Raw genomic sequence first — 64,180 nt, 5'->3', positions numbered from 1 at the left:
CCCACTAGTCTGTGACCTGCCTGTGTTCTGCATCATTGCAAGTCACTGTGATTCTGAAGAGGGACTTCAGGACTAGAGCAGATTTAGGGGCTTGAGTCGGACTGGGATATTTTCTTGTTATAAAGTTCATTCTTACGCATGTCAGGGGATTTGTTTCTCTAGTCAGCTCAGCCTAACACAACCTTCAGTTATCCTGAACACTCAATACCAACATCTACTACCATGGAAAAGTAAATACAGATTCACAGAAGTGCTGAGTCCATGCCCCCAGCTCAAAAATATTAAGTAGAATAGTGTAATGCTTATACCATCTTCCTGGTTTAAGACAGAACCAGCCAACTAAAAAGGAGGGGGAGAGAAGAAAAAAAAGACATGAGGAGCAGGGGAACAAGGCACTAACCCACCCAATGGGAGTGTGTTGTTTTTATCTCCACAGGGAAAGAGGGACCAGACTTCAACCTGGTGTTCCAAGAAGTGAGTGCAACATACCAGCACAAAGCAGGGAACCAGTAGAGAGGTCTGAGGGGCCAACCCCAATCTCAACTATGTGGACAGCCCCCTCTCCCCACAGAATTCACTTCAGAGGACAGCACTGAAGCTACAGCTTAGGGAAAGGGACATGTCTGATCAGAGCACACAGGAGCAAATGAAGGGGGAGGAAGAGAGAGTGGAGCACATCCTGGCCCCTCAAGCCTTGAGGACAATATCCCTGCCCAGAGCAGCCTCAAGCACAGTGAGGACCATTATGGTCAGCCGCATTAGGAGACATAACATCCCTCACTGACCCATAGCTCTACAGGGACAACACTGGAGACACAGGGAATTGTGCGGATCTGACCCCACAACACCGAGGCAAAACACTGAGGGAGTGCAACAGAACAGCAAGGAAGTCCCAAAATAATACCAAACATAGACTTTGGAGCCAAGGCGTGCCACCCATCAGATTCAACCAGAAAAAAATTCCTAAAGGTCAACAAACAGACTTTGGAGCTATTTACAGGATTTTTTGGGGTCACTTTTTGTTTTCTTTTGTTGGCTTTGTTTTGTTGTCTTGTTTTTGTGCATATCATTGTCTCTGCAAGTGTATCTAGATAAAATAGGTAGGGATAAACAATCTGGAGGAAAAAACAATGGGACCAACAGCTATGGGGGGACATGAGAAAGAGGCAAGTCGGGGGAAAGGTAGTGGTGTTAATAAACCCAGGGACAAGTGAACAGCAAGTGATCCAAAACTGATGGTGAGGAGGGTGTAGGAGGCCTGTTAGAGGGCTTGATCAAGGAAAATGTAACCAAAAGGAATTACTGAAACCCAAATGCTGAGTATGATAGGGGGACAAGAGGCAAGTCAAAGGAAATAGAGGAAATAACTAGGAGGCAAAGGGCATTTATAAATGTCTAAATATAGGCATGTACATATAGAAATATATTTATGATGGGAAAATAGATCTATGTGCACATATTTATAAGTTTAGTGTTAAAGTAGCAGATGGACATTGGGCTTCCACTCCAGTACTCCCTCAATAGAGGAACAATTTGTTCTATTAACCTGGCATTTCATGATGCTCACCTTCCCGACACAATCGCTAAAAACAAATGGGTGCATAAGCAAATGTGAAGAAAGCTAATGGTGGCCAGCTATCAAAAGATAAAGCATCTGGGATCTTAAAGGCTTGAAGATAAACAAGTGGCCATCTAGCTCAGTACTAAAACTCATAATGGAAGCAACACATCAGCCTATGTTCTCACGAGGTGTCAAAGGGATCAGGCATCAGAGAAAAATCATATTGTGAATTAGGGGGAGGACGGAGTGGGGACCCAACGCCCATCTGTAGGCAACTGGACACCGCCTTACAGAGGGTGGGGAGGAGACGAGCCAGTTAAGGTGCAGTGTAGCAATGATGAACATACAACTTTTCTCTAGTTTTTTTTAAATCATTTTATTGGGAGCTCATTCAACTATCACAATCCATACATACATCAATTGTGTAAAGCACATTTGTACATTCATTGCCCTCATCATTCTCAAAACATTTGCTCTCCACTTAAACCCCTATCATCAGCTCATTTTTCCCCTCCCTCCCCGCTCTAGTTCTTTAATGCCTGCTCCCCCACAACTAACATGATCCCTATTCTACTTTACAAATCCAGCTAGAACAGAGCATGTGCACTGGTACAGATAGGAACTGGAAACACAGGGTATCCAGGAAAGATGAGGCCTTCAGGACCAGTGGTGAGAGTGGTGATACCGGGAGGGTGGAAGGAAGGTGGGGTAGAAAGGGGGAACCAATCCCATGGATCTACATATACCCTCCTCCCTGGGGGATGGACAACAGAAAAGTGGTTGAAGGGAGATGGATAGTGTACGACATGACAAAATAACAATTTATAAATTATCAAGGGTTCGTGGAGGGGGACAGGGAGGAGGAAAATGTGCTGATTATCAAGGGCTCAAGTAGAAAGCAAATATTTTGAGAATGATTGTGGCAACATATGTACAAATATGCTTGACACAATGGATGGATTGTGATAAGAATTGTATGATCCCGTTAAAATTATTTTTAAAAAAAACAAAACAAAAACAGGACCATCTTAAACAGCGGTTCTCAACCTGTGGGTCACAACCCTTTCACAGTGGAACAACCCTTTCAGAGGGATCGCATGACTCATAACTGTAGCAAAATTAGTTATGAAGTATCAACGAAAATAATTTTATGGTTGGGTGGTCGCCACATGAGGAACTGTATTATAGGGTCGAGGCATTAAGAAGGTTGAGAACCACAGGTCTAAAACTTTCTGCCTAATTTAAGTAACTTACCTTAATTGAAAGATAAGGAAACTCTTTAAATCCTTAAGTATTATAATCAACATGTCCACTTTCCAAAAGTATTCAAAATAATTGTTATTAACCAATGTAGCTAACAGCTATAAGAAAGCTACTCAAGCTCATGATGCTAAGTCTGATAAAACACTACAAGTATATTGTGAGTACTAAACTCTGGCAATGCCAACTATACCACATAAGATCGCATACACACACAAAACCCTAAAGTTCTTCAGAACGAGAAATAAAACAATTATAGCACCTAATGTCAGGCACTGTGATAAGTCTTCTAGGATACAAGTGGGTACCCAAATGGAGAAAAGCTCCACTGGGCTATCTATTCAGAGGTTCTCAAAAGATTGCATAACAGTGTATGCAACCAAAAAGGGCTGGTTTGTGGCAGACTGGGGATTGGTTTTGGGACAATGCACCTGGTCATGTAGCGTTCTATGTGCCAGTTTTTGGCAAAAGGAAAAACAGCATGCTTCTTTTGCCCCACACCTTACTCACCTGACTTTGCTCCGTTCTATTTTTCTGTTTCTGCAAATGAAGAGAGACATGAAAGGACAGCGATTTGGCAATGTAGAAGAGGTGAAAGAAAAAAAGAGGTGCTGTCAGCCATCCAAATAGATGTTTGAAACTGTTTTCAAGAAAGGAGTCACATATTTGAAAAATGGATTAAGTGTAATGGAGAGTACTTTGAAGGTGGTGATAAGGTTGTTTGGGGGAAAAATTTAAATACATAGCTTTGAAAAAAATTCTGGGCATTTTTGGGTACCTCCTCGTATACTCTTAGCTTCACAAATGCTCTACAAAATTGGTCTACTATCATCCTCAGTTGAGATTTGGGAAAACAGGCTTAAAAGAAATGTCAATTTTAGAGGTAAATAACTTCCCAAGATCAGTTACCAAGGGGTTGCGTTAGAATGCAAACACAGCATTGCCTGATCACAGTCTGTGCTTTTGAATGCTTTTTGATAAGCATTCTGTCTCCTTAAATCAAACTGACAATCCACGATAAAGCATAAGCTTTACTGATGGTGACCAGCAGTATTACTTGCACACTGAATCCTATCTTACTGGTGAAGTAGGTCAGTGAAGAAGAGGATGAACCTCAACCAGATGGGTTGGCACGGTGACTGAAACAGCAGATTCACACTGTGTTATTAAACAGGCAGTCGACACTCAAAGAAAGCTAAAAGATGACACATGCCCTTTGCAAAATAGCAGAATATCTTAAAGGAGAATGTGCGACTGACCCATGGAAAATGGAGCAAATCATTAAACGAATTACATGTGTAGTAAGAGAAAGAACTGTTATATATGAAAACCTTCTTAGTTCACATGAAACAATGAATAATGAACAAGTGCCCACTCGGGTGATTAAAAAAGAAGTGATCAGTGATAAATACAAAAACAACAAATATGTATTTGTAAATGTTTAATCAAATAGGAACACTGAAGGTGCACATAAATTTATTATTATTGAGGCAGAAGGCTTTTTAACTTGCCTGAACTTGAGGCAAGCAGTTTAGTAAGTTGAACATTAATACAGTAAAGGAATTAAGTGCAAACAATATACATTCACAGCTTTACTAGTGAGGCTCTATCACGATTTATAAGGTGCCAGATTAGTGCTGTCATTCAACCTGAAGTATTTACTCTCGAGGAGGGAAGGAAAGAAAAGTAATGACCTTCTCCATCCTCTACGAATGAAGACACTTTCCTAAGCCAATCAGTCATAAGGGAAAGAGTTCTTTTCCCTTTAAGCGAACAATGAGAACACCTTCCTTTTATTGCCAATTCTATACTGACTTTCAATCTTGATAAAGAAGATAGCCTGAAAATGTGGAGTACTTCCAACTGCTTCCATAAATTGCTCCCCTGTGCAAACGTAACCATATCTGGTCTCCCTGGAAGAGCTGCAGAACTGCATGATTACTAGCAGTTTCATGGTCAGGAGCGCCATCATTGGCATAGGCAGATACCAAGACCTCTTCATTCTTCATGAGGTTGACATACAGCGGCACATTCACTGCCAACTTTAGCATGTGAAAAATGAAAACATACGTGCCGTTCACTGGGCAATTAAATCTACCAAGTTGAAGATCAAAAGTCTCTCCCAAGTTGTTCAGAAGAAGATCAAACACAATAGGTTGGTCTAAAGTTCCAGGAGCCAGATTAGAGGTTCTGGCTGCTGAGAAGGCAACACGCATCTGCTGAGGCAGCGGATAGAAGTGTACTGGCAGTACGGTGGCTGTAGGGTTGGTCACTGGCACATTCACAGGAGTCATGCTGCGCGCGTCTCCATGTTCACAGTCAACACTGTTAAAGGTTTCCCAGTCACTTTCTGGGCTGTTCACCTGAGAAGAATCATTCCACCCTGTTGTTTGATTAGTAACAGTGAATTTCTCATAATGAAGTAGTTATCTTTGAACACAATATTTAACATTAGTTGGCTATAAAGACACAGATAGTAATCCATTTTATAGTAACTTCCAAACAACAAAGCAGTATTGTTTGATGAGTTCATGTTTTTCTAGATTTTCTGGCAGTATCCTTTTATATCACTATTCTAAGGCCAGAGGGAACCTAGTCTAATAGGTGTGGGTGTTTTTTTTTTTTTCCTTTTTAGAAAAGAAAACCCTCATAAAGTTGGAATAACTTACCACAAGGTAAGTTTAGCAAAGTCTACATCCCAGATATGGTTACGCCCTTGATTCCTTCCTCTCTCTGTCATAATTCTCACCCAGCTCTTAATTCCTCAGAAACCACTCTTCTAAATGGAGCTAATGTAAAAGGAATCCAGGAAACTGAGACAGGAAAAAACTAATTGTGGGAACTAATAGACACTGGCCATTCAGAGAATTTTGTTATGGTAGTGATGACAATGGTGAGTACTGGGTCTTTATTTCCAAGGTCATGAAGCATGATGAAACGTTTTAAGTGGCACACAAAAACACTTCTCAGAAATAAGGCAGGATAAATATTGGCTACTTTCTCAAAAAGAAAATTCTGTTTTCTTGTGACAAAATTAGTGAAACCTTAGCAATTGTCAATTTTCTGTCCCACTAATAGTCCCCTCACATTTTAAAAAGTGTTCTAATTATCTTGTTTTGTTTCAAGTCACTGTTTATACATCAATCATGTAGACTTGTTTGTTGTTTTTTTTAAAAAGACTTTCTGTCCAGTCAATTCCAACTCATAATAAAACCATAGGTCAGAGTCGAACTGCCCCACAGTGTTTCCAAGGCACTATTTTTATGGAAGCTGACTGCGACATGTCTCCCAAGGAGCAGCTAGATTAGCAGGATTAAAAATACTGACCTTCAGGTGAGAAGCAAGCCCTTCACCACTGCACCATGAGGGCTCCAAGGAATACAGAAGTACACGCCCACCCCACTCCTTATTTAAAATTACCATCCTGAAACATAACATGAAGCTATTTGAAGTCAGCACTCAAACAACTCACTACCTTAGAGTCAATTCTGACTCCTAATGATGATTTAGTGTAGAGGAGAACTGCCTCTGTGGGTTTCCAAGACAGTAACTCTCTACAGGAGATGGGAGTGGAAAGCCTCATTCTTTTTCTGCGGAATGGCTGGTAGTTTTGTACTGCGGACCTTGCAGTCAGCAGCACAGTGAGGATACAGGTAAAATCCAGCTTCTGTCCATTTTATGTCAACTCATGGTGACATCTTGTATTTCAGAACAGAATCATGCACATGAGTTTTCAATGGCTGATTTTTCCACAAAGTTATTTACCAGACCTTTCTTCCAGGGTACATGCTGGTGGACTCAGATTTTCAACCTATAAATTAATAGCTGAAAACCTTAGCTATCTGCACCACACAGGGACTCTGATCATATATAGCTACAAAGGTCAGAACACATTTTGGGGTCAAGCTAATGTTTTAAAATCACTCAATTAACACTTGGTTGCCACAGCCACTCTGGTAGTCTAAGATCTTCCTTAGTACTTCAATACTACATTTAAGCAGACAAACCTTAACAAGACAAATGCTGAAAGCACTGTACTTTGAGAAGAACTGGACAGAGGATACGGAAAGTTTATATGGATACATAAGCAACTCAGTTAATTACACTTACCTCTTGAGTTTCCTCGAGGACCACTAGATGGCGTTCCTTGCTTATAACACTGCAGGAAACTTTCCTGAGAGAATGTGAACACAAAGCATTTACCTTGGCATCAAAACAGTGCTTTCTGTGGCTAATACAGTACTCTAATGAGTTACTGCTTGGGCTTGTCAGAAGTTGTAAGATTAAAGTGCTCTTAAGTGCTTCATCTGGCCTTCTCTAGCAACCTAAGAGACTCAGGTATTTATAAATCCCAAGCAAAGCAAATAAAGCAAGGCTAGAAGCAGCAAAACAAGCTTCACCTATTTATCTACCTCGTCCATAAAATACACAAGTACTTCCAAAAGCAAAGCCTACAGAGACACCATTAGTGAGGCAAATGCAGAAACATGGCATGGTCCTCTATCCATCGACTCAATATAAAAGGAGATAATAAAACAAAAGAGACTTTTTCATTCTTGCTCTGTTTATAGATTATCCTGTGAAGATTTAAATAATTATAAACTCTGCTGTGTTTTTGGAGAAAGAAAGGGAGAGGGATGGATAAGAACCTTGCATAAATTTATTGCCTGTAAATGTAGTCTAGTATATTAAAAACAAACATTCAAGAGAGAATATTTCAAATTGACTCTCAAGTATGGAGGAGGCCAGAGTCTGCAACAGTTATGAGAATAATGAGAACTGAAATTTAAAATACACAGAATACACATTTTAAACAGGACAAGAGGGTGCACAATAAAATTCAGTGTCCTACCACAGACTCTCAAACCCTTTTCGTAATAAGCAGCATTATTACCAATTTCTTATGTTTCTTCAGGAAGAAATTTAAAGCAGCAACACTGAAATATCATTGTTAAGAATAAATAGCTCCATGTATGAATAAATAGTTGAATTGGCAAATGTTATATTTTCACCCCAAACTTAGTGGGGGAGGGAAAAAAATAAAACATTCTATTATTCTGTCTATTTTAATCCGCAGCTGTTACAGACATCTAGAAATGTAACAACAGCTAGTATTTGCATACTTTGTGTACACATGGCAATGTGTTATGTGTACTAGGTCATTTAATATTGAAAATATCAATCAAGGAAATTCTCACAAAACTTCTAACAGATGAGGAACTTGAATGCAGAAATTTTAAGTAATATCTTCAAGGCTACATGGTTAAAGTAGTAGTGAAACTAGAGGTCAAATCTAACTCCTGATTCTAAGACACTTAAGTTCACCAAGTACTTATACAAAGGGGACTTTTGGAAGTTCCTGAAAAAATTCCATTATCTTTAAATTTCATCTTTTCCACAAACCGTTTGAAGCCCCCTTGTATGTTACCAACAGAACTCAGTTTGGTATACCATGTACACACTTAAAAACTTCTTAAATTTCAAAATAGGTATAATATAATTAATAAAGCCCTTATCACTTTCTAAGTTTCATACAACAGGCTGCTATCATATATCTTCCTAGGGTTTCTGAAAAAGATTCCAACTCAACTCTCCACAGGGCGTTCACAAGTCATGTTAGTTTAATCAACAGCTTAGTGGCCACAGTACCACTAGTCAACTATGACAACTACTCTTACCCTTTGGGAATAGGGTGTTCCAGAATAGTCTCTACTTTGGAACTGCAGCTGGCTATAATTTCCATTGGCAATTGAAGGATGTCCGCTAAAAGTATCAAAACCTAATAAACAATTCAAATAAAATCATAAGGAAAGTGATAATGAAACTTTTAAATAGTCTTAATTTGATACCCAGCTTTAAAAGTTCAATTGATCTTAACTTATATTGTTGTCCTTAGGCTTTTACTTTGCTTATGCAAATTTTAATATTGCTTCTACAGTAAAACGTACCACTTTTAGAACTTTTTGAATTAACCAGTTTTAGAAATTCACTATTGCTGGAACACAGCTGGGAGTTGGATAGGGATGGTAGTAGGGCAATTTAGTACTTTACTTAAAGCTCTATCTGGAGTATTTTTGTTCATGTGAAGCATAACTAGAATGCTTGAGACAGTATCTAAAACTTAAGAGAATATCACTATCACATTCTTAAGTTCCTATCAGTAGTACAGTCTAACAGGTAAAAAATAGGCATTGCCTAAGTATGCTATATTCTGAGCAGGGGTAGCCAATTAACTAAAGAATTAAAGAGAAATCATTCAAATATGAAAAACAAACCCCATCCCTGGAAAAACAAGATGGTCAGCTCTTCTACTTCAGTAAGTCACAGGTTCTGCTTTCACATATAATGTTCCAAGCAAAATGGGAATTATAAATGACACTGACATCATAAATGGCAATGACAAAGGGGACAAGGGAAAGTAAAAATGTTTTGAATGAAATAACTATAAAGTCAAAATAATTTAGAATCATTAAACCATATTCAGAGCATACCTTTATAACCACCAGTGGACTGGTAAGAGTTGATTAGTAATCTCCCACCACGAGCACATCCTCTAACAGATCCCTGGTTACTGACAAAGGCCTGAGTGGGTCTGGGAAATACATTCGTCTGTGCTGGGTAAAAGGGAAGGCTACCGTTGCTGACTTGAGTAGTCTCATCAGTTTGATAACTTGCTGCTTAAGGAAAGAGTTGCAGAGTGCAAGAGTTAAACAGTAATAAGAACCCAATATTCTTAGTACGTAAAAGTCACTGTACGTGAAATCTTTAACACAATTTTCTCCCAAAAAAAGATATATATATGTAAAATAAGAATGAGGAGTAAAAGAGTTCTAATAAACATTGTAAATTGGAATCATATGCCAAAACATTTTTTATGCAAATCACCCATCCTGTCTTTCCACAGTACAGCTGTGAAGAGAATCAAGTCACTTTGTGCCCAGGTCCAGAAAATGACATTTACAACCTCTTCATCCACATCAATGGTCACGTAAGCAGCAGTCAAGAAAGCACTGGGTATTGGCCAAATCTGTACAAAACCTGTTTAAAGTTTAGAAGAACAGATGTTGCTTTGAGGACTAAAGTGCACCTGGCACAAGCTCCTCACGGTCTTTTCAATTGCCTTATGTGAAAGTTGAACAGTGAATTAGGAAGGATGCAGACAAACTGGTCCATTTGCATTACAGTGATGGCAACTAATACTCAAAGTGCCATGGACTAGTAGAACAAACGAAACAAATCTCTCTTGGAAAGAGTACAGCCACAATACTCGATGGCCAAGATTTCATCTCACATACTTTGGGTATATTATCAATAGCGACCAGGCCCTGGAAAGAACCTCATGCTTGGCAAAGCAAAGGATCGATGAAAGAGATGTAGTGCCACCGTGGCTGCAACAATAGGCCCTACCACAGCTACTACTGTGAGGGTGGTGCTGCACAGAACAGAGTTTGGTTCTGTTGCCTATTCGGTGTCTAGGAGTCAGAGTCAACTGTGAAGCACCTAACAACTCATCTTCTGATTAACCACATGCCTGGAATACTCAATTCTTTCACTCAAACTTAAGTTTCTAAAAACTCAACATTACTGCTGTTACATGCCAACAAGTCAGCTCTGACTTCTAGCAAACCTATGCACAACAGAATAAGGCAGTGCCCAATCCTGCATCAACCACAGACTCATTGATCTGCTCGGAGCCCATTGTTTCGTCTACTATGTCACATCTCACTGAAGTCTCGCCATCCTCAATTTGAAGGAGAAATCTAGCTTTATTTGTTTCAAGGCGGACTTATTCATTCTTCTGTTAGTGTATGGTATATCAAATATTCTTCACCAACATTTAATTCAATTTCTTCCTTCTTCACTCTTGCTTATTCAGTGTTCTGCTTTTATTTGCATTTGAAGCGACTGAAAATACCATGGCTTAGGTCAGGTGCACCTTAGTCCTCAAGGTGACATGTTTGCGTTTTAACATTTCAATTTGTCTTTTGAATATTTATCCTGTGCAGTACATCACTTGATTGCTAGATAGCTGCTTCCACTGTATTATCAAAGTAAAATTATATCCTCAATAACTTCAATCTTTCTCCTTTTATCATGATATTGTCTATTTAGTGCAACTGTGATTTTTTTTAATGTTAAGCTGTAACCCATACTGCAGGTTGAAGTCATTGAACTTCATCAGCAATGCTTCAAGTCCTCTTTCAGAAAGTAAGGTGTATTATCTGCATATCACAGATTGTTAATGAGTATTCCTCATGCAATCTTGGTGCGCATTCTTCTTTATATAGTCCAGCTTCCAAATAATTTGTTCAGTATGCAGACTGAGTAAGTATGGGGAAAGGATACAATCCTCACACCCTTCCAGCACTTAAACCATAAATATTTCCTTGTCGTGCTCTAACTGTCTCTTGGTCTTTATACAGGTTCCACAGGAGCACCATGATGTGTTCTGGAATTTCCATCCTGCACAACGTTATCCAGTTTGTTATGATCCACACAATCAAATGCCTTTGCATAGTCAATAAAAAAAGTAAACTACAATCTCATAATTTAGGCTTGGATACTATTCCCTCCTTCAGTTTTGGATTATATAAATTGCAATCCTTGTGTCATGGATGTTGGTGTGCTTCTTTCATGTGGTTTGCAGAAGGCATATGCCACCTCATGAAATGGCTTTATATCACACATCAATCAATTATTTGTGTTACAGTGACTCTATATATGTTCATTCCATCTTTTGATATTTTTTCTCTATTATTCAATATTTTACCTATAAAATCTTTCACTAAAACAACTTGAGGTTTGCGTTTTTTTTCCTCCAGTTCTTTCAGTTTGAAATAGACCGTGTGAAAAAAGAAACAGACCCAAGTGTGTTCTTCCCTTTTGGTTTTCAAACTCCAAGTGTTATTACATGCATGACAATAGTTTAATCTTCTCTAGCATCCCTTTGAAATCTTCTGTTCAGCTTTTTAACCTCATTGTTCATTCTATTTGCTTTCGCTACTCGACATTCAAGAACAAAATTCAGAGTCTCTTCTGACATCCACTATGCTATTTTCTTTTTTTTGTCTTTTTAATGACCTTTTGCTTTCTTCAGGCATACTATCCCTCATGTCATCTAACAATGCAATAGGGTTTGAAGTACCAACACTAAAAATCTCCAAGAGTGTGTCTTAAGACAATGCACCACCACAACCACTACGTTTGGTAATCAGAGTAAGTAGATGAAAGAAAGACAAGCCAACTTTAAGGTTAAATTGACCATCAGATTTCTACCTCTACAGGACTTCAAACTAACCTGTAAAATAAACATTAAGGGCCCTGAGAAATGTACTCTTGGAAAATGTTTTGAAACTGTGGTAGCAATTGTACAATACTGTTTCATGTGATTGAACTGTGGAATGGTATGCTATCTGTATTAGCTCCCCATAAAATGGTTTTGAAAAAAACAAACAAGTAAACATCAACTATGTGACCAAGGGATAACAAACACCCAAAGGCAAGATGAGAGGGCAAGGAAGGGCAAGAAAACTTCACAAATGGAAACCAGGAATCCATGGTGGAATGAGGAGAGAACGGACACACTGCAGTGACAGCAACCACTGTCATGGAGCAATACGTTTAAGAATTATTGAACTGAAAACGAATTTGCTGTGTAAAATCCACCTAATGCACAATGAAGTGTTCAAATATATTAATATAGACAATAAATAAGGCAAAGGCATGATGAAACACAGAATGACATAATGCAAACTAATGAGGAAAGAACTTTTAAAGTGTCACTAACACAATGCTTTTTCCCTTCGATGAGCTGTCAACTATGGCTTCAAAATGTCATATGCAAAAACCTTACCGGTCTCTTGAGACAGGAGAGTCTGTTCTATGTGTAGGGCTGGCAGCTGGCCCTGAGGTGGTGTTTGTGTGCTTGATGTAGTAAAACTCTGATTGTAGTCTGGTGAGTAAGGGGGTTCTTTGACTTCTTGTTCTTTCGGCGGAGGCAAATTGATATTAAAGACCTTAAAAGACAAAGATAAGCTGAGTCATGCGTGAAGTTTCATAGATAATGATGACAGGTGACATCTAGGTAAATTCTACAGCATCCAAAGACTTCTACTTGATTCCTGAAAGAATGTAAGCCCTAGGGCAAAGTTCACCTTCCTGCTCCCATGCTGTCATAATAATCCTTAATAAGAATGAACATGATAGAGGGGAAGAAAGCCCTTATTCAAAACTAGAGGTGAACAACATCACTTACTGTTCACTGTCCTGTCCATATATAAAAAAGCTTTTACTACTCTCTACTCTCCTATCTTGCTCCAGTTTTCCACACAAAGAATACCACTTGACTTATTTACCCACTCACACTCACATGGAAGCCTCAAAGAATTGTAAAAATTCCATCCTCTCAATTCTACTTTTCTATGAATTTTATGAAGCCCCCTAATATTCACAGATATATGAATATCTATCTCTAGATGTACTTTAGGTTATTTGTCTCTGTAGAAAATCTAAACTGATCAAATATAAAATCTTGTCTTTTTAAAAAAACTTGTCTTCAAGAAAAGTTTTGTCTTTTTTTTTCTTTATTTCTGTATTCTTATTGCAGCATATCTCCTGGCTTCCTAACTGCCTGTTGAGTGAATGATTAAGACTTGAATAGGTTAGGACTCAAACAGAGAAAACAGATTGGTCTGAGCAAAATAGTCATTATGACAAGAATGTACAAACAGTAGGCTGTAGGCAAGGTGCAGACACAAGCCTGTCAAGTGATACCCCAGGATTTAAAAGCTATTAAGGGTCAGGTGAAGAAGTTTCTATTTCATTCTGTAAGAGACAACTGTTAATTTTAGCTATAGATAGGTCATTATTACCTCACTAAATTCTGTTTTTTAAGAATGTAAACATACACATCTAATTGTGCTATAACCTAAAAAATGTTTTAAACTACAATCTATAGAGGAATTAAGTAATTTAAAACACCAAACAAACCTAAACAATCCTCCAAGAACCCATGTGAGAAAAAAAGAAATGAGGTAAAAGTTTCACAATGGATTTAAAACAAGTCTTCCTGATGCTATGAAACACCATAGCATTGTGGTATTAGTAATGGTTAGTCTATTAGGCTATTTGTGTTTTTCACCTACACATTTCACTTATTTAACATGAGTCCCTCAAGGGTTCGTGAGGGAGGGGGGGAGAGGGAGGGGGGGAAATGAGCTGAAAAATGTTTGAAAATCATGGTACCTTACAAATCTGACTAGACCAGAGGATGCACACTGGTAGATAGGAACTGGAAACACAGGGAATCCAGGACCGATGAACCCCTCAGGACCAGTGGTGAGAGTGACTATACTGGGAGGGTGGAGGGAAGGTGGGGTAGGAAGGGGGAACCGATTACAAGGATCTACATATAACCTCCTCCCTGGGGGATGGACAAATGAAAAGTGGGTGAAGGGAGGTGTCGGACAGTGTAAGATATGACAAAATAATAGTAATTTATGAATTATGAAGGGTTCATGAGGAAGGGGGGAAGGAGGAGGAAAATGAGGAGCTGATATTAAGGGCTCAAGTAGAAAGCAAATGTGTTGAGAATGATGAGGGCAACAAATGTACAAATGTGCTCGACACAATGGATGTATGTATGGATTGTGATAGCTATATGAGTCTCAATAAAATGATTATAAAAAAACAAAAACCATGAATCCTTCAGCTTTACCTGCTACTAATTTTCAAAGAATAATGTCATGAATAAAACATACATTTAAAATTCTTGAAGTTGTAAATTTAACCTTCTTCTGCCAGCCACAATATTTAAAAAGTCAAATGTTTGACAAAAGTACCAGATACTAGATGTACGAGCAAACTAAGGCAAATTAACAGGAATAAAGAACTACAATTACCATTCACATCTCATACTCACTGTCTGCATGGCTTGAAAGGGCGCTGTGCTAATGGCTACTGAACTACTACTTGCAGGAGGTGACTGGGAGCCCTCAGAGCCCATTGATAGGGGAGTATTTGAAGATGCTAGTGAAGATGGCTGCTTGCTTGGGGGACCTGCTGCCTGAGAAAGACAAATGCAAAGTCAGCCAATCACCTGCTATGTAAAAAAGCAGTTAATTCACAATGCACCCCAGACTGGCCGAAGTCAGCAAGTTCTAAGTGATGACATCTGGACACAGGTATGCAAAAGAAAAACTTTTGCTTACAGTTTCAAATCTCAGTCGCTGAGGCTGCACACTAGTATTTGCTTTGCACAGCTTGCTAAGTAAAAGTCTCACTAATCAGCCCACTAGATGAGCAGCTGAACCTCCTATGAGGCTCCTAGTCCTTTTCCAACACTGACATATTATCTTTTTTCTTTGAAGATTCTATTATTACTCCAATTTATACAACAGAAGCAGGCTGAAGAAATGCCTTGGGTTAGAGTTACTTAAGTGCCAATTTTTCTCCATTGTAAAGTCGTCTTAGTAAATGCTAAATTGGCTACTTAAAAAAGAAAACCAACTTGACCAACCTTAAATAATTCTTATCTGAAGGAATAGATAATAAATTCAAAGGTTTAAATAGACAACAAAAATCAAGTCCCATCAGATTACACAAAGTTCACAGCGTGAGTCCTTTTGGTAACAATCTCTTCTTCTTTAGATGAGGAATCAAGTAAGTTCAGCTTCGAGTAAGTCAGCATTGTAAAAATTAGTGATTATATTTTCTCATTTCCTAAAATGAATATGCAGTCGTGTTCAATAGTTATGGCGAGAGAAAGGGCTTTCTACTCTCCTAAACAGCTAAGAGTCTTGAAAAGGACAGCTCTGCCCTGTCTTATAGGGTCACTAGGAGTCAGCATCAACTCAATGGCAATAAGTTTGTTTTCTTTTTAACAGTTATGGGCAAAAACCCCTGAGAGTTGCTAATTTAGTCCCCACAAGTTACCTTACTCACCTTTTATTTTTTTAAATAAATATACAAGGAGCACTTTTCACAAGAGAAGTTCAAACCTACTAGCTATCTACATGCAGATATACATACATCTTCAGAAACCCTATGGAGCAATTCAACTCTGTCCTATAGGGTCACTATGAACTGAAAAAAGTTTGGGTTTCTTTTGGTTTACAAGAATACATATTCTTTAAGAAATACATATTCTTGTATAAAAGTTACTAATGAGGGGGTGGGCCAAAAGTACCTAAATTTACCCAACATTTATCTTACTAATCTCTAGGATTTATTCTAACATAGTAAAAATCATCACGTAGGATTATTAAGGAAAAACACAATTCTCTGTTGATAAAATCAGCCCCAAAAAAACCCATACTTGTCGCAATTGAGCTAAAATTAACATTACAATGTCTATTGAACTGTCTGTTCTAACCAGACACACAATAGAAGGTTCCAGATAAAAAGGGATCAAAATGTCAAACAATTTTTAATTTCAAAAAAATTAAAAATTTGCTTTGCTAGACTGACAGAGACTAGATGACCCCTTTGACACTATCGCCCTAAAATAACCTTTGAACTTGGAAGTAAACTGTTTATGGAAGTCACCTGGGAGCTAAACAATAAACATGCTTATCAAATAAGCACTATCACCCTTGAGTAATGTGCTCCTAAAGCCACCCCAGAGACCACAGTCAGCATGTATCCACCAGCACAGAGGGGACGAGAAAGGGGAAAGGAAGCCACATCAATGGAAGAGAAAGAAAATAATGAGAATGGGGCGTACTCCAGCAACCGGACCAGCGTCACAGAACAATCTGTATTAAAAAGCCACATGGGAGTCTGATCTGTTCGCTGAATTTGCACCTAAAATACAGTCTCATTTTCAAGAATAAACATCAAGTTTATTGAGTCTTCAGTTACATGGATAAATAAATATTTCTCTCCCAAGTATTCCTTCAATGTAAATATGGTGAGAAATTTGACACAATCCTCCCTAGATCTCTTGACTTTTTGGGGGGCATGTTTATTATATGTGATAATACCTTATTAAATTAACATATGGCAAACCCACAATAAAATTACTTATTAAGTTCCAGGACCACACTATCTACAGATAAGAACACATTCAAAACTCAAATTCACTGCCATTGAATTGATTTCAACTCAGCAACCCTATGGGTTTTGTATGAGCAGCACTGGCTCTGTGGGTTCCCAAGACTGTGAATCTTTATGGGATCAGAAAGCCTGATCCTTCTCCTGCAGAGCAGCTAGCTGCTGAGTTTGAACTGCCAACCTTTTGGTTAGTAGCCCAATGTGTAGCCCTCTCCTGCACCGGGGCTCCTAAACAACACACTAGTAAACTATAAATGTTATACATTCAACTGATCATCTCTGTAGTTCATAAGATAACAAGTTCTGCTATTCTTTAAGACAGAAAAGAAATTAAGACATTTTGTCACTTGTTACCGCAGGAGTCTCTGAGGCCACAATCTCAGTTTCAGATCCGGAAGAAGCCTGATCTGCAGTAACCAGACAAGCATTTGAGCTACAGGTAACTGGAGAAGAAGTAGCCTAGACACAGAAAGACACAAAAATACTGTAAAAGGCTTATTTTGTTCACCTATATCCCTTAAACCCTGACGTCCTAACCGGCCATTCATACTGAGCAAGGACTAGTGCGAAGCACTATGAGAAACACTATACGTACATTTACTACACTTAGTCCTCACAACAGTGCTATGAAGCAGGCAGCTGTCCCATTCTCTTGACAGGAGGCAGAGACAAAGCAACAAAGTACTGTGCCCAGCGCTGCACTAAGATGGCAGGGCTGACGATCAACCCAGGCACTCTGCAACACTTTTCCAGGCCTGCTCACCAGGAAAGCTGCACACCCAACTCTACCTTCACTAATCAAGACACTGCCAGATGAGCACAGGGCACGTTTAACCCTCTTGGCACAGCTCCGCAAGAGCTCTCAGTCACTGTGGCTTTCCTCAAGTGCTCTCAATGCCTTAAACCGTTAGAAGTCTTAAAAGAAAGAGAAGTTCTATGTAAAGCAAAATGGCAGCAAAAAGTTAAAGCTGAGAGGGTAGCGTTAAATACATACTTAGGGCAAACACAGTAAGAAATAAGGTTGTGATCCATAAAGATCCCAGACAGTGACAAGGAATGAATTATACAGCACAGAAGTATTACCAGAGACCCCATAAAAGATGAACGGAAAGACATGACGTGTTCATGAAGCCATCCGTAACCTCTGAACCTTGTAGAAGCCCAAGCCATAAATCAGTTGACCAAGAGCAGTGATGCCCAGTGACTCTCCAAGAGTCATCACAATACGAGGGAAACCCCTACACAAAACCGGAATCTTTTCCCAAAGCTATATATTTACTTTTTTTTTCTTTTTAACAAATCAACCTTAGCAACTTCAAAGTACCATTACACTTAATACATTTGTCAAATCTGCAATCCCATTTTCGGCAACATTTTTCAAGTTCATCTGTTGGATGGCTGATAGCACCTCCCTTGCTTTTTTCTTCACCTCTTCTATGTTGCCAAATTGCTGTCCTTTCATGTCCTTCTTCATTCACGAAACAAAAAGAAATCGAAAGGAGCAAGGTCATGTGAGTCAGGTGAGTGGGGTAAGAGAGGCATGCTGGTTTTTTGCCAAAAACTGGTGCACTGAGATGGCTGGGTGAGCAGGTACATTGTTGTGGTAACAAAACCAGTCCCCCGCCTGTCACAAACAAGGCCTTTTTTTTGTACACTGTTAAGCTATCTTTTTAGAACCTCTAATTGGAAAGCTTGATTAACAGTCTGACCTGGTGGAACCAACTCCAAATGCACTGCAAGTCGACATCTTCATCCATTCAGGAAGTTGACGGATGTCCAGAACAAGGTTTGTCATCAATGGACATTTCACCTTTTTTCAAATGAGAAAACCACTTGTACACTTGAGTTTTTCCCATAGCGCGGTCCTTGTAAGCTGTGTTCAACATCACAACAGTTTCTGTGGCATTTTCCCAAGCAGGAAACAAAATTTCACAAGCTGTTCTCTTAAATTGGCCATCACAAAAAAACGAGGTTCAAGAGAAACTGCTTTCATGAAAAACTTCAATGTGACCAGAGAGAACCATCACAGGCGACACCACTAGGTACACTAAGTCGGAGAAAGTTGTTTGACACTCACCTAATTGGAAAAATGCATACTACATAAACTCTGCTCCACCCAATGCAATTCCAGGTTTTTTTGAGGGGGCACCCCCTCATATGCTACTCCTTGTGAAGGACAGTCAAGAATCAGGATTAAAAATGAGCAAACACGGAGGTGAAAATGCCAAGTTCCAACCACTAGCCCCTCCTGTCCAATTTGCACTTAGAACATTGTTTACAGTTCAGATCTGACCAAAATACCAAAATATATTCATTTTTATGAGATGGAAATATTTTCTACAGTAAGTTTTCTTCTGGCCTTCTCATTAAAATAATGCAACAGCTTCTCAAAAAAAAGAAGGCCTGGGCTATTGTGAGGACACTAATGCTACAAGAAGATTCACAGATGTTAAAACCACTCAGCCCTGGAAATGGTGATGGCAACAGATGTACAAATGTGGTTGACACAGTGGGTGGATGGATGCATGGATTGTGGTAAGAGCTGTATGAGCCCCCAATGAAATAATTTTAAAAACAAAAAACAACTCAATCCACTTGATAAGCTAAGCTTTTGAAACACTTCTGAAAAAAAATATTTGTAAATTATAATTAAAAGGAACACTTAACAAGAAAGATAAAAAGAGGATCTTTATATTAATACTTACTTAAAAGCTGAGAGAACTCTTGCTTCGAAATCACTGCTGTTAACTCTACTGGTGTAGGAACCTGAAGCAGTGCTGAGTAAACACGATGCTTGAGAACAGTGGTCCTCAGAGTGGCTTACGATTCTCACACAGAGCTTTATATTAAAAACATAGATGCCTAGAGCCCACCCCAGGGTGGGTACTGACCCTTCATGCTAAGGTCAGACCTAGGAATATGTACACTTAAAGACTACTAAACTAGACCACTGGTTTTACAAAGAAAATAGCTTTTGAATAAACAACTAACAATAACTCTGAATAGACAAAATTGCTAGAATAAACAACTAGCTAAAGCAATGAATAGGGCACGGAAAAGAAGAACAAACCCCACTTAGATACCTTGCTTCACCAATACATTTCAGAGACTGAGTCACACTTAATCCACCTGTACATAAACCAATGTAAACAAACATTATTCACACACAGTTTTTGGAGGGAAAAACTACAACTGTTGAACCACTTAAAGTGTTCCATCAACTGTCACAGGCAGACGACTTGCAATCGCTTTTAAGTAGTGAAGCTTGGCCAGAGTGTTGATGAGACAGCACCATGGCAGTTAGAGATCTCCAGGATCTGAGACCTTTTCATCTGTAAGGAAGTTTCTGTAGAAATTAGTTCCTTGGAACGCTATTACATGTGGCGGGGAAATAGTTAAGCCAGGAGTTAAGCTAAATTCATTTCTTTCCCCAGATCTTTTACTAATGCTGGTAACACAAAATTTAGGGAGTTCAACACAAAGGCATGCAAGTATAACTGGGAGTTACAGCAGGTACAGTTCCAGAAACGGCAATAAAGTGGGTATCGCAAGAATGGGAACCACACAAATGGGGGGTTCCAAGTACATAAAAAGAGTTAAGCTTAAACAGTATGGCCGTCTACTATGTGGACAACATCATTATGAAAAAAATCTGAAATACTGTAAGAACTAGCAAAATGTGACACAGATAACACAAAGGGAGCACCGGTACTGTTGGAAAAATATGTCAACAGACTTGATCAAGGCAGGACGTCCACTAACCTTCCATTTTTTTTGAGAAAGGCAGCAGCTGCGAAGCACACTATCGGAGAAAGCAAGATAAAAGGAGGTGTGCCTGAATTCTCTTCAGACAAGATATCTATGAACTGTGCAGGCTTACTTTACTTACGGAAGTCAGCTTATCCTTATGATAGGTCAGCAGGAAATCTTTTTAGGCCCAGTCATCTTGAATCTAAAAAACTAGTTCTCATGAGAACATCTTTAATAATTTAGCTAGATATATTAGAATCAGTAAGCCAGATTTTTCTTGCCACAAGACTATCTTCTATGAATCAAAAAACTTATCTTCTCTAAATGAAAAACGTGGAGCTGTTACCTGTAATGGTGCTTGGAGGAAATCATTTGGACTGGGTAGATTCTGCTCTGTTGACGCTGTAGAGAGTGAAATAAACAGTCAACCACTGAGAGGGCAGGAGCTAAAACTTATACCATACAAATAAAGTTTAAGCTGGAGAAGTAGGTGTCAAATGTGTTATGCACCTTCAGTGAGAGATTTCAAGAGTGAGAGAGGCTTGTAGAAGAAATAGAAATCACAGTTGCAACTATGACACCCAGGGATGTCCAATGGTAAAGTGAGCAAAAGCAGCACTTCAATTTCGGACATTTAAAAGTGACTAGTAGCAGATTCTGGAAGATAAAACCTGTCCCTCATGAAATGCAATCAAATGATACACTTAACACAACTTTCAAGGTACGGCTAGCTATGTCATCCTCCTTTGAGGATTTTTCTTCCTCTTTACTCATGCACTTAGCATGCTTTACATTGACCTGATTTTCTGTGTCTTTACCAATGTCTATCACTTTGGCTAAAAGCAAAACCCACTGCCACTAAGTCAATTTGGCCTCACGGTGACCCAAAGGACAAAACAGAACTGCTTCCCTGGGGTTTCCAAGGCCATGAATCTTATGGAAGTGGACCGTCACTGCAGGTCAGCCACAGTTTTGATTGTGTCACTCTCCCAAGAGAAAGTAGTGCAGAGCAGAAAGCCTACACTTAGAAGCATCGGATTTAAATCTAGGTACCATTATTAGTTACAGAGTTCTTCACTGTATCACCATGGCAATTTCACTCACAGAATCCCAAGGCTCAATACAAGAATTCAGGTCCAAAGGAGTCAAGCAAGGGCTGGTCAGAATTCACTATGTAGTAAATTGCAAAAACAGTTCAAAGGTATTTCAATTCACTCATCGTAAGATTCTAAAAAAATCACGCACCCAGGAGAAGCTGGCATCTGCTCCCTTCTTGGAAATGAAATCAGTGCTGAAAGTGGATATTTCAGAAGCAACAAGTACAAAACTGGCTCGGTTTGATTTTTTTGTCAGGGTCAGAGTCACATGTTCCCTGAAATGTCTTATTTTCTGTTTTTAAGTTCCAAAGCTGAGATTGCCTCGCTAAATGGACGTTAAATGGTAATATTAAACATTTTCATAACACAATCGCAATGTTTGATAAAGATAAACCTTGATTAAATACACTGTTAATTGATTATAATCGTGGATTTATGTATCTAAAAGAAAATAATTTAAAAATTCTAATCTGAATTTAGTTTACGGGCCGAAAAACTGGGTAATACTGTCTTTAAAACCATTTGGGGGCTTAGGTGGAGAGCAAATGTTTTGAGACTGGTGAGGGCAATGAATGCACAAATGTGCTTTACACAACTGATGTATGTATGGATTGTGATAAGAGTTGTATGAGCCCCTAATAAAACGATTTCAAAAAAAAAAAGAAAAAACAGGCAAAAATTAAATAACAAAAAAAAAGTTTTTACCAGTTATCTTGGTTTTAACAGCTTTTTACAATAAAACAATGTATAACTTCCCATTTGAATATTATAGTAATTCATAAAAATTGATATTTAGTTTGTTTCCCTTCAAGGTGTTTAATTAAAGATGCTACTGTAATAGCAAAATTGTTTGTTTTTAAAATTTACTAATTCTAAATTTTATGTTACAAGTTAAATCATACACTGCAGAGTGTAGAAGGTTTTGTTTTAATGAACCCAATGATATGGATTTGATTACTACATTTGAACTGATAAATAACAGTTTTAGACTATGGCTTTCTTCTTGAGTTTGCTTTTGCTTTGGTTTCTCTTCTACCCTACTTTGCCATGTAGCAATTGGACTGTACATTATTACAATAAAGACTGGGAAATTTTTGTATGGATGTAATGTCTATTACAGTTTGTGATGTTAATGCTCTCTAGTGCGATTCTCAACTAGTGGGTCACGACCCCTTTGGGAGTTAAAAGACCCCTTCAAAGGGATTGTCTATGATCATCAGTAAACACATATTTCCGATGGTCTTAGGAACCGAGACACCCCTCCTCTACCCATCTCCAGGCGGGTCTGCCCACATGCAGATACACCCACATACAAGGTGTGATGCCATCATACACCAACCCCATAACATACACCCCATACAAAGACAGGTCTATGTGACAGGGTTGGCTTCATAATGTACTTACGCAGACCAGTCACACCTGTAGAGAGGAGCTACTGTGTAGAGCAGCTACTCTGTTAAAAAGCAGCTACTGTGTTGAAAGCAGCAGTATTGGAGGTAAAACAACACTTCATGAAATATAATTACTGGGCAAATATAAACTCATGTACTGTAAAATCATCCACTACTATAAAATATTTTATATATATATATATATATATATATATATATATATATATATATATATCCCATGGGAACATAATCTGGATGCTGAACAGTCTTTTAAAGTTCAGCTGGATTGATGTTGAATACTGCCCCCTTGTGATAGTAACAGGTATGCAAAAAAAAAAAAACTACACAGAATGGTAAATCATAGAAAACAAATGAACTGTATTGACTGAACTATGCCATGTATCATCTTTTGTATTATTAAAGCTATTGTTATATATTATTTTCAGTAGCAAACCATCCCATGACAATGGATCGTGTAGAGAAGAACATGAAGGAGGAAAATATAGTGAGGATTTTTTACAGTATGATTTTACCTCAATAGTTACAGCAGGAATTGAGAAACCACAATGTGTTATTTGTTGTGAAGTTCTATCAGCCAAATCTATGAAGCGGAACAAACTAAAACACCATTTTGATAGCAAACATCCAAGCTTTACCAGCAAGGATACCAACTACAAAACGTAGCAGCCGTTGAGGCTTCATATTTGGTGGCACTCAGAATCGCCAGAGCTATGAAACCTCCCACCTTTACTGAGGATTTACTGTTGCCAGCAGCCAAAGACATTGAGTTATGATCAGAGACGAATTTGTTATGAAATTGACTGCAATTTCCTTATCTAATGACACTGTCCGCAGAAGAATAGATGACATGTCTGCTGACATTCTTGATCAGGTAATCTAGGATATTAAATCTGCTCCACTTCCACTATTTAGCATCCAGCTTGATGAATTTACAGATGTTGCAAACTATTCACAGTTACTGGTTTACGTGACATACATTAATGATGGCAACTTTAAAGATGAGTTTCTTTTTCCAAACATCTTGGAAAGACAACTACTGCGTGTGATGTATTTGACTCAGTTGGCTCATTTCTGAAAGAGCATAAGATCTCTTGGGAAAAGGTTTGTGGTGTTTGCACAGATGCTGCTGCAGTTATGCCAGGATGTCAATCTGGATTTCAATGTTTGGTACTGAATGAGTCACCAACTCATCGGAACTCACTGTATGATTCATTGGTAAATATTATCAAGAAAGACACCGCCACGAGAGCTACCAGAAGTAATGAAAAGTGTCCTAAGTTCTGTCAATTTTGTTAAGGCGAGCACTTTAAGCAGTCGACTATCTTCACAACTGCAACGAATTGGATGCGCTAAATAATGCTCTGCTATTTCACACTGAAGTGAGATGGTTGGCGAGAGAAGTTTGAAAACGTGTTTTTGAGTTTTGTGATGAACTCAAAACATCAGAAAGCAAGACGGCAGTTCGAAGCACTTTTCAGCGATAAAACTGCAGAAAATAAATAGCTTACTTGGTTGATATCTTTGCCATCTTGAATGAGTTAAATTGATCATTTCAAGGACCAAATGCAACATGTCTCGATTTGTCTGAAAAGATCTGATCATTCTAAATGAAACTTCAGCTTTGGCAAAAAAATAATAATAATAATAAGAGGAAAATAAAATTTAATTTTTTGTGGGATTTATTGTTGGATTTCTCCCAGGTTGTCTCCCTTAAATATATGACGAACCTAGCTGCTTGCTAAACATGGCAAACAACTATACACTTGGAGGTCCAACAAAAGCAGGTCAGAGGTTACGCTCCTTTATAAGCTATCTAGAGCAATCAGACTGTATAGCCTGTCCCACTCTATGTAGGGCCCAATTCCTTCTGATAAGGACAGTAGTAGATTGTTTGCCTGAAGGAGAGCCCAGGGAGGTCAAGCCCACTCAAGGGTGACCAAGGTTAGGCTTCCATCATGAATCTGGGGTCCATACATCCTGTCACGTTTACCCATAATCCCTCCTGTTCCTATAGTGTATACACCCTTAGATGGTCCCCCTTCCATTACTGTATTGCTTATAGTACAACCCCTTCCTGTGACATATGTCTGTATCTGTAATCAAGGTGCTTACATGCTCCCAAAAGATATATAAGCCTTGATTAGAAATAAACCGCTTTCTCCTGCCCTCCTCTCCTCCCACATCCCCACATGGACCTACAGGAAGGGTTGAGGTGAGCATACTGTCATGAAATGTGTCTGACTTCTTTGTTTTGCTCTCTCGTTCCTATATTGTTCTCTATGACTTAACTATAACCTTTATATATTTTAACCATACAATTGCACTTCCTGGACCCGTGATAGTGTGAGAGGCTGATCACCAGACAAAAGTATTATGATAATTTCTGTGAAGGCACACTTGCAAATGCTTGCAGATGAAATTTCATCATACATTCCAAATCTACCTGACACCCCATTTGCACTTGCCCATTCACAGTCAAAGTTGAAGATGTTCCTGAGACAGCACAGGAGGGGTTAATTGAACTTATTAACACCGATGAAGCCAGAACTGATTTCTCTACAGTGCCAATTACAAAGTTCTGGATCAAGTGTTTGCAGTCACGTCCTGTTCTGTCTGAGATTGTGTTGCGCCTTCTTCTTCCATTTCCAACAACATATCTTTGTGAAACAGGGTTTTCCAGCTTGTTGGTTATTAAGTCTAAATACAGAAGGAGACCTGTTGTGGAAGATGATCTTTAGAGAATTTCTGATCTGGTGAGAAAGAAGCCATCTCAACCTTTGTACTTGACGTTGACTTTTTACGCATACTGTCGCAAAATGTAGCGATGCAGTTTACTGTTGTTATATTAAGACTGTAACCTATACTACACTATGCTTCAAAACAAAACTTCATTTATTTTTAATTAGAAACAAATATTTCACGATATATAATTATGTATTGTTTTTGTGATTAATCACTATGCTTTAATTATGTTCAATTTATAACAATGAAAATACATCCTGCCTATCAGATATTTACATGACGATTCATAACAGTAGCAAAATTACAGTGATGAAGTAGCAACAAAGATAATTTTATGGGGGTGTCACCACAACATTAGGAACTATATTAAAGGGTCATGGCATTAGGAAGGTGGAGAATCACTGCTCTAGTTCTGAGTTAAATGTGACCAAGTCTTCTGTACTTTGTCACAGAAAGCAGGTTTTACAGGTGATTTTTTTGGTGAGTGTCAAAATAAGAACATATGGTGTATTAGTGTCAATTCACTTTAAATTAAAATATATATATATGCAGGGAAAAAAACCTCACAAGGTCAGCCAAGTTAAATAATCTCCTAATGGCAATTTACTTATAATGTAATGCTGATAACAATGGATACGTTTAGATTGAATTAACAGAGACACAGCTCCACCCTTAAAATGTCAGGAGTAGGCATGGTTTGTGAAAGAAACAACGACCAGACCTAACGTTGTTTGTTCCAAGCCTTCAAAATGATGACATACCTATTAGGCTACTTGGAGGAGCTGAAGGCGGCTGTGACAACGAAATTGCACTTGAAGGTTTGTCAAAATCCAGGACAGAATCCTAAAAGCAAGATTTTAAATGATGAGTAGGAATGAAGATTATTCATTTAAAAAGCTATTATCATTCATGGGAACCTAAGTTGTTCATAAGGCTGCCTACAGTGTATTAGCTATAGGTATCTACTTCAAGATGTTAATAATTATATCAAGATGTTAAAAGCTTTGTTGTAAGAAAAGACATTAAGAGCCAATCTAAAGTACTAACAGTCAAATCTTAAGGTTGTGACAAGTATAAAAACTGCAGTAGTAATTCTAAGACCTAACTGACCTGGGGCATTAATTATATTCAATCAGTGAGAATGTCTAATTATTTTATCTCAACCATTTATTCATGCTGTTAGACATGTTCACAACAAGAAACCTTTGCTTCATCCATTTCTTTATCTCAACTCTCCCAGAAAAGTATCTACCATTTTGAGTAGATAAACCGCATGCTGAATGTGGAATACTGTGGGACTGAATGGAAATGTAAGTGGCCAAATTCTCTACACTCATCATCACAGGGTTTGGAAGGCTGTGTTTAGTGTGAGGATGCTCTCACAGTTAGGAGCTAGATGACTCCCAGTATACATTGTCCAGACTGAAAATCATTCCCACTATAACCCCCCCCCCATAAAGGTGCTACCATAAAAAACATCTGGCTGCTCACTAGGTGGCCTGCGGCTATCAGTCTTTATGAGTAACCAGGTTCTATTTTCTGTCCCACACAAGGCACAGCCAACTCCCTTTTGATACTGATCATAGACTGACCCTGGAGAGAGCTCAGGGACATCCAAGGTTAAGCTGCCAACTTAACTCTAGTATCTGCCTACTCTATTATGTATGTGCCCCTAGTACAGTGGTTCTCAACCTTCCTAATGCCGGGACCCTTTAATACAGTTCCTCATGTAGTGGTGACCCCACAGCCATAAAATTATTTTTGTTGCTACTTCCTAACTGTAATTTTGCTACTGTTATGAATCAGGTGACCCCTGTGAAAGGGTCATTCAACCCCCAAAGGGATTGCAACCCACAGGTTGAGAACCACTGCTCCACTACCTGCCCACCATATTATGTATGTGCCTGCTAGAGGACTGGAAGCCCAAGACTACATAAACCCATTGGAAAATACATTCTCTCTCTTGATCCTGACATCAGGGAAGGTGAGCCCATGCTCCGCTTATTCTGTCTCCAATTTTCCACAGTTGCACAAGCCATTCCTCAGGACCAGTTCAGTTGTGGAGCTGGTTCCCACAACTGTAGTGATCATTTTAGTTTTTTATTGGTCCTGAAGTACTCTGAAGAGGTGGGCAATTCTCTCATTTTAAAGATAAGCAAAGACAAGGGTACTAAGTAATGTTTCATAGGTGACACAGGTAGTAGAACTAGGATTTAAGTCTATGCCTAATTCCAAAGTTCAATCTCTTTGCTACTATGCCAGTATATCATGTTTGATCATTTCATGCCTTATTAATATACTACTCCAAAGTTCTTATTAATATACTACACCACAATTTAATTCAGCATCTTGTACTTAGTTTTTAAGTAATTTTTTAGAATAAGTTTACAATTTTTTGAAACCTAAACTCTTTAAAGACAATGAAGGTCTTACTGTTTTCTATACTCACTGGCACCTGATAGAATACCAAGCACAGAGTAGGTTCTTTAAAATGTAAATGGAAAATAAAGATCATCTACAGCAAAAATTATTCTTGAGTTCTTTACTCTTTTTACATGTTTAATTTACATATTATTCCCAACAAACTTAGGAGGTAGGAACTATTATTCTCAATTTTCAGACTAGAAAAAAAACACTAGGAAGTGCCCGTCAGATTTAAACTCAGAATCTAGGCTCTTAACAACTTCCCAATACTTCAGATCTGTAGTTAAGCCCCATGTATATAATTAAGATTATTTTTTAAATGACTCATACCTGAATAAAATTACAAGTTCCTTGAATCTGGGTCATCAGGTCCTGCAGTTGTTCTTTCTGCAAAACTGGATCCTTTGGAAGAGTAGAGGAAGAACCTATAGGTGGATGCATAGGCTGAGGCACCTAGAAAATAAGCCCATAAGCTCTAAGAGTGAAATCAAGACCATAGCTTCCAGCTGATTCTAACTTGTAATAAGCTTATTACTAAAGCTTAATAAAATCAAAATAAAGCAATATCCATTTGTTGGATTTCTCTTTAGGTAATTTCCAAATACATACATTTTCTCAACAATTTAAACAACTTTAACATTTCTTCCCCCTTTCAAACCACTTGAATTGAGATCTTTCTAAAACATAAAATATCCTCTTTTCAAAGGAAAGATCCAGGATAGTGCAGCTTCCTTGAGAAGAATGCTCTCATACAGGCCCATATTGTTCACCACAGCTCTTCTATAAGATGCCGCCAGCTATGGAACACACTATTAAAAAATTTCCCCAAAAAAACATCACTACCACATTAAATATACATCTATTTTTAAGATGCATCTAATTTCAGAACCCTTAAGATATTTTAAAAGTATACACATGTATATATACCCTAGGATAGAAAAAATATATACCTTTATATTTTGTTATAAAGTAAGTACACTCTTGAGAGCTACTGATGTTTATAAGGTTAGCCCTTGTGCAAAGACACCTGGTGGCACAAAAGTTAACGATCTTAGCTGCTAACTGAAAGGCCAGCAGTTCAAACCCCCAGTCTGCTTCCATAAAGATTTTAAATTTAGAAACCCAAAGGGACAGTTTTACTCTGTCCTATAGGATTTACTAACTCTAGAAGGTATGCATTGGTCAGAAGTTTGAATCCACCAATTGATCCATGGGAGAATGACAAGGCTTTCCATTCCTATAAATAGTTAGTCTTGGAAACTAGAGACAGATATGCCCTATTCTTACAGGGTTACTATGAGTAGAAATCAACTCGATGGCAAGTGAGTTTGACTTTATAGGGTTAATAGACCCAAACAAAGAGTTGGCTAGCTGGTACAGTGGCTATGCATTGGGCTGTTAACCACAAGGTCAGCTATTTGATATCACCAGCTGGTCTTTGGGAAAAAAGCGAGGCTTTCTACTCCTGTAAAGAGTTAAGAGTCTCAGAAACTCACAGGGGCCTTTCTACCCCAACCTATAGGGTCGCTATGAGTCAGCAATGACCTAATGGCAGTGAGTTTGGTTTTGAGACTCAAACAAAAAACACAGTGCTATCAAATCAATTATGAATCAAAGCGACTCGATATAGTTTTCCAAGGCTATAAATCTTTAAGGAAATAGATTCCTTTTTCCCCCAAGCAGCAGTTGGTTTGAGCCACCAACCTTGTGGTCAGCAGTCCAACACTGACCCAACAGCACCACCAAGGCTTCTTACGGTCACTCTGAGTTGATACTATCTGACAATGGGACCCTCAAGCTAAACTGATTTATCTCAGGAGATGCAGTGATCTTAATCTCACCGCTGTTGCTGAGCCTGCCTCCACCTGCTCCTCTTCTATTCACTGGGGAAGTGGTGCAGCTAAGTCCATCACAAATATCAAACACAGTGTTTAACAGACCCCAAATCAATATATAGGTTCTTTTAGAAGAAAATTATGAGCATTAGTGACTAATTTCATCTTAACTAGTCTTTTGGCTTAGAACTGTGTTACACATGTTCTAGATAAAAACCCACAAGGGGTCACTAGGAGTCAGTACTGACTCCATGGCAGTGAGAGACTTAAGAAAAGAAAACCCTCATTACACCACTGAGTGGATTCTGACTTATACCCTCCTATGGGACAGAGTAGAACTGCTCTTGTGAGTTTCTGAGAATGTAACTATGAAAACAGAAAGCTTCCTCTTTCTCTTGTGGAACTGCTGGTGGTTTCCAACTGCTGACCTTGTGGTTGACAGCCCAACTTGTGATCCATTACCCCACCAGGGCTCCTCAGTTCCAGACCAGTGTCTCCCCAAGTGGGCAATACTGCCCCCTAAGGGGTACTAGAAGGATCCAGGGTGTCTCCAAAGGCAGATACCTACACTTTATCCTAGTTTATGAGTTAAACTAGAAAAGGCTTTTATTGACAGGGTGCTGAGTAATTTTTTTTCCTAAAAGAGAACAGTAGGCCTACTAAGTTTGGGAACCTATGTTCTAGACAGATGAGAAGACAAAGTCTCAGCACAAAAAAGAAAACCCTACAACTTCAATATAATGTTTTTTGTGTTAAAAATTAAATATGAGTGTTTATTTTTCCCCCAAAACACAAATTATAAATCCTATCCAGCAAATATGAGCCCTTATCAGGTAAGCATTGACTGCTAACTGCTAGGTCAATGGTTCAAACCCACCCGCTGTCCCACAGGAGAAAGATGAGGCTGACTGGCCCAGAAAAGATTTACAGCCTCAGAAACCATATGTAAAGTCACTAGGAGTCATAGGCAACTCAATGGCAGTGAGTCTGGTTATTCAGAAAATTAATATTATTTCAATACTCTGATATATTAAAGTCTCAGTACATCTTGTGAAAGACTTGCTACATCTTGTGAAATTCTAAATTATTTTTAGACAGCTTTTATTGAGGTATTAAGTTGGTTTTTAAAATAAGTGTCTCAAAATAGTTATAATATTAGAATTACTGTTGCAGGATGTCCCGTTAATGCAATAAAGCTATCGAATGGATCGAGAAGCAGCTAAAATCAGTATTACACGTGAAGAGGAAGAGGAGACAGCAGAGCAAAACAAAAAATGAGAGACCCCCTACTCCAAAATTCTATTCCTATAGGCAATGTGAGTTTGGAGTAATTTATTAGCTTAATGTTTTTATTTTCCTGAGAAAAATACTTTTCACACTTTTAGAGGGCCAAACACTTTTCAGATAAAGCCTTTGGCTAAAATGGCATGAAAGTATGAAGAATATCATTATATAAAAATGAAGATTATCTGGGAGAGGGAGGGGAAAAAAAAGAGGAGCTGATACCAAGGGCTCAAGTAGAAAGAAATTTATGAGGACAATAAATGTACAAATGTGCTTGACACAATAGATATATGTATGGATTGTAAATAAGAGCTGTACGAGCCCCCAACAAAATTATTTTTAAAAGGAAATGACTATCAAAGAAGTCACAATTTTTCATTATAAGTAACAGTAATGGGTCACTTTATAGGAGCCCTCCTGCTGTGGTGGTTACTCATTGGGCTGCTAACTACAAAAAAAAAGGTGAACCGTTTGAAGCCATCAACTGTTCCTTGGGAGAAAGATAGGGCTTTCCACTACCAAAGAGAGGTAAAGTTACAGAAGCTTGCAGAGGCAGTTCTACCCTGTCCTGTAAGGGTCTCTGAGTTAGGTGACAGCGACTTGATGGCAGTGAGTCGAGTTGAAGTCATTTATAGCTTACCAGAAAGCAATACTAACACTACACTACATTTAGGATTATTCGCTAAAAGTCTTACCTTCCTGAAATAGGTTCTTTAACATAAGAATATGAGGTCTTAAATTTTCATTGTAACTTATACTTCAAAATTCAGCAACAAAACATCCAATGCCTACAGTTCCCTACAGGAACCAAATATGTTGGGCTGTAATCCGCAAGATCGGCAGTCGAAAACCACCAGCCACCAGCCAAAAGACAAACTTTGTATTCCTGTAAACAGCTGCAGCCTCAGAAACCCACAGGGGTAGTTCCCCCATGCCCTATAGACTCGCTGAGTTTGACTCAATGGCACTAAGTTTTTTATAGTTTCCTAGCTCAGAAAATTCTTGTTTTGAAATGGTAAGAATTCAGATCCTCTCACCAACTACTGGAATATCTGAAACTACTGTGTACTTTTTCACTAAGAGTCGAGAATCACCTCACAGTGACTACAAATGAGTGAAAGAGGCTCAAGAGACCAAAGGGAAATGCAACTTTTATGAGAAAAAAAAGTCACCCAGGTGCCAAGCAGAGATAATGACTAAACTGTAACACGTCTCCCATCCTGCGAAGTACTCAGCTGCTCACAGTATGTCTGCTCTGAACCACTGTTTTAATGTCACATCATGCCACTCAAATTGTGGCACCAAAATATACTCTAATTGTACAAATGCAATTATAGGTTTCAAATCTGTCGAGGAAAGATTTATCTTCCCATGTGCTGGGGGAAAATAACCAATCTACCTGCTAAAAAGTTAAGTAAAATACTTCATACATCAATTTGACAAGAACTTTGCTGAATTTTTTTCCCCAAGGGAACCAAAAAGGTAACATGATTGCAACTCTTTACCAATGACAACACTGACCGAGGCCGACTGACAGTGATCAACTCACATCTTTGGGTTCTGTAGTAAACTTCCTGGGCAGGAGCTGCTCATTTGGAATGAGGCTTGCTGTAGTTCCTCCCCACGACTTTGGAGTAATCTGTGACCGAAGTGTTAAAGAGTGTCTTGGACTCTCAACCCTGTTTTCCCAGGATGTTGGTGTCTCTGACGGTCTTGAATCCTGTTCTTCACATATGGGAATGGTCCATGATTTGATGATGGCCTGCTCACTCTGGAGAGAAGATGCCCAAGGCTTTGAAGTTGGCATCTCTGGATCCTCTTCTTTCTGCAACTGAGCAACCCAAGGCTTTGGTGTCTCCAGCTTCATTGGCTCCCCTTGAATATATTCTACTTTGGACTTAAGAGTTTCCTGTTGCCACTGGCCAAGAGTTGGCTTGGGTTTGGAGGCCTCCTGCTCTTCCTGCAGAGTGAACCCGAGTTTTGGAATCTCTTGTTTCCTCTCTTCTACAGAAACGGCGGAGTTTGATAAATCCTGGTGCTTCACCGGAGACTCCCAAGACTTGAAGGATTCCTGTTTCTTTTCCTGACTATCGGGTTCTATAAGCATAGCCCAACATTGGCAGAGATTTGGTTCTCTAGCATAGTCTTCCCAGGAAAGCTCTTCTTCTTGTTTGCTTGAATAATCTACTTCTGTCAAGTAGCGTCTGTTAAGAAACTAAGCACAGAAGGAAAATGTGCTTGAATCATAAAGAGCAGAAGACTTTGGGGGGAAATTCCACTCCACAATGATTCCTATGTTAGTTTGTTGGAGTTGTACTAACATGGAACTACTCTCCTTACCCTAAATGAAGAGATCAGATCCCCCTACTTGTTTGTCCTTTTCCCCCCAATTAATGAAAATTCACACTTTGATGTTTTAAAGGTAGAATGCTATATGTGACTTACCCAAGTCTCATAATGACTCCACATCATGGTGCCATGTTTGACCACTTTTAGTAAGGTTACTGAGTCTTTGCTAAATATAGGGCCATTCTATCCCTCTGACTTCTTAAATGTTAAGACAGAGGATAGTCGCAACTATATAAAGTTACACTAATTAACCATAAGATTTATGTTTTCTGAATTGCCAGCCTTTTCTTTATTTACCCTCTGGGTCAATCACACTGTGCTTCTGCCTCTCCATTTTTTCTCCCTTTCCATTATTTTCTGTTCACTTCAGTAAAAGGCCCCTATTCTGCTACTAATATAAGTTCTAAAGAGCAAAGTTCTGCTCATCTTTAATATCTAACACAGGATCCAGTAACAACAAACATAACAGCTGACACTCCAGAAGTTAATGTGTGCCAGGCCAAATCCTATGTAATTTAAGACTTAATCTAATTACTTTAATTCCCCACAATAGCTCCTTAAGTTAGGCAATATTATTATTCCCATCTCAGGAAGATAACAGACAGAGCTCACTAGATATATTACCCAAAGTCACTAAACTAGGAATCCACCAAAACTGGATTCAAGCAAGGCAGCCTGGCTCCAGAGGCCTGGCTTTTAACCATGTTGCTATAACAAGTCTCAAAAACCAACATCAATTACATTTCATTACTTTACCTCTTGTGGCTGTATCTCTGTCGGTACAAGTTCCGTAAGAGATTCTGGAACATTAACAAGAATACCAAATAAATGCTGGGAAAACGATAGGCTTTTAGACTAATGTCAACTACAATTCATTCCAGCAATACAGCTGTCTTTCAGAAGACTCAGAGGGGTAATAGTAACAGAAGAGCATAAATATATGCACGGAAGGCATAATTCCGAATATTTACTGTTAGAATTTTAAAAATGCGGTCTGAAAGTAGTAGCTCTCTTATGTAAATCACTTTGCTAGAGTCAGTTGAAGTTTTACTTTTGACAGAAAATAAAACTATTTCCTCTTAGCCACAAGCATAGCTTTTTACAAGTTAGAATTATAGCTCCTATGAGACAAATTTTGAAATACAGCCCTTAAGGGGCTCTCACAAGTCATGTTAAGGTTGAGGGATGGTGGGGACAACCATATTAAAGCACTGGGCTTAGTCTTAAGAACTGGAGGAAAAGGAGCCCTGGTGGGATAGTGGTTACATGCTGGGCTGTGATCCAAAAAGAACTGGAGGAAGTGAACATGGGAAATTTCCTGAATCCTTCTAGTGGCAATCTAAACCTTGCCTGGACTCCCTCTCTCCTTAAAAGATACTTACATAAATCCAGCCTAAAAAGCAAATGTAAAAGTATCATTTGCTCAACTATTGCCCTAGAAAATGGGAATTTGAGAGGTATAGTTTCCTTTACCTATTTTGGCAATTTGTTTCTCTAAATCAGTATTTTTTTGCCCCCTCCTAGCACCCCGGTTGGGTTTCCAGGGCTCTAAGTCTTTACAGAAGCAAGTGCCACAGCTTCCTGCCATCAGCTTCTAGAGGACTTGAACGGCCAACCTTCCAGTTAGCGGATGAGGGCTGTAGCCACCCCTGGGTCCCTGGGCTCCCCTCTTTGAGCCAAGTGGTTCAAAACCTGCTGGGAGTATAGGACTTTAGCAACATGGATTCCAAATGAAAACAAAACACCCAAAGTGATGATGGTCTCACAAGAAATAACTTTAAATTGTGAGTGCGTTGCTTCATGAGATTAAACAGTTGGAGGCAAATGATACAAACCCCGTACAGGGAAATATTCATATGAAATTACACAAATCCCGTCGTGGCACATGAGGCTTAGCGATGCACTGTTTGAGGAACAGCCATGCAGGTAGTTGGTGAACTTTACTGAGCACCATTATTGGTAAAGCAGGGGCAAGGCTAAATCAGTAATTTAAAGTGTTATTTGGCATTCTTGCTCTACTACAGTATTGAATTATTTAACAGAGATGTTTATTCAAATTCCATACATACCCCTTTCAACCAGTGTACCCTCTTGGAACAAAGTATAACCTAATGCTTCTACTACAATTCTATTATGTAAATGATGAGAGAGCCTAGAAATATTTTCTAAACCTAGTCTTGTCCCCCAGCAATTATAACCAATTAGAATAAGAAAAGTATTTCACAAAAAATGACTCATTTTTGGTTAATTGTTAAAAATCCAAATACTCTTAGGATCCGTGATCAAAACAAACCTGACTCGGTGAGAAAATCAGTTTTCATTAATTCTTTTTTCTTCTCTGATTTTATCAACATGTCTTCCTCTGCTGATATTTCTTTTTCCTTAACCTTTTGGGGAACTGGGATACTTTCAAAATATCCTGAGTTCAACAATTTATTCAGCAGATCTTTCATATGTTTGTCTAAGAAAGAGGGATTAAGACTTAGTTATCACATAAAGATGATAAGGAATAGAAATTGTTTTAATCCTAGACATAGCATGGCATTACAGTACAGGTAGTCCTTATACTACCAACAAGTTCTATTCCTTAATCTGTCTTTAAGTCAAATTTGTACATATAACAGAAGTTAGGTGCAGTTGGTATCTATTCAAATGTTTGAATAAATATGTGACATGGTATATGCTTTTCTATGCATAAAAAATATTTCAAAATAAACTCCCACATACACTAAAACACCTTATAACAGAGCAGTAGTAATATTTTTATATTTATTATTAATTTGGAACTAATACATATACCATTTCAATCACGTCAAGCAGTACTGCACAATTACTACCACGATCAGTTTCCAAACATTCTTTTTCTTCCTGAACTCCTTGGCTCCCTTTTAGCCCCACCTACCCCGCCCCCACAATATTTTGATGTACTTAATAAAGCAGTACCTATTTGTTTTTTTAAACTATTAAATATACCTCTAATTTTAAATATAATAGGCTTCATGAGGATTGGTTCATAACTATAAATTTGTCTGTAATCCACCACTGTCTGTATTCTTCACCAGAGGATGCAAACAATTGGTCAGTACCATAAGAAGTACTTAAAACCAAAATTAAGCCACAATGCCATCCTCTAGTCAATTCTAACTCATAGTGACCCTAGGTGGGGTTTCCAAGGCTATAAATCTTTATAAAAGCAGCCTGCCTAATCACTCTCCCATGGGGCTGCTAGTGATCTAACTGCTGACCTAGAACTTAGTTAAATGCTTACCTACCAGTACCACCAGGGTTATTGTGCCTTCCTCTTTAAAATCAGCATTGATGTATACATTACAAAAGACAAAATTCACCCACTGTAAGCACACACATGTAGCCAATACATATAGCATGTTAACTCCATCAGAACGATGAGAGTGCAGTGTTTCCCACAGTGGGCCATACCACCCCCCTGGGGGGAGGAGGGCACTGGAATGACTCAGAGGGGGCTGCAGAAGCAGATACTGACATTTTATCCCAGATTATGGGCTATAACACGTGTTTCAGTGCCCTGGGGGCTGAGGGTGGGGTGCAAAGAGGTTGGTAGGCCTATTAAGTTTGGGAATTATGATATAGAACATTTTCACCCCCTCAAAAAGTTCCCTCATACCCCTTTTACAATCAGTACCCTATTCCTGCCCCCTCACAAACAGTGAACTGCATCATTCTAGTTTTCCAAATTTGTATATGTAATTATTTTTTCCCCTCTGGGTTCTTTCACCCAGCACAACTATTTTGAGAATCACTCCTACTATTATATGTATCAATAGGTCCTTCCTTTCTATTGCAGAGTAGTACTCTATTCTATATATATCACATTTTGCCTAACAGTTCACCAGTTGATAAACACCTGGTTGGTTTCCAGTCTAGTTATTTTGAACAAAGTAGGGATGAACATTCATGAACATCATACATGTGCATTTACTGTGTGAACATGTTTTCATTTCTTCTGAACACTAAGAATATAATCGATTGGTTGTATAATAAGTACCATATGTACTCGAGTATAAATCGACCCAAATATCAGCCGAGGCACCTAATTTTACCACAAAAGCTGCATTAAAAATGTGATGAAAAAGCTTGGCTTGGTCTACCTAGACAGGATAGGCTGGATAAACAATTTGGAGGAGAAAACAACAGGACCAATGGTTCCGGGGGAACAATGGGAGAGGGGAAGGTGGGGGAAAGGAAGTGGTGTTAACAAACCCAGGGACAAGGGAACAACAAGTGATCAAAATCAGTGGCAAGGAGGGTGTAAGAGGTCTGGTAGGGCTTCATCAATGGCAATGGAACCAAGAGGAATTAGTGAAACCCAAATGAAGGCGGAGCATGATAGTGGGACAAGAGGAAAGTCAAAGGAAATAGAGGAAAAAACTAGGAGGCAAAAGGCATTTATAGAGGTCTAAATACAGGCATGTACATATGTAAATATATTTATATATGATGATGGAGAAATAGATCTATGTGCATATATTTACAGGTTTATTAAGGTAGCAGATGGACATTGGGCCTCCACTCAAGTACTCCCTCAATGCAAGAACATTTGGTTCTATTAACCTGGCATTCCATGATCCTTACCTTCCCAATATGATTGCTAAAAACAAATGGGTACATAAGCAAAGGTGGTGAAGAAAACTGATGGTGCCTGGCTATCAAACAATATAGTGTCTGGGGTCTTAAAGGCTTGAAGGTAAACAAGCGGCCATCTAGCTCAGAAGTAACAAAGCCCACGTGGAAGAAGCACACCAACCTGTGTGATCATGAGGTGTCTATAGGATCAGGTACCAGGCATCAAAGAACAAAAAATCTTATCACTGTGAATGAGGGGGAGTGCAGATTGGGGACCCAAAGCCCATCTGTAGACAACTTGGACATCCCCTTACAGAAGGGTCTTGGGGAGGAGATGAGCCAGTCAGGGTGCAGTGTAGCAATGATGAAACATACAACTTTCCTCTAGTTCCTAAATGCTTCCACCCCACCCCCACTATAGTGATCCCAATTCTACTTTACAAATGTGGCTAGACCAGAGGATGTACACTGGTACAGATGGGAACTGGAAACACAGGGAATCCAGGAAAGATGAACCCCTCAGGACCAGTGGTGAGTGGCGATACCGGGAGGGTAGAGGGATGGTGGGGCAAAAAGGGGGAACTGATTACAAGGATCTACATATAACCTCCTCCCTGGGGGGACAGACAACAGAAAAGTGGGTAAAGGAAGACATCGGACAATGTAAGACATGACAAAATAATAATTTATCAATTATCAAGGGTTCCTGAGGGGAGTGGATGGGGAGTGAGGGAGGGAGAAAATCAGGAGCTGACATCAAGGGCTCAAGTAGAAAGCAAATGTTTTGAGAATGATGAGAAAAACAATGTACAAAAGTGTTTGACACAATGGATGTATGTGTGGATTGTGATAAGAGTTGCACAAGCCCCCAATAAATGATTTAAAAAAACTCGACTTATACACGAGTGTATACAGTATATGTTTAGTTTCATAAGAAATTGCCAAAGTGCTAGTATTATTTTTTACTCTCACCTAGAAATTAATTTTGTGATTTAAATTTGGTTGACCTAGGACTATTTCAGTAGCCATGCATAATTAGGTTGTATGATACCTAATCATTAGTAATGAAAATATTTAACAGCATCTAGCGAGTTTTCATTATCTTAAGGAAGATGAGACTATCTGTTCCCATAAAGATTCAGTCTTAGAAACCCTGTATGGTTGTTATGAGTTGGAATCGACTTGATGACAGTAGGTCTAATTTTACACTAATACTTAAAATTATGTACTTCATGTTCAATGTGTGTACTTGGGTCATTTTCCCAAAGGCCATTAAGAAACCAAAAGGGTTCCCTTTTTCCAGATCACGACCCTTAATACTTCATCAATAGACTATATCAAACCATTCATATTTCCTTAGGCTGATCGAGATAAGCCCTGATATTTACATTATGTGAATTTAAATTCTCAAATAGAACAGTTATTACTTCTACTTTAAAGAATATAGTATATAATACTATATAGACGTGAATCCCAGACTAGTTAGTGTTGAAGCCAGCACTAGTACTCAAGACTTACTCACAAATCATATTGACTTGTCACTTCAAAATTCTCCTTAAAATCCATGAGTACAATTAGGCAATAGTTGTGGTTTTAGTATAAGTGCTGCTGAAGCAAGCACGCAATAGTTGTTTTAACAGAGCCAAACAAAAAGATTAGTCTCCAGATGAGTACAGTACTATCAGACATGTAAGTTCTGGTGGACTGACACAGTTTAGGCCCTTGAAATATAAAGTTTTTACTGTATATGTCTAGAATAGAAAACTCACATGTCGTTCCTACAACTGCTTTCTCACTACCTTCCAAAAGGTCCCAAAAGTACAAGGATGACTGCTCCATCTGGTCTTCAACACTGACAAGGAAAGCAGCAGCAGAACAAAGTGGCTTTAGAAGGAAATACATATGTGTGCGTTGATCTATATAAATATATAAGTATATCTGGAGGAGTAAATTTACACATAACCCATTCAGAGTCAAGACATTCAAATGTTAATTCTGCCTACTCCTTCTTTGGAAACTGAAAATTTATTAAAGGTCACTGGTTCTCTGTTCATGGATTTCAAATGTAAGCATTTTTTTCTGGAAACAACTAATTTTTTTAACAAAATATGATTATTACAGAAATAGAGCAAAAAGAGTATGTCAATATAGTATTCATGAAAAAGAATATGTCCTAGATAAAGAGGCAGACTAATTGCAATCTTAGAGACACATTTAACTTTATAGAGAGCAGCTTACTTTTCAAATTATGTTTTGCCTATATAAGTTACAGTCCCTGACCCTATCAGAGTGAAGAAATACCAGATAGGGAATAGTGTCAGAGACTATTAGCGTGGGAATAAAATTAGTTGGCTACTTATAGGCAACTAAGAGTTTTACTAGGCTTTGTCCTGATCCAGAGCGTATTTCTTTTAACAACTGAAAGCTGATTCTGCTTGAGTATGGCTGCCTGAGGCACAAAGCTGGAGGAGCATCCTGCTTCTAACAAAGTGAAAGGATGAGCTCTGTTAATTATCTGGTTGATCAAAGCAAAAAGAGCAAACTGATAACAAAAGGGAAGAAATTTATTTGGCAGCACTAATTTGACGGCTTTACACCTAAAATGACGTTTTCTTTTTTTTAAAGCCTTTATCTACAGTATAAAAGGAGCACCAAATAACTCCCACTTTGAAAGCTTAATGCTTAATTTTAAATATAAACAAATTTAAGAAAGGTAAATTCGGTGCTCGCTTCGGCAGCACATATACTAAAATTGGAACGATACAGAGAAGATTAGCATGGCCCCTGCGCAAGGATGACACGCAAATTCGTGAAGCGTTCCATATTTTTAAAAAAAAAAAAAAAAAAGAAAGGTAAATTCGACTTATCTCCATTAAGTACAGGGGAGCAAGGAGGCACACTTCCAGGAGGTAGCAACAAACTGCGATGCTTATGCCCCCAGGAGGGGCATATACATCAGGGATATACACAATTAACATATGGTTAATAAATTGTACAGTTTTAAAGCTTGATGACAGACATTAGTTTTAAAACTAGTGTTAAAATAAAGCAGCATATAAATGAGACCATTCAAATTCCCTTTCTTTTACATCAATCAGGTTCTGAGCCAGTCAAGGTTTCCCATATTAAATCAAACTAATCTTTTCTTACTTAATTGCAAATATATAACTATAAAACTAGCCTAAGTTTTGTATGTTCTATTTCAATGGAAAAAAAATTTTTTTAACTAGCTTACCTCAGACTTTCATTTCTTTCAGGGCAGGTCAGTTTTGAAAACTTAATGAGGTAGTCAAGTTCTTTAGAAGGCAAATACAGTGCACCACGCAAGCCCTCTCTAAGGTCTCTCTGTACGTGTTCTTGTGCCAAGTTCTGCAATACATACTGAATTTGAAGAATAGTTCGAAGCTTTTTCTTCTCAGCCTCAAGTTTTAGCATGTGTTCCCTTCTCTGGGCCTTCTTCTGAGCTTTAAGTAGCTGTTAAAACAAATATTAATTAGGATCGACAATTCTGTCCATCACCCTATATTAACGAGTACATATTTTCCTTTACAAAATCTAATTTCAAATAGCTGAGATTAGATGATAAACTTCGGAAATGTAACAGAGTTATCATATTGGCAGAATCCTTTAATCTCTCTTTAGCTACAAAACCGATAACCATAGTTAGGGGGGAGTGGGGAGGGAGGGGGAAAATGAGCAGCAGATATTAAGGGCTCAAGTAGAAGGCAAATGTTTTGAGAATGATGATGGCAACAAATGTACATATGTTCTTGACACAATGGAGGTATGTATGGATTGTGATAAGAATTGTACAAGCCCCCAATAAAATGATTAAAAAAAAAAAAGATAACTAAACACACTGCCAATGAGTTGATCCCAAGTCACAGCAACACTACAGGACAGAGTAGAGCTGCCCCTGGGCATTTCTGGCAGTGTAACACTTCACAAGAGTAGAAAGCCTCGTCTTTCTCCTACGGAGCAGCTGGTAGTTTAGAACTGCAGACTTTGAGGTTAGCAGTCCAATGTGTAACTACTATGCCATAGAGGGTGGTAGTAAACTGGCTTTTTTCAGGTACCCAGAGCATAGGGAACCCAAAAATCTGACTCTCAACTCCACTATTTCTAGTACCTCTAAGGTCACCACAATGAGATCCCTAATGTCTATATTAATCCTAAATTTTTATTTTCCATATTTGTGCATATCAAGGCTTTTCAACCAAAATTTTAACATAATGCCCTAAGTTTAAAGATTTTTGTTTTTATTTTAATCCCATGTTCCAGAGGAAGGATATTTACGTAAACATGGTAAGTGTCCAGCTGCCAACCGAAGATTAGCTAAGATAAAAGGGACAGAAAACCAAAGACATAAAATGCCTCACAAATGTAAATGATGGAAAAAGTCACAGCAAATAGTTTTTTTAAAAGAGTACTTATTAAATTTACAGTCGTTTGCCCCTTATATTTAGATGAAGATATAACCCCTAAAATGTAGCTTATAAAACAGATTAAGGAGAACTTCCCTTAAGTAAATTTGTGTGTGGATTAAGCATCCCCAAGTTTACTCAGAAGCTCACAACTGTAATATTACCATATGTTTCCACTATGAAATTTAAAGTCCTGTTTCCTCCATCGCTGCTTTTTTGAGTGAACATGAGGCTAAGTATTTTCCATGAGAGGAATATTAACAAAACAAAATAAACCTAAAGATGTTTTTCCTATAAATGGGTTAGAATACTTTGATAGTGCTTTAATACTTTAGATTCTACAAGAGATATCCCCAAATCCTAACTGTTTGGAATTGGGGAACAAGTTCCAGTAAAAAGATTGATAGTGGTTATCATGAATGCCTTCCTAAAGGTTACAGAAGCAAATTCATTTTTACTCATGCTCCTACTACAGAAACAGACTAGGGGTGAAGATAAAAGACATTTTTGAGAATGACAAACTGAAAGGTTGGGGATTACAGGGACCATCATTTCTCAGAATAACAGATGCTGCATAAGGCTCTTTCCAAGACCCCAGTGTGGCATTATTACCAACACCACTAAACAGCATTATGAAATGTTTTGTTTCTGCTTAGCACTTGTAGCTCTCCAAGACAGTGGGATTTTCTCTGACATTTCATGAAGGTAAGACTATTTTACATGATTGCCTCATAACTCAGTTTACTATGCCACTATGAACTTTCCCCATCAAAAACTCTATCACACTAAATATCTACCTTTCCACTTATCTGAAGCCCCTTCGATTGCAGCTCCATGACAATGGGGGCTCTATAGAAAAGTCAAAAAATATTGCTACAAAACCACAGACACCTTTATCATACAAAACTATCAAAATGTAAAGCTATTGTTTCCCATCAGCTCCTCTGTCTCAGTCTACACATTTTTAAGTGTTATTTCCAACTCTCTAACCTATTCCTGAAGAATTTCTGTGCTCCCCAATTTACATCTTATAAAATATCAGGTTTTGCACCACAGAGGGACGGAAATCAAGTTCTTTTTACATGTTCAAGTTTGGACGACAAAAGGAAGCCCGAAGGAAGAAAATCTAGACTATAGTGTGGATGGAGTAAGGTTTCCCAACAACATTCATATGGGACAGACTTTGATATCCATGAATAACAAGTAGTGTCCTGAGGGGGGAATATGCCTTGGTACAACTTTCCTGAACGTTTCTCACCAAAGCAATTTTCTTAAAACTTCATCAGCCTTTCTGATCATCCGGTGTTCTTTGAGAAAATCTACCAACATTATTTCTTGGGGAGCCCCAAAAACAGCCGCCACACCCTTCTGAACCGACCTCCCTCTCTGCCTTGAATTTAGCTGGCCCAGGAGAGCCCCTCAGAAGCCACTGTTATCACTGGGCTTAAAAAAAAATGTTGTGAATTAAGATTTACTGAGTAGATCATCAGTTTGTTTGTTTTTTTTAATTTTTAAATTTTATTTATTTTTTTAGATCATCAGTTTTACATTCAATAATCTACGCATATTTTGTTTCCAGCTCAGCGTCGCAATCCTCTCAATGGACCATCAATTCCCCCACTTCCTCTCTGCTTCTTGTTTTCATTCTCCCGCCTTTCCTAACCATCCGAATTTTGTTCTTGGATAAATGCTGTTCTCTTGATCTTAGGGGGTTGATTAGTCTATAATTGGGGTGTGTTCAGTTACAGTAAGGAATCTTGGGAGTGCCTGCTGTCTGGATCCAACCAGTAAGCCTGGTCTTTTTTTTGTATTTTATATTTTGTTCCACATTTCCCTCCCATTCTACCCAGGGCTTTCTAATGCTACCTTTTCAGGATAACTGACAGTGGTAGCCGGACACCATCTAGTTCTTCTGGTCTCTGGGTATGTAGATTTATATTTTCCTATCCATTTAGTCCACTGCACTAATTTTTTCCATGTCTTCTCATTTGGGACTTTTTGAGGCATTCTAATGAGAAGAAGACTAATAGAGTCTTACTGAGAGAACTTGTCTGCAACCATCCACTGCCTACAGGAGACTTATTTAAACATATTTTGCTTGCAATAAACTCATGAATGTATAAACTAGAACACTAGTAACATTACTTTTTGACATGTCCTTGTATCTTTGATGCTCATGAATATCCAGCACAGACGTGTTAGACTTAAATATTTGATGAAGTATATGCGGTCTTGAAATCATGAACAAATGTTATGATGAGCTACATACAACATATCCTATTCCTTATTTATGTAGAAAACTAAGAAGACCAACAGCAACAAAAACCCTGAATTAATCTCTACACAAAAAGAGGAAAAAACATTCTTTAAAAAAACAGGTTATTATCTTCTTTTAAATTAGTCTTGAAAAGCATAACAACTTCAGTTCACAGTAACTAGGAAAAACTGTCTGATGAGGCATGATCCATATCCCTGGCATAAACCCACAAAAAACATCCTTAATATTGAAACATGACCTTTACAAGGCCTTCTAATACCAAGATCCCAAAACAGTGAAGCATACTTTATTAATAAATGCTAAATATTTCAGTTTAATTGCCGATTACATTTGTCAGACATAAACTCTGAACTGACCAAAAGTGAGCCTAATTAGTAGTGAGGTCAGACTTTAACTCCCTCCATTTAACATGAATCATAATTTTTCCACATAATAAATGATCATGCCCTCGACAGAAGAATCTGGCAATTGTTTCCTCGTGTGGAATGATACACTTAGAAACCTGCATTATAATCCAGGGTAGGCAAATCTATAGAGACAGAGACTTCGTTAATTGGGTGTGGCAGGGGAGGTTGAAGGAAGTGGGAAGCTAACAATGATGAGTACAACATTAAGGAAAATGTTCTTTAACTGATTATGGCAATGATTGTGCAAGTCTTCTTGAAGTAATTGAACTACTGAATTGTATATGTGAATTATAGGCCAATAAAGTTATTGAATAAAATAAAAATAAATTCAAATAGTAAAAAAAAGCCTACATAAGCATACGAGCCTATAATATATAGATGTGCATGCCTATATTCTTAAACCCTTTCAATAAGTATACACTGTTCTATTCTCCATCTCAATGTTCTTTTATAACTCTCTAGTGAAATAGCACACATTAGAAAACATACTTTAAACAATGTCATCTTTAAGTATCACTTGTGTTCTCTTGTGACTCTAGAAATCTGGAAAAACAGACTAGCTCGTCAGTCTAACCACAATCCCTCTGTCTCCGGTAAACGGTTCACAAGAGATTAAATGACAGTGGCAGCACACTCACAGTAGACACATCTCTTCAAGGCTGCTGTCTAACTAGTTTCTGGATATACTCACTTCTTGGCTCAGTCCAGAAAAGGTTTTCTGAAGTTCTTTGGCAAATTCCAAGTTGTGTAGCACTTCGTCGTATTTCTCTACTGCCTCCTACCAAGATAAGAAAACAGAGTTCAGTGACCTTCTAAATACAAATATGTCAAAATGGTGTTCCACATGCGTAATACTCACTGCCATCGAGTCAATGCCAATTCAGTGACCCTCTAGTAACCCTCTACAGAGAATAAGACTTTCCAAACTTGCCACTGGCCATATATACATTTTTTAGTAGTTAGCTAAATAAAAAAGTAGAGAGGATGAAAGGGCATTTAGTCCAAACTACAGAAAGCTAAATTTAAAAAGCCAGTCTTTAATTTCTAGCATAAACCTAAGTTCTAATTCTATCCTACCTACAAAAGTGGAAGGTCAGAGAGGCCTGTGAGTTTAAGATCGCTGAGCCAACCAGAGTCCCCAGTTAATATTTATTCACTATTCAAATAAACAACACAAGTAGCATAATGAAGATCACACAAATAAGCAACTTAAAATAATTGCTAATTCAATAGGGAAAAAAAGTCTTAAATGCAATTCCCTACAGTAAGCAAAATCACTAAGTATTGTAGCACAAGCAATCTCCTATAGGAAATTAGTGGATTAATTTTGGTTTTTAAAATTTTCACAGATGAACAGGCGACCCTTAGCGTAATGGTTTATTTTTCAAGATTTACAGTAACTCAAATGTACATGGAAGATGGCTAACCTCAAGTCAAAGTCGGTAGGGAACACCCAACCGGATAAAGGCCTATTAAAGAGCCTCAGTAAAGAACCAGAGGAATGTTCTGAGTTTGGTCAGTGCTATGCTGCACTCTGAATGAATTGTCCCTTCCGTGTGTCCCTTCTGTGAGGGAATGTCCAGTTATCAACAGATGGGCTTTGGGAACCTTCTCCTTCTCAACAACATAACTGTTTGTTTTTGATCTTCTGATACCTTATCCCATTCACACCTCATGGTCACACAGGCTGGTGTGCTTCTTTCATGTGGGCTTTGTTGCTTCCCTGCTAGCTGGCCACTTGTTTAACTTCAAGCCTTTAAGACCACAGACATTGTATCTTTTAATAGCCAGACACTATCAGCGTTCTTCACCACATTTGCTTTTGTGCCCACTTTGTCTTCAGCAATCGTGTCCGGAAGTTGAGTATCACACAATGCCAGGTTATTAGAACAAAGTGTTCTTGTGTTGAGGGAAAACTTAAGTAGAGGTCCAAAGTCCATCTGCTGCCTAAATACTTTAACATATAAATATATGTACATAGACCAATACCCTTACCTTTATATATTAATATATTTACATATATACACGTCTATGTTTATACCTCTATATATAACTTTTACCTCCTAGTTCTTTCCTCTATTTCCTTTTACTTTCCTCCTGCCCCACTATCATGTTCACCCTTCATTTGGATCTCAGTGATTCCTCTCGGCTACATTACAATTGATCAAACATCACCAGGCACTCTGCACCCTCCTCACCATCAATTTTAGATCCCTAGTTGTTCCCCTACACCTGAGTTTTTGGCAACCTGCTTCCTTCCACCCTGACCCCCACTATCATAACCCCAGTTCTACCTCATAAATCCTTCTAAACTGGAGTATGTATATTGGTACAGATAAGAGATGTAGACACAGAATCCAGGACAGATAACTACCCAAGAAACTGCAACGGGAGTAGCGATGCCATGGGGAGACAGGGAGAAATAAGGGAGCACTGAGAGCAATGATGAATGTATATCATCCAAGGGGGATGAATAACAGAAATGTGGGTGAAGGGATACAACGTTTGGTGTAAAATATTTTTTAAAAAATAATAATATGTATCATTTATTAAGGGTTCACGAAGGTGGCAGGGTGGGAGAGGGAGAGAAAAAAGAGAACCTGATACCAAGGGCTCAAAAAGAAAAAATGTTTTAAAAATGATAGTGAAGATATGACAAAATAATAATGTATAAATTATCAAGGGTTCATGGGGGAGGAGGGAAGGGGCTCCAGGGAGGGAGGGAAAAATGAGAAGCGAATACCAGGAGCTCAAGCAGAAAGCAAATGTTTTGAGAATGATGAGGAAAACAAATGTACAAAAGTGCTTGACACAATGGATGTATGTGTAGACTGTGATAAAGGGTTGCACAAGCCTCCAATAAAATGATTTAATTAAAAAAACAATAAAATAAAATGATGGTAGCGATATATGTAGAAGCTCACTTGATATAATTGATTTATGGATTGTTATAGCTGTATATAACAATTGTTATATCTGTACATCTGAAATTATTTAATATATAAAACCAAATAAAATGTAGTACGGTGAGATTGAAAACAAAAATAGATAGATGAATAAATAAGTAAATAAAAAGCACCAGTAATTAAAATAGCATTGACACAAAGATAATACAAGAGCACTATCATGAATGAGGGGAAATGCAGAGTGGGGACCCAGGACCCATCTGTGGGAAATTGGACATCCCCTTGCAGAAGGGCAGCAGGGATGAGACGATCCAGTCAGGGTACAGTGAGCAATGATGAAACATACAATTTCCCTCTAATTCTTGAATGCTTCCTCCCCCACCTCATCATGATCACAATTCTACCTTACAAATGTGGCTGGACCAAAGGTTGTACACTGGTACAGACAGGTACTGAAAACACAGGGAATCCACGACAGATGAACCCCTCAGGACTAGTGGTGAGAGTGGCGATACCGGGAGGGTGGAGTAAGGTGAGGGAGAAACGGGGAACAGATTACAAGGATCTACATATAACCTCCTTCCTAGGGGACGGACAGTAGAGAAGGGGTGAAGGGCGACGTCGGATAGTGTAAGATATGACAAAATAACAATAATTTATAAATTACAAAGGGTTCATGGGAGAGGGGGGACTGGGGAGGTAGGGGAAAGAGAAGCTGATAACAAGGGCTCAAGTAGAAAGCAAATGTTTTGAGAATGATGAGGGAAACAAATATATAAAAGTGCTTGACACAATGGATGATGTATGGATTGTGGTAAGAGTTGTACGAGCCCCCAATTTTAAAAAATTTATTTTTAAAAGAGGGACTTATGGACTTGAGTTGGACTGGGCTGTGATGTTTTCCTGATATAGAGGTACTTCTTGATATAAAACTCTACTTATACAAAAAAAACACACAAGCACTACAACCTTAGAAATATCAAAAATAGTCTCCACATGTGGAAACCCAGAAGCAAGAGAGTCAGTACTGCAAACCAGAAGAGAACTAATGGACCACACAGTAAACGCTACTGAAAGAAATGAGTTCTCTAGAGGAGAAAGTTTCTATCTTTCATAGCAAACTTGAGATTGACTACAGGCTAACAAATTTTTAGACTAAAACTGACCTGTAACCTCAAAATACAGTTCCTTCTGTGTCTAAAGGCAGTCTAGCTTTATAACGAGAAGTTCAACTACACTTCAAAATTATGAACTTAAAAAAAAAGAAAATTAGGAACTTCTGTTCATTAAAAGACATTCCAAATAAAATAAAAAGATAAATCACACCAAACCCACTGTCACTACATAAAGTCCAAATCATAAATGGCCTGTAAGATGGAGAACTGCCCCACGGGGATTCCAAGGTATAAACATCTGCTAGACAAGACCTCTTTAAAGTGCAGAAGCCCCAGGGAAGTACTTTGAGGACTATAGTATGCCTGACCCAAGCCATGGTATTTTCAATTGCCTCATATGCATGTGGAAGTTGGACACTAAATAAGGAAGACTAATGAAGAATCAATACATTTGACTTATAATGTGGACTGCTAAAAGGACAAACCAATCTGTCTTAGAAGTATAGCCAGAATACTCTTTAGAGATAAGAATGGCTAGTCTTTGTCTCGCGTACTGAGAGACAGAAAATAAAAGTGAACAGTTTGTCAGAGATGTGCTAACTGTTAGGAGAAAAATAATAAAGCAAAGAGAGAGACTAAAGAGTAGTTAGAGAGGTGGGAGTGTAAAGACCATGGTAAGCCTAAGGTGACTTTCAAATAAAAAGCTGAAGGGAGTATATAAATTGTTGAATGAACAACAGATGATCTGCTCTGTAAACCTTCACTTAATTCACAATAAAAAGTTTGGGGAGGGGATCTTCCGGTCCCTGGCACTCCAGGAGCTGCAAGCATCGATGCAGACATGGCCAAGTCCAAGAACCATACCACGCACAACCAATGCCGGAAATGGCACAGAAACGGCATCAAAAAACTCCACTCACAACAAAACAAATCTCTTAAGGGGGTGGACTCCAAGTCCCTGAGGAACACGCGCTTCGCCAAGAAGCACAAGAAGGGCCTGAAGAAAATTCAGGCCAACAACACCAGCGCCGAGGCCATCAAGGATCTTGTGAAGCCCATAGAGGTCAAGGCCAAGATCCCAATGGGCGTTAACCTCAAGCTCAGCCTACTGGCCTACACTGTCCACCCCAAGTTTGGCAAGCGGGCTTGGGCACATATTACCAAGAGTGTGAGGCTCTGCCGGCCCAAGGCCAAGGCACAAAGCAAGGCTGACACTCCAGCCAAGGACACGACTCAAGCTCCCAGAGGCGCCCAGGCTCCCACAAAGTAGAGTTCTCTATGTGAGGGCGAGAGAGACTGGTGTGAGCCCTGGGCTGCTGCCTGCATGTCTGGTGTCTTCTTGTGCTGTTTGTTGTACAAATAAACCCAGGTGGTGCTGTTAAAAAAAAAAAGTTTGGGGAGGGGGAAAAAGAAAAGTTGGAGGTTAGTAATTAATCCTTTCATACAACTGGATGAAGAGCATCTCAGGTAGTACGAACAGCCTATGCAAAAGCCCTGAGACAGAAGTATGTTATTTCAGGAATAGCTGAAATGGAGCTAGCACTGGGGAGAAGTGTAGGAAATGCAGTAAAGATACAAAAGGAAGGAAAAGGCTTATTTTGTAGGACCTCATTAGCCCCATGGCACTCTGGCTTGCATTTCAACAAGGTCACAAAGGTCACTCTGAGAATGACTGAGTAACAAGGGCTGGAAATAGAAAAACCTACAAGAAAGCATTTACAGTAGTAGTGCAGATGAAAGATGATGAAGCTTGGACCCCAGGATGACAAAGATGGAATTTATTAGAAATGGTCAGTTTCTGGATTTCTGAAGGTAGAACTGAGCAGACTTACTGACGGGTTGGTTACATGTGAAAGAGAAAAAAAAAAAAAGAGGCTGACAAATTCTCCAACGGTTTTGACAACTCCAATCCTTACAATTGATCAGGTCAGCTACTGACATTATTATTATATACCTCCAGTTGGTTCCAACTCAGAACGACCTTATGTACAACACACAAAAAAGACACAGCCAAGACTGAGGAAAAAAAACAACCATGTTGTGGGGTGGAAAAGAAATCTGGAGCTAGTAAAAGGGTAATAGCACACAGCAATCTAAAGTTCAGAGAACTAATCACTTGATAATATAAATTTGCCAGCTGTTAGCATATTACTAGAGAAAATAGAGTTCATATATTTGTACATATTATAGACATGGGTACATACCTATGATGACATAGTAAAATATTAAGATAAAGTTTTTCTTTGCTAAAAGTTTGAAATATAGTATGTCCTTGACATTTCTTGGGGCACTACCATATGATCACTAATCCCCACCCCCTTTACCCAAAATAAAAACTACTAACTGAACATTCTTTCAGGGACAGTTATACAAAGAAAAGGTTTATTACTAAGAATTAATTACTTGAAAATAAACCCATGTTGGAATCCTTTGCCCAAGTTAGGTTCGCTCACCATCTAAGTGAGTACATCATCCTCATAACTCGCACATTTCAAATCTGTCCCTTGATAATCTTATAGCTCAGCATTTCACAAAAATTCTGGTGTCGAAGAATCAATGTGGCAAGGAAAAGAAAAGTCCAGTGACATAAAACTAAAAACTCTAGCCATATCTCTAAGGGCAAAAGTAACAAACAATAGCTCTGAAACCTGAAGAGAAAGGAAAAAAAACAACTTTTAGACTTTGTCCCTGTTTAGCCAGGAAAAGTGATCAGGTCCAAGTGGAAGATATTGATGGAGCATCCTTTGCATTAATTACAAAAAAGCCACCTTCACAAATTAGTTTACGTTTGTAATTGTCAAGGACAAGATAAATATATATATACATGTGTGTGTGTATATATACACATATATGCGCATATATATACGTGCATTTTAATGCAGTAAGTCTAATGTTCACAATAAAGTTTAAAACAAACCAAAAAAAGACCAGCCAGCTATCAGAAAAGGAGTGTTAGTGGCATAGTGGTTAAGCATTTGGCTGCTACCCAGAAGGTCAGCACTTTGAATCCAGCAGAAAGAAGTTCCAAAGAAGAAAGATGTGGTAAGACTGCTTCCTCTGTAAAGATGTACAACCTTGGAAACTTTTCCAGGGCAGTTCTACTCTGTCCTTCAAGGTCGTTGAGTTGGAATCAACTGGACAGCACTGAGTTTTGGGTTTTTTTTAAAATTTATCTATCAAATGAACTTGTCTCCTAGAAAAGCAACTAGAGAAAATCATAGCAAGCTAGATATTTTAGAGCAGAGAGATGTCAGGCTTAGAATATCCCAGTGACAGCTTGAAAACTAGAGTTTTCCCTTCACTTCTTGAGTCCAACCTAGTGTAACTTTAACTCTTCATCAAATCTTAGTGATAAACACCATTTTTACCCCTATTTAATAATTCACGTCTCACCACCCTTATCATCTCTGAGTACTAGAGGAAAAAAGTCAAATCTGGGATCTAATAACCAAAGAAGACAAAGCCAGTGAATTAACACTCTCTTTTAGCTTATCAAGTCTCTGGGCTCACCCAATCCACCTTGAATTTTATTAAGTAAACCAGAAGGCTTAACAAATTACCATCATTCACTTACCAACTGGTCTGGATTAAGTCGCTCTCCATTTTTCAGGCGATCCTTGTAATCTTCCAATTTGAGCTACCAAAGAGAAATCAATTGTAAAAAAACAATAGTTGCTGTTGAGTGGATTCAGACTCATGGTGACCGCCATGGGCACCAGAGTATAGCAATGCTACTTGAGTTTCCAATGGCTGATTTCTGGGGAAGTGCATCACCTCACCTTTTGTCCAAAACACTGCTGGGTAGACTCAAACTATCAACCTTATGGTTAGAAACTCAGCATGCTGTTTCTATCTACTACAAACCAAACTCACTGCCACTGACTCACGGCAACCCTATAGGGCAGAGAACCACCTTTGTGGGTTCTGAAGCAGAAAGCCTCATCTTTTTCTCTCAGAGTGGCTGGTGGTTTTGAATTGCTGACGTGATGGTTGGCAGCCCAATGCTTGACCCACCACACCACCAGCAGTCCTCTTGTATTTACTATAGTCTGATGTGAATTCGGAAGAAAATAAAAACCTGAACTCGTTTCTTATGAAAGCAAAGCTCTTAGTGTAATCTAATACTCTGAAAGGCTATTTCAATACAAGTCAACCAGTAACCAGTATATGAGTTCCATCCCATATAACACATCCAATTACGAGTCTAGAATTACAAGTTAAGCAATAATTAGACTAATATATAAGGACTTAGTCCAGTGATATGCTTCTAATCCCAGAGGACTTCAATCAGAAGCAATTTTGTTCCCAAGGGTCTCTGGCAGGGTCTGGATACAATTTTGGTTGTCACACTTGTGGTGGGGTGGGGGGGAGAATGTAAAAGGTACTATTAGATCTTGTGGTACAGAGAGGCATGTTGACAAACACCCTACAATGCACAAGACACTGCCCCTCCCTCAACAAGAACTGTCTGCCACCAAAAGTCAGCAGTCGCAAGTAGACCACTACACCACCCATGCTTCCTCGGGGCTGAGGAGTCCTGTGCTAACCTCATGCTTGGCCCATGAGCCCAGTCACCTGCTGAACTGTGTGACGTTCACCCAACAAGAACCATCCTAACGAAAGTATAGAAACGTAATCTTTTCCAGCAGTATAGTAGCCTCGCCTTGAAACTATTTCTTGTAATAAGTGTGGTCTTTAACTTAAGGAAATACATAAAAAATAAATTGCATTTTGTTGGCCCAATCCTACTAGAACCTCACCATGACATTCTAAAAGTATTTACTAGGCTCATCCCGTTTGAGCTTTATAGTTTAAAGTGCCTTCCTAGATATTTGAAACCAAAGTTTGGTAGTGTGAGATGATTTTTTTTTAATTAAAGCGGTACTAGAGTCAATAACCCTGGTGCTTTAATGGACTCGTAGGAGTTGAGCTGCCAACCACAGGCCTGCAGTTCAAAACCACTAGCCACTCCGTGGGAGAAAGGTAGGGTTTTCTACTCTTGTAAAAGTTAACAGTCTCTAAAATCCACTGGGCAGTTCTACACTGTCCTATTGGGTTGCTGAGTCAGAACTGACTTGATGGCAGTGGAAGAATTAAGGTGGAGAGTGTATGTAAACATAGAAGGGCTTTTTTTTTTAATTCCAGTCAAAAGAAAATGAAGTTTTTCCATGAACTTTTCAAAATTCCTTAATATATGTAATTCCTCCAACTGTGGAAGTCATTGAGTCTCCATCGATAAGACCCGGTCTTTGACTTAAAAAAAAAATGCATTGCCATCAAGTTGATTCCAACTCATAGTGACACTATAGGACAGCACAGAACTTCCCTTTTAGGTTTCCAAGTTTAAAACCTTACATGAGTGCCCAGTCTCTTCTTTCTCCTTCAAAACCGCTGGTGGGTTCAAATGGCTGACCTTGGAGTTAGCAGCTCAATTCAGTCACTATGCCATCAGGGTTCCCTGAGCTTTGACTAGTTTCCTATAAACTCATTGCCGGCAAGCTGATTCCAACTCACAGCCAGCAACCATACACTGAGTTTCTGAGACTTAAAAAATTTAAGGGAGTAGACACCCCCATCTCTTGCTCTTGCAGAAAGGCTAGTGGGTTTTAATCAAAGACCTTGCAGTAAATAACCCAATATCTAGCCTACGGCTCCACCAGGACCAATTGGGAACTTATGCTGATCTTACCACAATCGTGATCCAGTGCATACATTCAACAGTCTAGGACTTCCAAGAAGCCACCAGTAAGTAACAAGCCTTCTTATGGACTCAAACCCACTTTACCTTCACTACTTTCTTAGCTTCAAAAGAGGAAAAGAGAGCCAACCAGACTCTTAGAGGAGACGGCTTCACATTCTTCTATTAAAAGTAACTACCTAAGATTTAATCAGGCCTTAACATAGAGAGAGCCAGAAGCTCTAGGTCCCAGGCCACTCAACCTTACCTATTATAATCAGAAAAGAATCATGACACCACAAAGCAGTGGATGATACTATTTTGGAGAACATGACTCGGGAAATAAGGATTTGGATCCTTATATCAGCATTTACTGATACGCTACTCTGATGATAACCCCTGAGTCTCTTTTAAGAGTAAGGCTTTCTACAATGCTTTCACCCACCAATCATAAGCAGTCAGCTAGCAATACAGAAAATTGGTGATAACGCATTTTCTGGCTCTTCCATGATTCCAGCTCCCAATGACTGCCGTGGTTGTACTGCAATCTGAACTGCTGCCGAAGCCACCAGAAAAACAAGCTAAAAAGCCAGGTATTGCTCATGCATGAAAGGGAACATTAGTATCACACTCGATGAATTAATCTAACCCTAAGATAGCTAGCTCCTCAATACTTCCAATAGTCGTATGCATAATAATCCTACCACGAAGAATATTTTCATTCAGCTTTGGGGACAAACAGAAAATGCACAATACCTTCAGTATTTAGCCTGCTTTGTCTTCAGCCAGCTAAGTCCCAGGTTAAATATGTAGGAAGAAATCCCTACAAGCCCTAATATAAAGCAAAAGAAATGCCAGCCTCTTAAGCTTTAAGGCCAAACATGTACAACAAAGCTCTGGGAGAGGGAGAGTTACCTTCTTTTTCTCGATGTTTCTGATTTTGTGTTTAAGGCAGATGAGTCCATTATCAATGTAAGTTTCATAAGCCTGGGCAGGAGAGGCCACCGAGCTGAGAATAGAGTGCAGGGGGCTTGGGGGCTGCTGGTTTTCCCCGTGCTGACTGTGGGTCACCTGGGACTTGCCGGATTTCATATTTCCCACGCTTCCCTCCTCAGAATGGCCTGGAGATGACTGGGAGCCAGACGAGTGTTGCACCATTGAAATGGCTAAGGCTGGAAAGTGAAAAGTTACACATAAAAGGGATGAAAATTTAACTTCAATCCCTCCAAGTTCTTTTCCACAGAAATGGGCTCACAATACTGCAGTGTGTATCCTGGCCACTATTTTTTTTTTTGCCACTACTTTTAAGGCCGTTATTCCAAGAACCAGCCAAGAAGGCTAAACTTTACATTGGCAAAAATCTATAATATGGGAATGTTTCCTGGAATTCAATGTTTCCTGCCAGTCAAGCAGTGGTTTCTGGGCTCCTCTCCTCAAATGGGCACACTACCTTCTTTCTGAGCATCTCCGCCAAGACAGCGTGAACGCACACGCACACGGACTTTAAGACAGCTGTCTGAACCATTTTACCTTACCACGGACCCAACCTAGTTGTTGGGCTGTAAAAGGAAGTCCCAAACCGCGCACGAAGCCCTGAAATCGTTCAGTTGCCCATCCATCACTCCCGTGAAGCACCAAGTAGGAACGCTAACTTCCCTTCGATCTCCCAGGGGTTTTCAAGGCCATTTCTTCACGACCGAACGTGGCTAGTGAGGTATTCTCTCAAACTTTTGAGGAAACCCCAATCGCTCTGTTGCTTCGTTGCCACCAGCCACAGCACGCACACCTGACCAGGTCGCGGGCGCCCCCGGGCCAGCCTTGCGACGGACGCCCTGTCAGCCGCGCCGGGCGGGCTCCGCCTCGCTCCCGTGCACCAAGTACCCCTCGAGCCATTCCCCTCAGGAAACCCCAAAACAAGTGCTCGCCAAGCCCCCGCGGCGTCACCAGGGCTGGACTGCGCGAAGCCCCGCCACCTGAGGGCACCGACGACTCGTGCAGGTGCAGCTCTGGAGAGCCTCTCGGCCGAGCGCGCCCGCCGCCCCGCCCGCGAGGATACGGAGCCGCCCCTCCACGCCGCGGCGGCGGCTCTCTGCGCACCCGACTCGGCCCTCGCAGCCCGGCTTCACCTCCCCAGGCCCAGAGGCCGCCGCCACCCGGCGCGCCTTCGAAAGCTGGCGGGAGCCGGGGAAGCCGCTCCGGCCGCCGGCGCCACGCTGCTGCACTCACGGCTCCTCAGGCTGCCCAGTCTCCTCCTCCAGCCTCCAGTCTCCTCCTTCTCCCCGCCCAGCCTCCGCCGCGGCGCCCGCTCCGAGCGCTCCCACAGGCCCGCCCTTTCCGCCGCGCCAGCTTTATAGGCGCCCGGCCCCGCCCCCTGCGCGCGCCCGCGCGCGCGCCCGCCGCCCGCCTCCTCCTTCCGGTGCCCCCGCCCGGCGCTGCGGGCGCGCGCGGGCCCCCGGCGCAGCTGCGGCGCGAGAGCGGTGGGCGCGGTGCGGAGGGGCGGGTTTTGACCGCACAGATTGCAGGGCGCCCGGGTGCATCCGGGCGTGACGGACTTTCGGGTCCTTGGGTTGACACGTACCGCTCGGCCCCTTGCCCACCTCGCCGACTGCATGCAGCACAGTTTGCGGCGTGACCCCGAACAGGTGAATTAATAAATAAAAAAGACAGCGTGCCCTTGGCGGAATTGCCACATAAACCGAACTGGGGACCCTGGTTTAAGGTGGGCACCCTTGCAATACAGATCTATCCTCCACACGAACGTGGGCACAGTCACCACTCCCTCAAGGAACAGGATACCCAAGTCAACATTTTTTAACAAACGGGAGTGGTTGATCGCACAAATTTCAGTCACAGAACCGTGCTTACTTAGTCTGTGTTATTTACTGATTTTTAAAAATTAATTCATTGGCACACAAAGCAAACTGAAGGGAGGGGGTTTCTGTAAAATTGCACAGAATTATTAAGAGATCCGAATTCAAGAGTTTCTTGTACAAAAAGAGTTAAATAATAGTAACCTTCCATCTATGTTTTGCCCAACCTGGGTCCAGCTATTAGGTCAGAGAATTGTTTCATCTTCTGACCCTGAGACGCTGATAGAAAATTATTGAGACTAGCAGAAGAGGGCTAGAGCATAATCCAAAGTAACAAGGAAACAATGGCTCCGTTTTCAAATTCTTGGCAAAGACCACGTACATGCACAAATTATCTTGAATTTAACATTTCTTGTTACGATATTTTGCCATTATCTTGTTCTTTTCAGTCCTCCGTGCAGTCATGTACCCTAATGTTGCATTTTAGTTTTGTATCTTTGAATTCCATATTTGACCTAGAGAGTCAGACAAGTATGAGATTGTTCATTTGCCTCATTACAATCAGAAAAAGAACAGAAGCCGCTGTTAGTGAGAGGAGTGAAAGTACACCTCCTCCCTTGAGACCACAAAAAATTGTAGAAAAAGAAAGAAAAAAGTGAAGGACACATTTTTTGGGTCGATGGGTTAACACGAAGTTGTTTGTTTGCATTATAAGCTAATAGTGAACTTAAAATGGTAGTAAGGAGGAAAAAATGTTAGTTTATATTTTAGACGGAGTAGCCTTGAAACAATGGAATCCTAATTGTCTTGGCAAAAACCATCTCTTGGGTCATATATAGGTCTAGTTTCAGACTCTGAGGAGCCCGGGTAGTGAACGGGTTAAAAGCTGAGCTGCTAACCGAAATGTTGGCCTTTCGAACCCACCAGTTGTCCATGGGAGAAGAAGGTAGCAGGCTGCTTCCCCGAGGATCACAGTCCCGCAAACCTTTGTGCGGGGGGTGGGGGTGGAGGGGGACAGTTCCACTCTATCTTTTTGAGTTGCTGTGAGTTAGATTTAGCTTGATAGCAATAGGTTTGGTTTGGTTTTATGGACCCTCAACATTTCACGAAATGGTTTCATTCTGAAGAGTTTTATGGCTTTATTTTTTAACAGGGATGATGAAAGAAATCAGGAGAGAATGTGTGAAATCAAAATAGTAATAATAATAATAAAAAAATATCAACCCCATAAGGTGCAGTCTGTGTCCAAAATTGAACTCACTGACGCTGAGTCAATTCCAACTCCTATAAGAAAGAGTGGGACTGCCCCCCAAAGGTTTCCAGGACTGTGATCCTGAGGGGAACAGACTGCTAGCTTTTTCTCCCATGGAAACCTGGTGGGTTTCAAACTGCTAACCTTGTTGGTTAGTTAGCAGCCCAATACAAAACCCGCTATGCCACCAGGGCTCCTTTGCAGTCCATCTAAACATAAAAATGGCATGCAGTCTGTTGACACATAGCATCACATTTTTAGGAAAATGTCGTTATTGTTAGGTGCCATCAATTCGGCTCCAACCCACAGTGATCTTGTGCGCAACTGCACAAAACACCTCAGGGTCCCGCCTCACTAAATAACACTGTTGTCATGTCCCCTGATAAATGAAAAATGGGATTCAGTGAAAAGATTCCCTGCTGGAGTACTAAATAAAGTCAGTGAAGCTGGCTTATTTTGAAAGCACCTGCCCCAAAACACCTTGGTCGGATTTTTATCATTTTGTTTTGTTTGATTTTTCTCTTCGCTAAACTGTGATTGTGCTGGGATTTGAGGAAAGTGTCCTCTAAACTTAGCAAAAAATTTCTAGATTTGAAATATAAAAATGTGTTCCTTAGCAGTGGGAGAAAAAATACAGAAACTATTCAACAAATGTTTGTGTTAGGTAGTGAACATCATTCGCGCTGGGCTACTAGCCAAAAAATTGGCTATTGGAATCTGCCCAGTGGTTCAGCAGAAGACAGGCCTCCTATCAACTTCTGAAAGTTCATAGTCATTGAAAATCCTCAAGAGCGCAGTTCTACCCTGATGCACATAGCAGAGCCAGGAGGGAAGACCAGGCCCTGGCGAAGGACTTCATGTTCGGGAGCGTTGAGGGGCAGTGAAAGGAAGGCCTTCGACCAGATGGATTGGCACAGTGGCTGCAACAATTGGTTCAAAGGTGCAGGACTGGGTGGTGCGTCATGCTGTTGTACAGGGCCACCATGGGTCACAGGCAACTCAATGGCACCTATCAAAAACAAAGACTGCAACATGTGAGTTATTGGGTGTTGGGGAAAAAATGGTGAGTGAGACATCCCTTCAAGGAGCTGTGTAGGAATTCAGTAAAACCTTTGGGTTTTCATGATAAAAACAACCAAATAAATTAGATATAAAAAACCATGCTGAGCATTTCTAATGAATGGTTGAATTTCTGAAAAAACAATGTCTCTTGAAAATATGAGGATCTTCAATTTGTATTGTCTGGCAAATGTGCAGTGCCTATAAGGATGAGTGTGGTGTAAAACCAAAAACTACAACCACTGCCACCCGGTCTGTTCCAGTTCGCAGAAACCCCACATTCCACAGCAGAACTCCTCCTTACGGTTTCCGAGACTAAATCTTTACGGGAGCAGACAGCCTCTCTCCTGAGGGGTGGCCGCTGGGTTTGAACCACTGATCTTGCAGTTAGCAGCCCGGTGTTTAACCCACTGCAATCCAACCGGAGGCTCTTTGGTTATGGGAGAGTCATTTAAAATGCCACTGAAACTGAAAAGATCAACTCTCCAAAGAATAGTGGAACTGGTGTCCCAAGAGTACAGATGTAAGAAATTATCTTGGGAGAGACAAAAGAGAAATTATCTGGGACATTTTGGCGTGGATGATAAAAATGTGCCTCTCTGGCTCTGCAGGGTTTGTGGACCATTGCCATAAAAATAGGAGAACAGACCGAGAAGAATAGCAAAGACTGACTCCCACAGATAGCAGAAACAGTTAGTACCATAAATTTATTAGCACTGTTCTATTTTGTTACACTTTCAGAGCTATCGTGTCTTTTTTTTCAAAACAGAGCAAAGCTTGCCTCAGCAAAAAAATACGTTGCCAAAATAGTCAAGTATTTTTGAGAAATTTTCTATGATTTCAAAGATGCATGTTTTTCTCTTTTTTTCATAAAAGTATATTTACACATTCCTAGTTCTAGTACTCTGCTCCTCATATAGTGAAGAACACATTAATAATGTCTCACCATTCAGTCCTGTTGAAGTACAGTTCTTTCAGGGGAGGAACGATTAGTGTAGAACTAATGAGTGTGTGTGTGGTTCAATCAATAGCAAGCTAATTCATAAAAATTGGATTTCTGTCCAGCTTTGAAATATCATTAAAAATTAAGAGCATGATGAAGAACACAGCTTTCCCCAAGATCCTGGATGCTTCCTCCCCCCAACTACCAAGATCCGAATTCTACCTTGCAGGGCTGGATAGGGCAGAGGCTGTACACTGGTACATATGAGGGCTGGAGGTACAGGGAATCCAGGGTGGATGATACCTTCAGGACCAAGGGTGTGAGGGGCGATGATGGGAGAGTGGAGGGTGAGTGGGTTGGAAAGGGAGAACTGATTACAAGGATCCACATGTGACCTCCTCCCTGGGAGAGGGACGGCAGAGAAGGGGGGGAAGGGAGACTCCGGATAGGGCAAGATATGACAAAATAACAATGTACAAATTACCAAGGCCACATGAGGGAGGGGGGAGCGGGGAGGGAGGGGGAAAAAAAGAGGACCTGATGCAAAGGGCTTAAGTGGAGAGCAAATGCTTTGAGAATGATTGGGGCAGGGAATGTGCAGATGTGCTTTATACAATTGATGTATGTATTTGTATGGATTGTGATAGGAGTTGTATGAGTCCCTAATAAAATGTAAAAAAAGAAAAGAGGAGAAAAAAAGAAAGAAAATGATTAGGGCAAAGAATGTACAGATGTGCTTTATACAATTGATGTGTGTATATGTATGGACTGTGATAAGAGTTGTATGAGCCCCTAATAAAATGTTTTTTTTTTTAAATTAAGAGCATGGACTCTGAAGCCAGACACGACCAGATTTGACTCTAACTTCTGCACCTTCCTCGCTGAACGATCTTGGGCAAGCATCTAAATTCTGTGATTTTCTGTTCCATGATCTGTAAAATAGAGGTGAAGACACTTGCTTAATAGCACTGTAAAGGACTTCATTACATTTATGAAAAATCGTATGCTTGGAGACTGGGCTGTGAAAATTTACCCTCCCTGAGAACCCTCCTTTGCCTCTTTATACAGTCTATGATCCAGAAGAAACACCTGGGCCTCATTAGCATCATCTGGGGACCTTGTTAAAATGCAAGTTCTGATTCAGTGTATCTAGAGTAGAAATGCAAACTCTCAGCGGGGGTGGGTGCAGCCAGAATGAATGGGTGGGTGAAGCCTTGATAGATACGCACAAAAATTAACCTGGGCAAAGATCAGCAGAGGCTTGACTCCAAAAAATATCTACAAATGGCCAATAAGTCCACGACAAGATACTCGATCTCAGTCATCAAAGGAGTGCAAATCAAAAATCATAGAAAGATAACACGTCACACCCCATGAAGAAATTGGCACTCTCATGCATTGTGCGCGAGAGGATAAAGGGGGGCGGACCCTGGGGGAACGGCTTGACGATTCCTCAGAAAGTTGCACAGCGTTTGCTTGCAGCCCTTCCACTCCTGGGTAGTGAGATATGTGACTCCATACACATGTTGACACAAGACAACTGCATGCGGATGCCCACAGCAGCACTAGTTACACCAGGCAATAGCAGAACCAACCTTTTGCCCGCCAACTGGTGAACGGACAAATAAATTATGGTATATCCATACAATGGGATATTATTTGCTCATAAAAAGGAATCATCCGACGACAGGAATGAGCCTTGAAAAAGAGTACTCCAATGAGAGAAGCCAGAAACCAAAGACCACATGCCATACAGTGCTGTGGACGTGCCATGTCCTGAGCAGGCAAATCATGGAAACAGAAAACAGCCTAATGCTGGAGGGGGTGAAAGACACTGAAGGGAACTTGAGTTTCTTTTGCAGGGGATGAAAAGATTCTAAAATTAATTGTGGTATGGTTACATAACTCTGTAAATAGAATTTAAAATGTTGAATTGTACACAACTTGTATGGTATGTGAATTATATCCTAAACAAGAGTTTTTTTTAAGGGCTCTGGATTTATTTCTGTCATAGAAGTATATACCGGTATACTTTCATGGCAGGAAACATTGAAAATCTAGAGGAAAAATTGAAAACTGAACTCCTAACCAAGTGTATTACTCCCATGAGAATGTGAAAGTATGTTCCATGCATAACAGTCCTGGCAATAGAATTCAGGGCTTCCTCAAGCTCCTGAAGAAGTCTTTTAATCTTTCTGGTCTATTCTGAAATACCTTTGTCTACCAGTCAACTTATTTATCAACTAATAATTCATACATTTGCACCTAAGACTATGAAGGATGGCTAAGTAAAAACTGCACATTACTTGAAAAAAAACAACACTGCACATTACTTGAAAGAAATGCCATCTAAAAGGGCATTTATACAGGTTTAAATACATATGTAAATATATTTATATATAGCAATAGGGAACTAGATCTATGTACATATATATAAGTTTAATATTAAGGTAATTGGGCAGATGGACATTGGGCGTCTACTCATATACTCCATCAACTTTGTTCTAATAGCCTGGCATTCCGTGATGCTCACCTTCCCAACATGATCGCTGAAGACAAAATGGGTGCATAAGCAAATGTGGTGAAGAAAGCTGATGGTGTCCAGCTATCAAAAGATACAGCATCTGGGGTCTTAAAGACTTGAAGATAAACAAGTGGTCATCTAGCTCAGAAGCAACGAAGTCCACATGGAAGAAGCACACTAGCCTGTGTGATCACAAGGTATATATAGGATCAGGTATCAGGCATCAAAGAACAAAAAATCATATCATTGTGAATGAGGGGGAGTGCGGAGTGAAGACCCAAAGCCCATCTGAAGGCAACCGGACACCCCCTAACGGAAAGATCATGGGGAGGAGATGAGCCAGTAAGGGTGCAGTGTAGCAACGATGAAACTCTAGTTCCTAAATGCTTCCTCCCCCTCACTATCATGATCCCAATT

At 39.6% G+C, this 64,180-nt stretch overlaps 1 protein-coding gene and 1 non-coding gene across 2 annotated transcripts; one reads left to right on the top strand and one right to left on the bottom strand.

Annotated features, from left to right (window-relative positions):
* Positions 1-4,283: 4,283 nt before the first annotated feature.
* On the bottom strand, positions 4,284-56,345 carry CAPRIN2 (caprin family member 2). The gene is made up of 18 exons (XM_075551914.1): positions 56,091-56,345; positions 53,073-53,135; positions 46,169-46,255; positions 41,604-41,842; positions 40,138-40,220; positions 36,060-36,227; positions 34,523-34,566; positions 32,967-33,632; positions 28,629-28,751; positions 26,636-26,717; positions 20,970-21,025; positions 17,228-17,332; positions 14,742-14,885; positions 12,675-12,837; positions 9,313-9,495; positions 8,500-8,600; positions 6,932-6,995; positions 4,284-5,204 (listed from the first exon to the last, which is right to left on the bottom strand). Exons 1-18 carry the CDS (start codon positions 56,331-56,333, stop codon positions 4,639-4,641), a joined length of 3,180 nt encoding a protein of 1,059 aa, XP_075408029.1. The 5' UTR covers positions 56,334-56,345; the 3' UTR covers positions 4,284-4,638.
* On the top strand, positions 41,091-41,197 carry LOC142452018 (U6 spliceosomal RNA). Its single transcript, XR_012785084.1, has one exon. It is a non-coding gene; the product is annotated as a U6 spliceosomal RNA (small nuclear RNA).
* Positions 56,346-64,180: the final 7,835 nt, after the last annotated feature.

This window comes from Tenrec ecaudatus, chromosome 6, assembly GCF_050624435.1.
Source record: "Tenrec ecaudatus isolate mTenEca1 chromosome 6, mTenEca1.hap1, whole genome shotgun sequence".
Taxonomy (NCBI): Eukaryota; Metazoa; Chordata; class Mammalia; order Afrosoricida; family Tenrecidae; genus Tenrec; species Tenrec ecaudatus.
The sequence above is the reverse complement of the archived record's forward strand: the minus strand, read 5'-3'. Positions and strand labels throughout refer to the sequence as shown.

Coding starts and splice junctions, on each gene's coding strand:
- CAPRIN2 (XM_075551914.1), bottom strand. CDS start 56,333: ATGGTGCAACACTCGTCTGGCTCCCAGTCATCTCCAGGCCATTCTGAG. Junction 36,228..40,137: donor AGCAGTTGTAGGAACGACAT/GTGAGTTTTCTA, acceptor CCTCTTTCTTAG/ACAAACATATGAAAGATCTG. Junction 17,333..20,969: donor TCCTCCAAGCACCATTACAG/GTAACAGCTCCA, acceptor TTCTGTGTCTAG/GCTACTTCTTCTCCAGTTAC.